Here is a 55,634-nt window from a genome sequence, read left to right as displayed (position 1 = left end):
CTACTTCTTATTAGACCTGGGCAAATTAACCTCTCTGAACTTTATTTTCTTATCCATAAAATGGGCATAATAATATCTGTCTCAATGGGCTGGTATTACATGAAACAATATAAATAAAGCACAAGTATATAAAGTGTTTAATAAATATCATTGTTGATGCCTTTAGTGGTGGTAATCGTTTAAGAGTAATTTCACTTGCCTCAGAGCAAGCCAAGCAGTAACTTGAAAATGGTCTTCTCCGTCTGTATAGGGTAAGATTTAGTTTGCAAGCAACAGACCACCTGACTACAAGTGGCTTGATCAATGTGAATTTGTTTTCCCCATGTAACTACAAGGTCAGCAGTGCTGATCTTGAATTGGTTCCATAGATTACCATGTCGTGGCTCTGGGTCAGCATTGCCATGGTTCGCGTGGGCTTTCCCTCAGGACCACAGGATAAGCCACTGCAGCTGCTCCAAACAGGAAGGAAACAGGAACACGCACTCCTCAAAGGCCTCTCACCCATGACCTGGCAGGAAACTCATTCTCAGACATCCTCCTTCTTCCCCTGCAGCCTTTCCCTAGGTCATCTTGTGGGACACATGGCCGTTCCTGGCCACAAAGCAGGATGGGAATTGAGTATCTGCCATTTTCAGCCACAATCGTGGGAAAGGGGTTCTGCAACAAGGAAAAGGGTAAACTAGTGTTTGCCACCTTACTTTACCTTTGGTTTTCCTTTTCATTATCAGTCAGATATTTTTTTCCTCAAAGGATCAATTCAGATGCCCAAGCCAAACTATAATGCCCTACCTCATTCTGTGCACAAATGTTCATTGTCAGAGGTAAAGACATAAATAAATATATTACCCCCACCTCTCTAATGCAGCAAAACTGTTACCCAATTTAGAAATTATAAATATCACCCCCAAATTCGGCAGCACTGAGCCAGATGGTCTCTCATGATTGTTCTGGCCTGATGACTCACTCTTTTGTCCCTTGTGTTTCACCCTTTCTTTCCCAGAAATCCTTCTGATCTCATCTCCTTGTTTTCTTCCTCTTCCATTAGCTGGATCAAATGTCTTTCAAAATATCACCTTCCTCGTTAGCAATGCAACAGGAGAAGGGTGGTTGAAACGGTATGACTTAAGGGATTGAGTGAGTGTGTGTGTCTGTGCATTTGTCTAGAGAATGTGGGCAAAGAAGCTAGATTTGCCTTTGAACTTCACCCTCTGAACTTCCAAACATAAAATAAAAACCCATCTATACCTTTCTGATTATTCCCAGGCTTGGCTCTGTCTCTATCCTCCCCCACACATCTCGTCCTGGCCCACATACACCCTGCTGCCCACCTCCCAATAAAGAAAAAGTCAGGATGTTAAAAAGATCACTATGTGCTGAAGCAGAAATGATCAGAACTTGAAGCCCCCTCTCTCTAGCTCACCATGCAGCAAGTTGGGGTGAAAACCTCTTCTGCTGCCTGTCTTTCACCGGAAGCACTTTGTTCCATCTCCCTCGTGTTGGACTCATCTAACCAGCTGCCCTGCGTCACTCTTGCTCCAGAAAGATAACCAAGATTCTCAAACACAGAGCACAGTCTCACCCACAGCCAGTGTGCACTGGTAAAATGGAATTGGGTTGGCCAGGTCAATACTTATGTGCCATTGAAGAAATAGAATCAAAACCACTCTATGCCAGGCAAAACCAGTATAAAATAAAATTCTACTGGGATAAATAGTGGCTCCCACAGCATCAGATAAGGATGTTGAGGGTTGGTAGGCACAGGGGAGAAAGTCCACAATGTGTAGGGCAGGAAGCTCTAAGACAGCAGCGGAGTGGCCAACCTCCAAAAAGATGGGGTGTCTCTAGGTAGATTTGGGACTTGCCAGAAACACGTAGGCTTTAGGCTGAGTGACGGGGTCCTCCGTCTGCAAAGGCACTTCGCAAACATGAAATATTCAACAGGGAACAAAGATGGGGATGGTCACTTGAAATACTATCCGGGGAAGGAGCACTGATAAACTGGTGAGGAATGTTACCCTGAAGAGGAAGATACTGAAGCTTACAGGAGCACGACCTCTAGCACGGCTAGCAACAGCGGAAGGGTCAAGTGCTCTGTTTCTGATATCCTACTTTCTGAGTTCAAATTCTGCCTGTGCTGATTGGGGGTCAAGCTGCTGCCAGCTGTGTGAAAACTAAGTGCAGTAAATAACCCACGCAAATGCATAGAACCTGCCCATATTAACTGACTGCCAGCTTCTGTTATTAAGTCCCTCCCATCTTGATTTAGACAATGCTGCGACTTTCCACAAGTAAAGAGTCTGTAAAGAAGCTTTTTAGGGGAGCTCCAAATACCATTTTCAGGAAAAACTACCTGGTCATCTGTGGATTGCGTAATAAATAGGTGGTCCTTAGACCTCAATTTGAGAAATATTGTTAAAGCATTCCATAGGAGATAATCCTATTAAATTTAGACGATTTGGTTTAACAGGGATTTGTAAAGAAATGTAATGGTCTATGGAACGTCTCAAAGGTCTCTGGAAACACTAAATAAATGTAATAACAATAACTCCCTGCCTTTATGAGCTGCTTTTTAGATACCAAGTGCTTACACATGTGCTGTTTTATTTAATGTCTGCTGAATTATCAGTAAATCGTACCTGCTGGAGAATGCCAGCCGCCTACCGTCACAGAACTTCCTGACTCTGGGTCTTGGTTACTTAAAGAGTTAGCTTGGATAGTTAACTTTGTTATTGTTACTTTTTGGGGGTTATTCCATAAGCCACTGCCATTCCACAGTAATCCCCTTCACCCCTTAAGAAACAGGCGATACCCACAAAATATAACTACTTATATAATTGCAAAATAACATAAAAGCCCTGAAACAGAGGGCTTTTAAACAATATTTAAAACATGAACATCTCAAGTGTGGTTTGTAAACCACCTGCATCAGAAACATTTTTATTTAAAAACACAAACATGCAGAGTCCCAAATTCTACCACGGCATAGTAAATCCAAATTTACTGGCAATCCACATCTTTATCAAGTACCCTAGACAATCACTATACACACTAACAATTAAAGACAAGTCTTCTAATATCTCAGGCACTCACTAAAAACAGTTCAATTCTGCCCAGCTGGCTGCTGGGCAAATGGAATATACATAAAACACAGGCATATTATGAGGACTCGGATGTGTGGACCAGTCACTGAGCCAGCAAACCACACACTAGATCAGCACCAGGAAACCCAGGGCCAGGGCTAGGGTGAGGCACGTGAGGCACTCATCGGGCACAAAATGTAACCGGGAGCCAAAAACCTCAGTAACCAAGATAAATAATATCCTAAAGAAATAGTTTAAAAAGTAAAATAAGAAAGAATGCAAAAAATAATCCAAGATGAAGAAAGTATGAAAATTGTAGAGACAGAACCAGTATTACTCATTTTTTCCTTTTGCCTCAGGCTCAAATGTGGCTCCGCACTGGCACTGAGGACGGCTCTTGCTCTCTGGGTCGGCAAGCTGACTGGATGCTCCAGTGCTGTGTTTGTTGTATCTAAAGATGGAGTCTGGGACAAGAGGAATGCCCACCTCTCATCCTCACATTGAGGTTCAGAGGGTTTGAGGCCAAAAACAATTTCATTAACTTGAACACATGGTTCTTTCCTTTGAAAATAAAAGTTAGATTGAGTACTGTGGTCCTTAACTAAAAGGAATTTTATTCCAGCGACAGGATTAACTTGCCGAAGATATATAGGCTCATAAGAAGCCTCACTGACGCTCAACTTAAGGGACTCTGCAGTAATTTTGATGGCCAAATAGGACCCTCTGTGGGATGTCACTCTCTCTCAGATGTTGCTTTCTGATAGACTCTTCTGGGTGTGTAAAATTTTAAATCCTTTATAAACACCAATGATTGGCATAATTGGTGTAATTATAGGTATCTAAAAAGCAGAAAATGCCTATGTAACAGCTGCCAATAGTTGGTTTCAGGAAACATGCAGTCACTTGTGGAGAGCCAGGCTCAGGGTATAAACGCTCGGGTAATATTACTTCCAGATGGACCGACTTGAGTCAGAGATGGCTCAGAGATAGAGAGAAAAGAGCTCCCTCCACAGGGACTGAGCCACGCGGGAACCCCTGGGGTGGGGGTGGAGGGGCATATGCTCTGGAGGAGGGCCTCCTGGGGCTGTAGGGTGAGTGTGCACAGGTTAGAGAACCACAGTGGGCTCTGGCCACTTACTTTAGGGGGAACTGAAAATAGTTTCAATTACCTTTTGTCAGGTTTATTTTTAACTGTCCCACAGTTGTTAAGGCCTGTGTTAAGGGTAGCAAAATGGGGGAAATAATTGGCAGTCCTCATTTGCAATGGTCTGTCTTCTTACAAATGGACATGGAGGAAATGGGAATACCTTGGATCTCTCTACTCCCTAAATATTTGGGCCTAGGTTTCATTTATAAAATGTTGTGGTTTATCAAGAAGTTCTTGAAGCCAGTTCTGTTAGTAACAGGCATTTGGACCTGCAACATTTGAACATAGCCTTTAACACCTTCCCACTCTTAGAGAACATGTGGGTTTGGAAGAAGAAAAGGAATTAATTAGGAGAAGTTGAAACAACTTAGACGAATCACCCCTCCTGTAGATTCCCAAGGCCAACTATCAGTGAGCCTTCCAAAATGGCGACCAAATACCAACCTACAGCTAAAGATATCTTCTTCCACATTTCCTGAAGAATCTCACTTCATTTTGTCAAACTACCCATCCTTCTACAAATGAATAGCTTTATTGAACTTAACTAGTATCTTCTTTTTAAAATGTAAACATGTCTAGTAGTTAAGCAACTGATGATTACTTAATTAAAACGTTTCAATCATATTAATGTTCTTCTAATGCCTGCTTAACAGTGGTCCTAATGGGAAGACACTGGGTTTTATTTTGTTTTGAAGGGACATGGATTTTACTAACAATTTTGGTAATAATAGTCAATGTGGGAGCATGGACTGCTTTCCAGGATGATGTGAGGTTTGGGGGATTGGTACGCTCCATCTAGAGAATGGGTCAAATGGCCTCTAAAGTTTCTTTGTAATCTAAAAAGTTTAAAGTTCTATAATCAGTGACTCTATGATCATACCCTAAAGCAGTGGTTTGATTTTTTCATTTTTTAAGTAAAAATTTTTATGTAAAACAGATGAAAGAGGAACTGTTCTGATTGTATATTTATGTGCACATCTGTTTAAAGGAGAAAGAGAGTAGTGAATCTTGGGCTTTATGATGACTAGATAGGATGGACTCCTTTTCTTACTTATATATCAAGTACTCTTATGCTCATCCCAAAATATCTTTTGCCAATTTGTTACATGGACGTTCCACCAGTAGAATATAGTGTGATACGACTGGCATCATGGTGCAGAAAATAAAAAACAAAATAGAGCATCTAATGACATTGTGGTATAAGTCCATAACTTTCTGGTCACTTCCAATTATTAAAAAGTCAATATAATTTTAAAATTTACCTTCAAACTTGACTTACATCTACTCTCCTTTTCTCTGGAGTCAACTAGAGTAGCTTGAAGTGGGAAAATATTTTCTCCCCATACCACTTCAAAACTTAGCTCTTCCAGTGTGTTGGAGGGAGAGAAAACAATACAAATATCCGGTTACTGAACTGGCCACGGCTATCGTCCTCTGTCTCTGTCTTGATTCTCCAGCGAACACCTACTGGTCATTGCTGGCCTTCTGAGGGGCAGGTATCCAAATGCTGGTTTTCCCAAGAGCACATATGTCGATTCTTCTGACAGCCCCATTCCCCCTCTCTTGAATTCTTCCTTACCACTCCAATTCCCGTTCCCCAAAGTACTACCCACAGACTTCTCAGATTCCTACTTCAGTGCACTTGAGCTGTGGCAACTCATATCCTTTCTGTGTCAAATGGTAGAAGACAATCAACAAACAAGCCAGTTCTGAATCCCTCAGAACTTTCCCATCACTTGACTGTGGAATGGGGTAAGGATTTGCTGTGTTCCCCTCAAGGATGTTTCATGACTCTTTGACACTCTTCCTTCTTTTTCTAGAGTTGTCTGCTTATTTGGACTTGGGTGGGGTGGCGTGAGAATATCGATTATGTTAGGGTCAGTTCTGCTCTGGATTGGGTAGGGCCCCCTGTACTGGGCACTCTCTTTAGGATGTGGTATACTTAATCCCTGCTGTTTACGTCTCTATACCTTAGTGTCAAAATTAGGGCCACAGGGGAAAAAAATCAGTTATATTAAAAACCAAACTGTTTCAAGTGAGGATATTATGGATAGTGGAGGAGGACAGGTAGATGTTCCATAGACTTTAGGCTTCCACCTCCAGAATACAGGGAGGCCAAAGGAAGAATGTAAGAGGAAGTGAAAGGGCTTTCAGACACCAAGAGCAAAGGCAAAAGAGGTATGGGAGAGTGAAGAATATACTCAGCTAATCAGTGGGTAGAAACTCAATGACTGGTACAGAAGTGGGCACATACCCACAAGCAACCAATTTTTTGTCTGGCAAGTGATTGATGAGGTAACCGGTGCTGTCTTAAAAGAGAATTTGAAGGATAAAATATGGAGAAAAGAATCAAGAATTGGGAGAAAGTAAAGACACAGGAAAACCAAGAGAATACCTGATTTAATTAATAGCAGCATGGTCTTGATGCTAAATTAGGCAACTGATCAACCTGCTTACTACAGCCAGGGATTTTGAATTATATTTATTCCAGAACTCTCATGAAAGTTCTAGTTCCCTTGTAGTCATGTATTTCTTTGCAATAAAGTCCCTTGATCTCAGGTTACTTGAGTCTCTGTTTCTTGCAATCACAGAGCCTAACACGAGTAAAGCCAATAACACAACGAGAATCAGCTTAATGAAAGAAGAAAAATACCAAAGAATTGATCTGTCCTCATGTTCATTTCAGTAGTGCTAAAATCCCTATATACTTTGTCACCACATATGGGTCAAGGCCATTTCTGTTCTGTTTTTTTAAATCATATATGTAATCAGAGACTTGGGATAGAAAAGTGACCTCAGAATGATTTGCAGATGTCTTTATTTACATGCTAAAATAATCTATTCACCCACTTTGGGGGGTAAAATGATTGTTTCAAAGTTTGGTTTAATTTTTAATTTTAGTTCTCTTAGACCTATCATTATTTTTTCTCCCCAACAATCACTTTACCTAAACAGCTCGAGGGTAGAAAATTGTTACAAGCCTATGTCCATAACACTAGGACCAAGCAATTCCACAACTAGGAGCTACTCAAGAAAAACTCTCACGTTTCCACAGACATTTATAAAAATGCATTGTTACAACCATAAACATTGGAAATCTTCTTAGCTAGCATTTCTGTAATTTACTTGACCACAAGATATTTGTTCCCAGAACACCCAGTAATATCTTGAGAGACACTATTTGGGAAATGCAAAATATTTTTCACCCTCAACAACCCCTCTCCGTCACCCCCCCCAGTTTTTTTCCCCTCTGATTTTTGGATTTATGAGGTGCTCACCCCAAAATCAAACCTGTTACCAAATTCCCAAATGTACTTACACCACCTCTTTCACAGACAGGCTTCGGACCTACTTCTGCCAGGTGAGGAACAAAGTGCCATGTGTTTTGAGACTATAGCCCCACAAGATCCCAGGAACTTCAAATAAATTATTCAAAGTCTGAGGGGATTGGCACACAGGAGAGATAAAAGGCCCACAACCAGTGTGTGGGAAAGGGGAGGGAGAAAGCAGAGGCCAAGACTGAAGGAGTTCCAGAAGAGACTGTTTTCACAGGTTTTAGGTGTTGGAGCTGGGGAAGTTAGGACAAGCACTGGGAAGAAAGTGGCAATTAACCACGCATACAAGGGGAGCTAATTGATCATTAAACCGGGCGGGGCTGCTCAGCTCTTATAAAAGCAGTTACATGCACCAGGTACTTTAGCCAATCATCCCACTACACTGCTGGGCATTCACTACCCAGAGAACCAACTAAGGATAATAGGGTTTTTCATTTGCCTCCTGTCTTTCAACTGCACTGTGTGTCAGGAAATAGCATATTCATTCTATGTTCAACAACTAGTCTGAAGGATTATATATTTGGGAAAATATCTAAAGAACCAACAGGCTAAGTAAAGGATGATATTTCATTTGTTTCTACTCTTAAATCCTACCCTTAAAAAGCTCCCCCTAAACCCTAAAACTTCAAATGGAATATCATTTGAAGGTCTTGTGTGTGATGCAAAGCAAGTCTGTGTACTGGTGTACAAATGAGTTACAACTGTTTTTAAACAAAAAGTCTTCAGGGTAAAGGGAAGGCCCTACATGAAGCTTCTTGCCCTGACTTGACTTAGGCCTAGCCTGTTTGGCAGCACTCCATAAACCAATTGCACTGAATTGAAACTGTCAGAAGAAAATAAAATGGGCTAAATTTATTATCACCTGTATCCACTGACATACACACATGGAGGTACATTGTTAACTAAGGCACAAGTCAAAATGCAGCAGCCTGGTCAAACGGCCCCCTGGGAAATACTGTTTGGTGATGTGAACCTGTTTTTTCTTTTTCTTTTTAACATTGAGAAGGAAAACAACACATGCAGGAAACCATAAAACCCTTCAAGTTAACTGTAGCCAACGGTCAATCTCATTAGGATATAATGGGTAGGTTGTAGCCCTCTCTGTAAAGGCTGAATGTGCTCCTCTAAATAATTTCCAATTTTCTCACTTTCTCTGCCTCTTACACAAGCGGAAGTTCCACTCTCTATATTTATACTGTTTCTACTCTCTTCTGACTCAGTTAACTTCTTCCAAAACTCAGTCCGAGTTCATATTTTATTTATCTTAGAACTGGAATATACATACATACATACATATATATATACATACAGATAGATATAAATATCTATATATTTTTTTCAATCCAGCTAATCACTTATTCTTACTCTTTCAGTGAGGATGGTAGGAGGGTGTCCTTGGGAAATGGAGAGGAATAGGAAGTCCGAGGGCTGAAGGAAGAAGTCTGAGGATTACCAGTCCTCACCTAGGGGCCTCAGGCCTTGGTTAGGCCTCTATCTCTATTACTGGAGTGTAGAAGACATTTATGGAAATCCAAACTAGGGATCAAGAGAAAGGGAGTGCCCTTTCTCTTACTTCTGACCCCGTGACCTCAGACCAGTCATTGAACCATTCTCAACTCCATTTCTCCATGTAACAAAAGAAGATAATAATCCCTTGCTGTGAATTTATTAGGAGAATACGCAAAAATACTATGGGGCAATGATTCCCACTTCAGTGAGCACCGTAAATATATGGGAGGGGGGCTTATTAGGCCCCCAACCCCAGAGTTTGTGCTAATCTTTATAATCTCTGCCCTTCACAAGAATCTCTAGGTAATTCTAATGTGAGGGTTCATGTCCCAGACTGGGAGACACAGATTCCAGGGACTTGTTCAGAACTGTCTTCTATGCTGCTTCCACTGTGCTAGGCTTGTACATGCATCACCTTTGTGCAACATTCCATGAGGTAAGAAGCTAGCATCTCATGAGCCCATACAGGAGGCCAGGTAGTGTACACGTGTAATTCCACTCTAGTCTCACAATAGCATTACGCGTTAGAAAGCATTCTTTCTATTTAACAGTTTAGAACACTGAGGCTTAATGAGGCTAAGAAATTCCACCACAGTCAAGGTTCTTCACAACTACTTGGTCTAAGAGCCACTCTTCACTAAATCCAGGGTTCCAACTTACTACGGCTGCAATAATACAGGCAGCATAATATGCAAAAGCCTTTTAGAAGCTCTTAAGGCACCACCAAAACAATGTAAATATAAAGTCAACAAATGAGAACTAAACATTTATTATATGCAACGCAACAGGAAGGCAAATGTGGGGAAACAAGTATTGAAGGCCTAGTTCCTGTTCTCTAAGAATTCCAGTCTAATGGGAGAGACCAATTTGACTATATTAAGAGTTTTGGAGAATTAGAAAGATGGGCTAAAATCACTGTGTGTGAGGACTTACATGGCAGCATGTGAATTGCCTGCAAACAGGAATCTGGTAGATTTTTAGCCAAATCTGCCACCACACAGATGTCTGGAGATGTTGCTCCCTCCCTCACTTTCTCTTTCAAATGATAGAATGAAGATATACAAATGTATATGTTGAACATTTTCCAGGATGAATCAGAGAGGAAGGGTTAAACATTAGTAAATATGGATTGGAAAAGTACAGTATAGGCCTCAAAGGAGAAAAAAAGGGCCTCAACCTAAAACCACCTGAGAAAAAGAAAGCATAAACCTTCTACCCTGAGAAATCCAAATGGAGAAGATGGATTTGTAGTCCTAGCAGGTTTTGGGGTTTTTGTTTTGTTGTTTTGTTTGACACATGGCTCTTTCCAAATGCCTCCTTAGGAACCTCAAATTATTTTAAATTTATGATTAAACATTCTGACCCTTAGCATTCCCCAAGCCATGTTTTCTAATTCATGAGCACTCTATAAACAAAGGAAATATGGTACTTGATAAATGTTGATGTCCACTTCCCTTTGCTTTCTCATTTTCTTCAGAATTCTTTTATGCCTCCAGCACCCGGGTCCCAGCACCCCAGAGTAGTGAGCACAGAACCAGGAAAGCCCTTTTAGGCACTCAGTGTACCCCATCAGCTTACATGCTCTTTATTTTTCTCTTGGCCCTTATAGGTAGGTATTCAACTAGGAATTGATAAGACTTGCTTAAGCAAGTATTACTGATTCACAATTCTGACGGAGCACAGGGCCAGAAGCAAGTGACTTTAAAGAAAAATGGCTTGATATTCTTAAAAGAAAATCTGAAATTTATTATTTTCTATTGATCCAAATCATCTGAAAGAAAAAGTCATACTAAATTGTTTGGTTTCTCAGGTTTATTATGCCTTGTGCCACCTAACACGTATTTCTTATGAAAGAAAATTGATTCAGAGGAAAGAAAGTACAAAAATGTTTCTTACATTTATTCTATCACCTCCTAAGGAAGGACACATACAGTTAAGCTTTTATTTTTAAAGCAACATTATCAAAATTCTAAAAGAAAATATTTAAAGCAGCCACCCTTACATGGAAAGTCAAGGGAGAATAAACATAGTTCTAACAGAACCCTAAAAATAAAATATACTTTTTAAAAAATGCATCATATAAATTTATGTCAAGGTTTTGATATTTTGGATCTGAAAAAGCAATCATATTATCATCACTACAATGAACAAAAATTAAATTTATGCACTTTATAGAAGCGTTCTTCCTTTTGCAGAGGTCTTTGAGACTTAAGACACCATGTTGTTTTAAGTTCCTTTTAAAAAATATTACAATTGTAGAACACAAATGCAATTAAAACTACATATATTAGTGACTACATTAAAGAAAAAATTGTAAACTAGTAGACATAATGATCTTCAAAAGATGAAATTATATTGAAACACAGTTGTATTATTTTGGAGGGGGCAAATTACTGCTTTTCATTGAAAAAAAAAATTGCTTGTTTTGGACTACGGTCTCCAAAACTCTCTTTCCAGCTGGACATTCTCCCTTACCTACAAGCAATCCAATGACTAAAGGGTTATTTCTAAACACTTCTGTTTATTAACCCTTCCTCTCCAGTGCTAAAAAACTAGAAGACATATAAAACACACATTTTTAATTAATAAACATTTGGAAAGTGACGGGTTTTGTGAATGGCAACTCTTAACCCTCAAAACAAACAGGAAATAATGCTACTTAACATGTTGTAGATTCCAAACCAAATACTAATGGACCTTAGGAAACCCAAAGGTACTTTTTCTCCTTGTATGTGGGTCTCAATACTACTTGTGGGCCTCTTGTTTATAAAAGTGTAACTCTCCTCCACTAGCTGAATGTGTGCTGTTCACAGATTAAAAGGAGAGCTTTCCTCCCTGCCTTCACCCAGTCAGCTTCTCCAGCTCATCCTTACTGGAGCACTTCGCTGACATTAATAACCATTGGGCATGGCAAAACTTAAGATTTTAGCACTACATAAACCTTTCTGCTTTTAAGGAAAAAGCTTATACAACTTTTACATTTTATAATTGGTAAAGGCTTTCTCCTCCACAATGTATTGATAACAGGCTTATTTGTTCTTAATCTGTGGAAAACAATTCTAGCCATTATTAGATGGTAACTATGGGCAAGTCAAGGAGAAAGCAATTGTAGGAAAATAAAAGTTTTAAAAAGATCAGCTAGCTAGTTTCATCTTTAAAGAATTCTGTCTACATTGCCCTTCCTTTTAAAATTTCAAGACAAAGGGCTTTTTTTTTTTAATGTGGTAAACTCAGAAAATTCCTAGAAAGCGGATAGAGTTGACACATATTCAGCTGACACCATCATTTCAGGGTCAAGGCCTGCCAAGTTTGGCTGAGAAGAACTCAGTATTCCTCAGTAAGATGGCATTTAACAGGCTCCTCTCTGAGAACTTGTTTCAATGCTAAGGCAGATGGTGTAGTTTCTACACATTGTAGGGCCCTCCCTATCTTAGGCTTTGGGCATAATAATGACAAAAGTCAAGATTTAGGGTTCAGTTCCAGCTGATTTTATTTCCTTCTCAAAAAAAGTTATTTACAGAAGGTATATATCAACAATCTGACAGGCAGTGAACTTGACATGATTAGCTGGCATGATTTTTTTATTTTTTTCCCCCAAACATTGTTTTTGTGGCCTTGAATTTTAAGACAAATATTCTACACGGCATATTGCACAGGATGGATGGCAAAAAAAAGTTTAAAAACAAAAACCCTTAACGGAACTGCCTTAAAAGGCAGACGTCCTAGTGCCTGTCATGTTATATTAAACATACATACACACAATCTTTTTGCTTATTATAATACAGACTTAAATGTACAAAGATGTTTTCCACTTTTTTCAATCTTTAAACACAACAGCTATAAACCTGAACACATATGCTATCATCATGCCATAAGACTAAAACAATTATATTTAGCGACAAGTAGAAAGGATTAAATAGTCAAATACAAGAATGAAAAATGCAGTACATAGTGTCGCGAACTCAAATCGGCATTTAGATAGATCCAGTGGTTTAAACGGCACGTTTTTGCTTATAAAAAAAGTGCAAAAAAGATGTGGTTTACAAGTTAAAGCTACAGGATCCCTTTTTGCTGTAAATGCACCAGTTGTAAAGCCTCTGGACAGAACAGTATTTTATTTTTTAAAAAGGTGTTGTTCTTAAAAGCATACAGTGTTTGGCTAATTCTCTTCCCCTTTTCATGAGACTGGGGTGGAAGAGTGGACACTGGTGGCAGGTTAAGGGATACTGTCACTTTAAGAAGCCTGCAGATTGAAGTGTAAACATGGAGAAATTAGGGGCTGATTTTTTAAACTGTGAGATATTAACCAGCCGCCCTATTATAAAATCAGGAAATCCAAACAGCGATTTACACCGATTAACACCCCCTTTATATATTTTTTACAAAAATACACTGAGAAAATAATCAAACGTTTTCATCTCTCTTGTCTTTTTTTGTTTTTTTAAAAGTGTCAAAAGTCTACATTTAAATATAAAAAATTAAAAGTTAAAACTCTAGCCCTTCAGTGAAGGAGACGTAAAATGGCGTGGGTAACAACAACTACCAAAAAAAAAAAAAAAAAAAAAGCGAAAAAAAAATAGAAAAAACAAAAAGGAAGGAAGAAATAAGTAAAAAGAAAAATAAGAAAAAAGGGACAAAGTAAGAAAAAATGTTTGGCCAGTATAAATACGTCCACATATAAAATGGCATCTGATTACATTTACAAGAAAAAGAAATACGAGGATGGAGCATCGGTGAGGGAAAAAAACACGTCTTCTCATTTACACCTAGAAGGAATAAACACATACACACTGAGAAAAAATTTGGTCCTGAATTGTTTTTTAAAGTCCAGCACAGATTTGAGTTGCGTTTGAATCCTTTAAAGAGTTAAGAATGAAAAAAAGCTGGTGATAATTTTGTTGTAGGAATCAAACAGAGCGCCATCTATCTGCTTTTTATATTATCCTACCCTATTTTAAAAACTGCTCAACAGTCTCATACAGAAATCTTTAAAAGATAGACAGGAGAACATGCTATAGTAACCCCACCAGTGAAATAATCCAACACCATCACGATTCCGATTAAGAGAAGAAAAAGCTTTTTTTTTTTCCCCCGAAACCACTCGCCCTCCACTGCCCGGGACCACATCCAACAGTCGCCTCTCCTCCTCCCGCGGGCCCGGGAGGTCCCCTCGCTTTTTTCATCCACGTGGAAGACGGGGGCCCGGAGCCGCCGCCACCTTCTCCCCAACGTGCAAATGCATCTCAGTTTATTCGCCCCCTTCCAGTCTGAGTCCTTGTCGCCCCCGCCCCCCGCTGGTGTGGCTTCTTCCAACCAGGTTCTCAGGCCATTTCCGAGCGCCGGTCACTCCAAATCTTCGGCGGCGGGGGGTGGGGTGGGGTAGGGTGGAGGATGAAGGATGGAGGGGGGGGCAAGAAAAAAATAAAGAAAAAGGGGGGGAAACGGGCACTGGCCAACGTGGAGTCTCTCGGTCCCGGCGCTCGAGACTACGCGGCCCCAAAACATCTGCCGTCGGTCAAACTAGCCTCCCGAGCCTTGCGTCTTCAGGAAAAAAAAAGGGGGGGGGCGGGGTGCTAGGGACAAAATCCCTAGAGGTGCGACGGATTTTGTTTTAACCCCCCTCCTTTCTTGACCAAGAAAAAAAAAAACAAAGTAAGAACACCAAGGGGGCGATGAGAAAAAGGACGAGATTCCTTCAGTCTCGAGAAAACTCCCAACTCGGCTTTTCGCTGGGGTGCAGACCAGTCCGGAAGCCCGGGAGCAAATGGGGGGGGGGTCTCTTCACGCATAGGGGAGGACACTCAAAAGAGCTTTTTCGCCATCACAACAACATCAACAACAACAATAAAAGATCGCCCGTCTCCCTCCTCTCCGCCGCGTCCCCGGAGGATGTGGGGGATGGGAGCGCGGGTCCCCAAACGCCGCGCGCTCCTCTCCGGCGACCGCCACACGCCCGAGCCGGCCCCGCTTATCACTTTTTTTTTTCCTTTTCCTTTTTTTTTTTTTCTTTATTTTCCCTTTTCTCTTTCAACTCTCTCTCTGTCCACTTTTTCTCCCTGTGTCGCCCCGGCCCTCCTCTCCAGCGCGCGCCATCAGTAGGTGAAGACCAGGTTGGAGATGCTGGACTCGAGCCAGTCCCCCGAGATCATCTCGCTGACCTCGGGTGTGCAGTAGTCCGGGAACTCGAAGTGCGAGCCCGAGCCCGGCTCCAGGGTGAAGTCCAGGTCTCGGTCCAGCGCCGACGACGAGCTGAAACTGCCCAGGGACATGCTCTCAAAGTTTGAACTGGGATTCAGGTCGAGCAGGTCGTCCTCGAATTCGTCGTCGGAGGCCGAGGAGCCCGCGGAGGAGGAGGCGGAGGAGGAGTGAGACGAGGCCGAGGAAGACGCGTGCGAGGGCGCGCTGGACGGCGCGGGCGAGGCGGCGCGCAGGCTGGCGTAGCCGCGGTGGTCCGCGGGCGAGCGGCTGGCGGCCGGCGACGAGGCGGCACTGCTGCGGCCGCTCAGGCTGGGCCCGTCGGGCGGGCAGCCCGCGCCCCCCTCTTCGTACAGGCCCAGGGGGTCGCTGGGGTCGGCGGCCGCACCCACGCCGCCCGCGGGCGACGCTGCTGCGCCCAGGCCGCCGAACAGGTAAACGCGTTTCACCTTCTTCTCCGCCGGGGGCTTGCCTGGGGCCGCGAGCGCGGTGGGCGCCGAGGTCGCCGCGGAGGCGGCGGCGCCCGGAGTCCGCGCCTTGTACAGCGCGTGGTGGTCGGAGGCCGCGGCGCCCAGGGGCAGCAGGGCGGCGGCCCCCGCCTGCTCAGCAGCGAAAGAGGAGGCGGCCGCCGCTTTCCCGCCGCCGCCGCCCGCCAGGATGAGCTTGGCGTGCGGCTTGCTGCCCCCGCCGCCTGCCACCTTGGAGCCGCAGCTCTTTTTCTGCGCTGGTTTAGAGTTGGCGCCGCCGCCGCTCGCGCCGCCGCCTCCGCCCCCCGCGTTGCTGCTCCCACCGCCGCCGCCGCCCCCGCCGCTGCCACCGACCTTGTCGCCCTTCTCTCCAGGCTTGGAGGCGGCCGCGGCCGAGGAGCTGGCGTTGGCGTTGCCGGACTTCACCTTCTTCCTGGGCCGGTACTTGTAGTCGGGGTAGTCAGCCATGTGCTTGAGGCGCAGCCGCTCCGCCTCCCGAATGAAAGGGATCTTGTCGCTGTCTTTGAGCAGCTTCCAGCGTTTGCCCAGCCGCTTGGAGATCTCGGCGTTGTGCATGTCGGGCGACTGCTCCATGATCTTGCGCCGCTCGATCTGCGACCACACCATGAAGGCGTTCATGGGCCGCTTGATGTGCCCGCTCGGCGTTTTGCACCAGCTCGGGTCGTCGGCCTTGCCTCCCGTGGAGGCGGTGGAGCCGGGCGTGGGGGACGAGGCGATGCCCAGCTCGAGGCCGGCGCCCGAGTCCGAGCTTTCGCCGGCCAGCAGCGCTTCCGTGTTCTCGGCGTTGTTGGTTTGCTGCACCATGGCCCCGGCTCGGCGGGCGCCCACGCGCGCTCACAGCCTTGCGGCGGCCGCGGCGCTATCGCCGGGCCCTGTCGGCTCCCTGAGCCAAGCGCACGCCAAGCGGGAGGAGGCGCGCGGCGGCCGAGCGGGCCCCTCCACTCCTGGCCGCGGCGGAGGTGGGAGAGAAAAGTCTCCAAAAGATGCAGGGAAGGAGTCCTGCGCCTCTTGCAGGGGAGTTATAGTTCCCAGGCTGGAGACTGTCCCTCTCTGTCTCGTTCTCTCTCTCTCTCACCGCGCCGCAGTTTGCTCTGTCTCTTGGCTGAGTCTGGAGACCGTGCTAAAGTGGAGAGGAGTTTCTTGAATGCTGGTTGCTGAAGCTTCAATGCAAGTTTCTCGCCGCCTCCCAGACAAGTCTTTTTTTTTTCTTCTTCTTCCCCTGAAGCAGTTGATTCCAGTTCACAAGCGCTCTGAGGAGCTCAGGAAAGCGACATCGTCTCTATCATTTAGTCCCTTTCCTACAATGCAAAGCAAAAAAGACTCTGGCTCCAGGACTCTCAGTGGGCGGAATCGGCACTAAGGAGTTTGTGCAATTTTGTTGCAAGGTAGGAAGCCAAAAAGCCTTCATGCAACAGACTGGCATGAATAAATGTATGTTTCCCCCTCCCTTCTGCAAGAAGGGAGCTGGTAATGGCAGAGTTCCTCCAATGCAGACTCTTAAAGAGCGTGCAAGAACTAGAGACCCGGGAGCGAAACAGGCCTCCTCCCCTCACACAGTTTCTCTTGCTGCAGCTTAGAGCAGACCCCAATTCCGCCTCGCGCCTCTTTATCCTTTCACAGTCTTGGCCGGGGCCAATCAGCCGCTGTAACCAACGCTTCCTCGTGCCAAGCCCCTCCCCTGTGCTTCCCATTGGCTTGGAACCCGATGCAATAATAATCTCCGCGTGCAATGAGAAGCTCCAAATCTGACCTCATTCCAATTTACAGAGCAAACTTTTTAAAAGGGCTAGAAGTACAGCTGAGATTTCTGCTGCCTCTTTTTTCCTTTTGCGGGGTGTGTGTGTGTGTGTGTGAGTGTGTGTGTGTGAGTGTGTGTGTGTGTGTGTGAAGAGGATGTTAATGCATGAAATTATTAAGGGGAGAGACGGAAATGTATTCTAACCATTATGTTAGATAACAAGGGGCTTGGAAGGGAGGGAGGGTAAGGGTGAAATACTGTAAATGGAAGCTTTCTGCTTAAAAGCCAAGTGATTATTTTTATTAGTTCTTTTCAGTATTGGCATAAAGAATCAGTCTCTAGTGCAAATCTGTTCCTCTGCTCCTTCATAAAGCCAATGATGTAAAAAGGGGAGGGAAACCTACAACAATAAATCAATGGATATTGAAAACCATTAAGAAAGTGGTACCTAGACACCTGTCATCACAATTATTTTAACAACTCTAGGTACAGCACAGATGTTGATGTGTTGTGTAAATCCCTTCAGAGCAATTTTTGTGCTGTTTGTGGTAGAAAAGAGGAATTTTTGCAATAATGACTTGCTCTCTTAACCAAAAGAGGGTTAACTATGGTTATTTAATGATTTAAACTCCCCCGTAAATCCTGAGTAGCCCAAACAGAGGAGCTTTTCATTGGAACACATTAGGCAGTGGTCCATAATTAACTGAATGGGAGAATTTCCATAGAGTTTTGTATAGGATAATAATGGTGAGTAAAGGATGGGAATCAATTTTACTTCAGAATTAAAAATGCTTCACTCTCTGTCCTCTGCCTCCTCCATATATATATATATATATATATATATATATATATATATATATATATATATATATATATGTTTTCTCCTGTATATTCTTCCTATATATTTGTTACGTGAATCAAATGGAACTGAAAGGCCAAGGCAAACTGTAGGAGGTGGCAGAAGAGAAGGGAGCCTCTAGATTTATATTAGACCTACCTGCTCATCCTTCATACTTGTTTTGTAACTCTGGCTATGTGACCAAGTCTCAGTTTTCCTCATCTGTGATACGGGAACACCAGGAGCTACTTTATATAGGGTTTTTGTGAGGGTTCAATGAGTTTGATGTACAGTAAGCCCTCAGTGAATGGTATTATCCTTCCCTTGATAATTCAAATGCCAAGGGCACTCCTGCTAGCAGAAACAGCCTATTGTTCAAGAGACCAACATTGAAGAGATGGCCACTAATGTGAAAAAAATAATCACAGATGGTGGATATGAACTCCATCCAAGGGCAAAAGTGACAACACTGAACTCATAATGATTTTAAAAGAAAGGAACTTCAGTGAAGAGTATTGTGGTGAAGATAAGGTGCCTAAGTAGTCAGAACACATGCTAATGTGGACACAAAATTACCTTTGTTCCAAGGTGTGAAAATTACAAATTCTTTCCTAACACCATAATAAGTCAACTGTTTTTCTACAGGCCAATGATAGGTGGTTTTGATTCAGATCAAACTAGTGCTAGGTAGCAGATTTCTATTTATCTTGTATGTAGGTTGGCGAGAGTCCCAGGTTGTCAGATTTAGAATTTTACTGGAAAGAACATCCTTTGGAGACATCTGAGTTGATTTCTAAAGATCAACCACAAGCAAGAATGATTTTGTGGGTAAAAGCAAAAAAATTTTGACCATTAGCTACCCAAGTTACATGCTTTTCCTTTTAGAAGGGGAAACACATATTAAAAGCAAACAAAAACCCACAGGGACCTTTTTTGCATATAATAAAGTTGGGTGTATTATCATGCATTTAATTTTCTTTGGTATGCAACCCAAACACACCCCTAAATGTTATCAATGTGACATAAAAATTAAGAGGTCTGTTTATAAAATCTATATCGTCACTAAAACAAAAAATATTTATTTTAGGATTTATACCAACAAAGATTTGAGAGTGTAGCTAATTCAGTCAAGGTGAGTATCAATATAACTGATTATATTTCTAAATCCATTTACGCTTCCAGCACTGAATATGGTAGGGGGAAAGTGGAAGTTAAAGCAGTCATAATAATTTTGTTTATGCTTAGAGCACACAAAGTTTAAAAACTTTATACCAAAAAAATAGTCACTGGTGTATTTCTAATCATTAGATGTATTTTCTATGTTGCAACAAATCCAATAGATTTTAAGAAACACCATTGTTACATGCCACTAAGAAGAAAAACTGCCAATGAAACTGTGACATCCCCCAGTTGTAGGATGAATATCTAATTCAGACATGTTGAAAATGAAAAGAAAAAGTTCATCTTAGAATTGAAGAAATGATATTAGTAATTTCCATTGACTTTATAGGATTATTGTAATATACATGAATGCTTAAACTTCTGAAGTAGATTTGTTTTTATGTGTTATTAGTTCCCTTAAAAGAAAACATGTGACAAATGGCCTTTTATTAAAGTCATCTTTCTCACCAACTGAGTAGGTATGTGCAGGCTGGAATGTGTTAGGCCTCTGAATACCAAATAATGAGAAAAGATTCCTGTCTTCTCATTACCTAACTTCATATGCTTTGTAGCCAGTTCTCCATTACTGATATTTTTTCCCCTAAATACCAGATATTTGGTGGCCCCTACTAAATCAGTACTCAGTGTTCCCTCTGCTGGCTTTGCAGTACATGAAGTAATTCTTAATGCTACTCTTTAAGCCATATTAACTGAAACCAAGATAATTTTGCAAAACAATTTCTTGTTTTAGAATAATAGACTAATTGTCTTTATTAGCAACGAGGCTAGACGTTTCAAATTTTAAATTAAGATAAATATTTTATTTTCCATTAAATATTGGAATTCTACATGATGTAATATATTATCTGCTAATTCATTTCTTCTGCTCTCACACACCTATACAACATACAATCTCACATCCATAAAATAGTATGGGGTGTAGATGTAAATACGATTCCATCCCACTGCTTAATATATTCCTATAGAATATAGGGGGGAAACCTGAAGGGAAATTAGTTTAACAAATCTGGATTTGCACTGATTTGCAAGATTCGCCTTCCTTGGTTATAGAAACAATGGCTATAGGAGCTGGGCTGACCTGACAAACACTCTCTTCAAATAAAAATAGAGGGGAAAAAAACAAAACCCTGTCTTGTTACTTTCACAGACAGGAAAGAAGCCCTGGGAAATGTGATGTCTTTGGCCCTTTTCAACTGAAAGGCCCCAGGCTTTTTGGTTCCACACCTTATGGAAAAGAATCCTCCATCCAAGGCTGTTTTCTCAATCAAGTAAGCAAACATAACCTGCCCTTCATCGTTTTGGGCTGATGAAGTTGTATTGGAACTGGACTTCCCTTATGGGGGTTGCATTGAAAAATAATAATCAAAATAATATGGATGTAATTCTTATTTGCAAAATATCAAAATAGAAATCTGGAGTAAAATGAAATCCAGGATATAGTTTTAGTCTTAGAATAAGAGATAAGAACCCCACATTTCTAATAATTTCTACCATTTTCTCTCCCCCTCCTAACCAGCGACTGGCACCTGATGGGCTTAAGTAAGCCCTTCATACCAATGCCAACTCATTTTCCTTTTCTCTCGATTTTCTGATGAGAACAAGCAGAAAACGAGTGTTTGCCTGAGCCACGAAGATTCGAAGAATGAATTGGAGCCTCTGCCCCATTTCGGAACGCCTAGGCCAGGCACACCCACGCGAAGCCAAGGTTTTGCCAGCTCCCATCCTGCGGAGGAGCCGCCGCCAGGTGGCAGCGCTGAGCCTCCCTGCGTCCGCAGAGACGTGGGAAAACGTGGGGATCCTCAGACTTCCTCCTCTCCCGAACCCACATCCTCCTCCACTACTCTACCTTCCTTAAGTAGCAGTTTAAACGATGAGCGGTTAAGAAGGTGTGTCGGTTAATTTTGATGTTTTTTTGTTTCCTAAATCAAAGTTTAGGGCAACCGATCGCCGCCTCCTGTTCACTTGACGGAAGCTCCCGGAGACTAGGGAAGCCAGCCTCGGCTTTGGAGCTGGTAACTGAATCCGGGAGATGATCAGTTCCCGCGTCCGGGTTTTGCAGAAGCGGGAGGAGTTAGAACGCGGTTCCTCCGCCAGCAGCTCTCCGTTGCTGAGAGCGGTGCCGAAAAGCGGCGCGCGTTACTTCAGGACCAGCAAAAACCCACCCCTCCTCCCGAAAACATGGTTCCCCGGGCTAGGACGCCTGGCCGAGCTCAGCGACGCTGGGGCTCGGGTCCCGCTCCTTCTGCCGGGAGCTCGGAGCGGACTGGGCGGGATTAACGGTGCTCCGCTGGGTCCCACCTCGGCGGCCGAGCCCCACCGTTCGATTCCAGTTGCAGGGAGGAAATAAATTGGAATCGACCAAGGCTGTGCTTTCTGGAGGAAAGCCTTTCCTACTGGAAACATGGTTCAGGCGATCCTGTCAGCAGCACTTTTAACACCCGTCTTCCGTTTGGGCTTTACAACCTGGGAAGGAGCTGAAGACACACGCGCGCGCGCACACACGCGCGCGCACACACACGCACACGCAGCCCAAGGGAAGACGCCCCCGCGCCCTGGCGAGCTCCTACCCCGCCCCTTAAAGTTGTACCCGGCCGCGGCTGACGGGGTCGGGTCGTTTCCTGGGTGCTCGGCTCCTCCATTTTCCCACCCCAGAGCCAACTTGGCCCTGGGCGATGGTGCCCAGTTCCGTCCCTGACCGGAACTACTCGCCACTTGCCCCCTTGCTCTCCGCGCCCATCGTTTGCGCTCTGAGCGCTGTGCGTGTGGGCCCCGCGCTGCGGCCAGCGCCCGACATTCGGAGCGGGTCTGGGCACGCGTCCAGGCCCCGGCAGACTGAGAGGCCCCACTGAGCTTGCAGCTGCCTGGGCTCTTTCAGCAGGGCAGAACAGGCGTGTGTGCGCGGCGGGTGGGAGCAGAACGAGCCACAGGGAGAAGGCAGGTTGACAGTTGGTTGCACCCGAATCCTCAAGCTTCCCCTGCCCGGGGACTGTGAGAAGGGGAAGCGTGCAGGGTGCGCGAAGGCGCGGTGGGGTGGGCAGTCGGGTCCGCGAGCGCCGCAGGAGCGCCCCAGGCTGCCAGGCGAACTTGCCAAAGGGGTGTGCCCGACGCCCGAGGGAGTCGATCCTGGTTTCAGGTCTGGTCTGAGCGGAGGGAGCTTACGGTAGGCAAATAACGAGCAGAGGCTGCGCCCCAGGCGTGGTTCCTTAGAAGCAACGCTTTGTGGAGGGGTCCGGCGCTGTGTCCCAGCGCGTTCATCCGCGTGTCTCTGCATTTCCACAAGTGTCTGGATGGGCTCCCTACCCCACCCCAGGCGTCCCGAAACCGTCCTAGTGACCCCAGCACGCGGTGGGGATGCGAGCACAACCCACGAGAGTCCCACCCCCAACCCAACAGCCGAGTAAAAGCGATGACAGTTGGAGCCCTGTGGCGAAAGAGGCTGATTTCACTTATGGAAAAGCCCTTCAGAGCAAACCTAAATCCACGTTAGCAAACCAGTTGACCTACAATTGGAGCGTGTGCGAGGGCGGGCTGGGTGCGCGCGTCTGCTGGGAGGAAAACTCGCTGGGGAGTGGGCAGAGTAAGCAAAACAAGATGTCAGATAAGAGAAAGACGGGATGGGAGGAAGAAAGGCGCTCGACTGCAGCGAGCGGGTGGAAGGCACAGAGACCGCACTGGCTGCCAGGTGACGCGAGGCAGAGAAGAGAGGCGAGCGCTTTGCGGGCGCAGGGTCTAGCCTCTCCCACTCCTCCGTTCCCCTCCCGGGATCCCGCGGTGATCCGACACCACGTGTGGCGGGGAGCTGGTAGGGAGGGGAGGGGTTGGGTGGGGCAGGGACCAAAGAACTCAGCGCCCCAGACGGCGCAGGGTGTGCGGCACATCTGGCATCCGGGACTCACCATCTGCTCCGAGCTCACCGCTGCTGCGGGCAGGGGCGTGGGCTTGGAGAGATAAGGATACTGCCCGGGGAGGGGATGGCTTGGCGTCAACCTGCGCAATGTACTCGGTTTACAGTGCCCCTACTGTGTGCGGAGTGCAGCCTCTGTCCCCTCCAGCTGCTGGGCTCAGGAACTGCACCATCTGTTCTGTTACAACCTCAAGCTAGAAAGGAATCCTGTGTAGATGGTTCTACAATAAGTTCACAAGTCGAACTATAATCTATAAGCAAATTTGCCATGCTAAGGAGGGTGGCTGAGGCAGTGTAGGGTTCTGGAGAAGAGGAAGGTACCAACGTTTGGTGATTTTTCACTGCTTCCTGAAGCGTGAATGACCCTTCTCCCCTTCCTGCCCCACATTCTCACAACACAAAGATCGAAATCAACAGTCACAATTAAAATAGTTTAGTGACACTTCACTGGTCTACGAAGGTTTACAAATAGCTGAAAACCATCCTTAAACACTCAAACTTATTAATTTCACAAATACCAGACCTAAAACACTGCCTCGTGGTAACAAGTGTTTTGTAATGTAACTTTACTATCCCGAAAGAAAATTCATGGATAATATAACCTACTATGCATCTAGTATTTTTTAAAAATCAGCATAATTCTCAAACTAAAATATACAGGAGAAATGCAAGATACAAAATTACAATAAAACAATATGCATTTTAAACGTGCATGCTCAGGCTATATCTCACTAGAACACCCAAAATAGTGTCTAAAATTCTCGCTAGGGAGTAAGTACTACTGTCCCCCGGCCCCCCCCGCCCCCCCCCGCCGTGAATTATGTAATATGGGTGTCAGGCAAGTACTAAGTAATGAGAAGGGTACTGATATTCTAAATTCTTAAATTCACAGTGGATGTGGTAGATTCTTAGGATAAATCTGCCCAGTGGTATTCCTGCTTTATGTGGACCCGACCCCATTGACTCTGGATGTGGTCAGTGAGTTGCTTTGGCCAATGTCACATTAGCAAGCATGACTCAAGCAGAAGCCTGATAAGCGCCACACCTTGGGCTTTGTCCACCTGAAAGCTTGAGAAAACCATGTTGGGAAGAAGCTAATCTAACTTAATGGAGGATAAAAGGCCCTATGGAAAGATCTGAGATGCCCTGCCAACGCTAGTGTCCTGTCCCAGGCATATGACTGAGGCTATCATGGAGTTCAATAGGAGTGTCAGATGGCTTCAGCCACATGCTTGATCCCAGACAAATCCAGCAGAAGAATCACTCAGATTGACAACCTACAGCATTAGGAGAACTATACGAGTACATCACTGTTTTAAATCACTGTTTGGGGTAGTTTGTTATGCAGTAAGAGAGGACAGAGTAATATTAATCACAATACCGTGTGATAGATGCCAAAATACAAACCCATCCAAGGTTATCTTTTCATAATAACTCTAGATCTTCATTATCAGTTCAATCAATATATTCATCAATGCCCATGTGGACATAGTGGTTAACCAGACTTCAACAACCCCAGATCTCATCTACTCTAGTTGCAAATTGTGCTTCTTTTCCACTTCCCATAATTTCCCTGAAATACTTTCACCCCTCAGGCGATCTGCTGCTCACAGCACTGTTGCATATCATTTTCTGTCATTTCTTCTGCTATCTGTGGTCTTTCCTGGCTAGCTCTTTTTTTTTTCTTTTTCTCCTGGTCTCATTTCTCTCCATTTTCTGCGATTGTTTCAAAATTTATTTACTTATGGTCACTAAACAAACAAACCATATTAAGCCTTCAATAATTTGCTTCTTTAGGATATCTTGGATTTTTTGCCATTGCTTCTGCTTATAAACTTTTTTCAGTCAATTGTTGGGGGTGAGATGACTATCAACTCTCTAGACCCTGAAAAAAGTGTGGTGTTCACACTCAGTGTAATTCTAAAGTCAAGGGATGGTGTATTAGACAGGCTTTTCCAAAGAAACAGAACCAACAGGAGATAGATAAATATTAGATCAGTGAAAAAGTAATTGCGGTTTTTGCAATTATTTTTAACCTTTTAAACCGCAATTACTTTTGCACCAACCTAATCAATAGACTGATCTCAATTACTGAGGCTGACAAGTCCCAAGATTTGCAATTAGTAAGGTGAAGAGCCAAGGCTGTAGTTCTAGTCCAAATCTCAGGAGGCTGGAGACCCAGAAAAAGCTGATGTTTCAGTTAAAGTCCTAAGGCAGGAAAACAAAACAAAACAAAATAAAACAATGTTCCAGCATGCAGGCAGTCAAGCAGGGAATTCTCTCTTATTTGGGGGAAAGTCAGCTTTTCTGTCCTATCCAGGCCCTCAACTGATTAGATAAGGACCAGTCCTATTAGGGAGGGCAATCTGCTTTACTCAGTCTATTGATTTCATGTTAATCTCATCCCAAAACACCTCACAGAAAGATCCAGAATACTGTTTGAATATCTGGGCAACTCATGGCTCAGTCAAGTTGACATGTAAAATTGACCATCACTGAGAGTTAATAACAGTCCAGCCTTAGATAAGTGACTTTACTCAAGGATGGCTTTATGTATAGGTTGGACAAGTAGCCACCCAAGCAGGTATTTTGATGGAAAATGGAGAAAATCTGCAATCTTCTGATATCTCACCACTCCATCCAATAAATAGCATCAAAGTTTCCCTAGTTAGGATTCATCCCATTAGATTATAAAACACATTTTTCTAATTAAAATGCAGACTTATCCAAGAAGGTATTGTATTGAGCTACTATTAGGCAATAATAGCTTACAGTACAGTTCTTTATAATAGCTTTTCTAGTAGGTTTAAGTAGGTTTTAACATGGGTAAGAGAGGTTGGGAGAGAGAAAGAGGGAAGGTCACTTTGAGAAGGGAAGGTTTGAATGTAATGCTCTCAGCTAAAGGGTATGATATGATAGATGAGAAAAGGAAGAACTAAAGGCTAAAATTTGCTGCCCTCTTTAAACATATAGTTTTAATTTCTCAAGACTGGAAAGTTCCTAATGTTAATATACAAGATGGTATCACTAAAATTACTTCAAGTTGAAAGTATGACATATCTTAGCTCAGAATAGATATAGCTTTCCTTTCGTGTATATGCTTTGAGGATAAAATGAAAAAGAAAAACATGATTCCTAGCAAAACTCCATGCTATGTTATTAAAGAATATGCTTCACTAACCTTCCTTTAAAAGTAATTTTATTATGATAACCATTGCATATAATACCTAGATTATTAGAATTTGGAAGACTTTTAAAAACACAATAGTCAGAGGAAATGTCTTTGTGTTAGTTTAGGTATTCCTTACTGTATTTGCCTTAAGAGGATGGACTATGCTGAGATGTAGACATGTCCTAAAAACTCATTCCTACCAGTGCAAAGTCCACCGTGAGCCCAGCAACTCCCGAAAGCGGCCCCTTTTCCCAGCAGTGGGTTATGGAACTAGGCTGGGTTATTCCATTTCAAAACATGTGACTTCTATGGTTGCCATGAAAGGGAGAGTGTAGAGAACGCTCACTCATTCTTAAATGCCTCTTCTTGAAAGAGACACATATCATTTGTGCTCATAGCTCATTGGATATAACTAGGCACAGGCCCTACCTGAAGTATGGCTGTACTCTGTGTCTCAGGAAAGAGGCAAAATGGGTTTGGGTGAATACTAGAAATGTGTTCCACATTACTTATGGATTTGATATACTTCATCTAAATTTCCTATAAACTGAATTTATTTTAAGTGAATTCCATTTTTCTTTCAGCTGCATGTAAAATTCCAAGTTACACTCTAATACTTAGACTAATTTTTTTACCTGGACTAATACTTTAGAATACTTTTCTTTTTTTAAAATGACATTAAAAGTAAAAGAAATCGTTAGAGATGTGAACACTTCGGCTTCCGAATATGATGTGGAAGTAGCAAAACACTATCACAACTAGATAAAAAGAAAGATGACAAAAGTCATATTTTTTAAAGATATAGGAGAGCTATAAAAGCATATAAGACTAGAAGAAATAAATTTTAGAGAGAGAAGAGGCTAAAACTGCCAGCCATCTTCTTGGCTGGGAGTATTTGCTGAGTTTGGGCATAGGCTCTAATAGGTAAATAAAGGGGAAAAACAGAATTTTTTTATATCCATATTGGTCAGTATGGATAAATGGATTCTACACGATCATTGAATCTTCTCTCATAGGATATTTACTGAGTGCTAGGGCAATGTAGCAGACTGAACCACAAAGACAGAGAGAAATTAGTTGCAGACCAAGCCATGACAGAGAAAGGGTCATGCAAAAAAAAAAACAAACAAACCACCACCAACACAAAATATATATGAGCATATAGTCATGTGTCTCTTAGCAATGGGGATATCTATGAGAAATACATCATTAGGCAATTTCATCATTGTGCAGACTTCATAGAGTGCGCTTACATAAGCCTACTACACAACTAGGATATATGGTATAGCCTATTGCTCCTAGGTTACAAACCTGTACAGCTTGTTACTCTACTGAATACTGCAGGCAACTGTAACACAATGGTAAATATGTGTATGTCTAAATATATCTAAATGTAGAAAAGGTATAGTAAAAATATGTTATACAGTACTTTTATACAATTGGCAGCATAGTAGATTTGTTTACACCAGCATCACATGAGTAACCAGTTGTGGTAAAACTTTACAGTGGCACTAGGTAATAAGAATTCTTCAGCTCCATTATAATCTTATGGGACCACTATAGTAGATGAGACCTGTTGTTGACTAAAACATTATGGAGTACATGAGTGGGAAATATGTATATCTTCATTTTAAAACATTTGTCAGATATTGAATGTGAATGAGGCAGGAAGCTAAAAAGCCAAGCCCCAAATCTCTGAAGGTCAGAACTTTAAGGGTAGAGGAGACAGAGAAAGAGATCCACCAGTCTCTCAATCAAAACTATAGGAATGCCATGTTCAAGAAAGAACTGGGCTTGCAACACAAAATAAAATTTCCAGAAGTCTCCTGGTACTTAAGAGACAAAGTTCCACTGAAGGATGGAGTCTTCAACAAACAAAAGAAGGTCTGGCCCTCAAGACATTTAAAACCACAGAAGGATTGGGGCTAACTGAAGGTGTGAGCCAACCCCAAGCTAGCACCATTCTTGGTTGGGTTGAGATGATCAGCCCCTAATCTTATCTACTTAATAGACAAAACCATAAGCCCTCTCTGAAGGAGAAAGAGCAACAATCTCAAACTCTATAGTTGTCTTATCTATAGTGTTTATCATACAATACCAAATAATGAGATTTGCAAAGAAGCATGAAAATGTAATTAAGAGAAAAACTAGACAGTAGAAGTAGACCCATAGATCATCAAGATGTTAGAGTTGGCAGGCATAGAAGAAAATAGAAAAAGTAGATGAAAAGATAAAGTATTTAAACAGAGACTTGGAATCTTTAAAAAGAAACAAATGGGTGTTTGAGAAATATTAAGTACACTATCTTAAATTAAGAACTCACTGAATATTTTTTACATAAAACAAGAAAAAAGAAAAGACAGGATTAGTGAATCGCAAGACAGATAGAAAATATACAAATGTAAGTACAGGAAAAAAAGAAATAGAATAAAACAGACTGCAAGAGTTATAAGAGGTACAGACAAATGATTTAGCATTTTGTTATTAAAGTCCTATAGAGAGAGAAGAGAGAATGGGTCAAAAGTGATATTTGAAGAGATGATGACTGAGAATTTTATAAAAATAATGATAGGTATAAATCCATGGGTCCAAGAATCATAGTGATCTTCAAGAAGCTTAAAAACAAAGAAAACTATTCCTAAGAATATCTTTGAAAACCAAGAGATAATCTTAAAAGCAGCCTGAGGGGGGAAAGACATTATATTAAAAGAAGACAAAGTAAAACTTATGACTAATTTTTCAACTGGAACTATGGAAGTTAAAAGACAATATAATTATATCTATGAAGCTCTGAGAGATAAATAAAAAGAAACTATCTAGAATTCTAATAAATGAAAATATCCTTCAAAAGTGAAGGTTAAAAAGAAATAGAAATGATGCAAACAAAAGCTAAGAAATTTTGTTTTAGGCAGACACACTCTGTAAGAAAAATTAAAAGTTCTTTAGGCTGAAGAAAAATAATCCCAGGTAAAAGCACAGATGTACAGGAAGAAATGAAAAACATAAGAAAAGGTAAATATATGGGTAAATTTAAAAGAATATTGACATTTAAATCAGTTATGGTAATTGTGTCTTAGGGGTTTTTATATAGAAGTAAAATACATGGCAACAATAACACAAAGAGTGGGAGAGATGTGAATGGGGTTAAACTGCTGTAAGTTTCTTACATTTTTTTGAGATGACAACTTTAATAAGTCAAGATGCATATGCAAATTTTTAGCATAGCCACCAACCCACTAAAAAACAATACAAGTAGATATGACTAAAAAGCTAATAGAGGATATAAAATGGAATATTAAAAATATTTCATTGTTTCAGAAGAAACAGGCTCTCATCTATGAAATTACTTGATTTATAACAAAGACACCACTATAATTTTGTGGGAAAAAGAAACTTTATTTTTTCCCTAATATATGGTGTCAGGGAAATTATATATCCACACAGAAAAAAATGAACCTTGACCTCTAATTCCCATCATATACAGAAAAAATAATTTATCAGATATCGGTTACAAATGTGCAGAAAAAACAGGATATATTTATGACCTTGGAGTAGGCAAAGGTTTCTTACACAGGGCACAAAAACACGAAGCATAAAAGAAACGAAATACTGGTATAACATATTCATAATGCATATATCTAATGAAGGATACATATTTTTTCTCATTAAAAAGAGGGCAAAAGGCTTGAACAGGCACCTCACAAAAGAGGCTGTGCAAATTGCCATATGAAAAGATGTGTATTAGGGAAATAACAAAATACAGCCATAAAGAGGTACATCTAAAGACCCACAAGAATGGCTAAAATTGAAATAGTAACAATATCATGTATTGGAGAGATGTAGAACATCTGAAATTCTCACACATTTGGTGGGTATGTAGCTTGGTATAATCACTATGGAAAACTGTCACCATTTACTAAGCTAGTATGTCCTACAAACCCACTCCTCAACATATGCTCAAAAGAAATGAGTGTATACCTGCCCCCCAAAAAACACATATAAGAATGTCCATGTCCCAAGTTTGGAAACAAACTAAGTGGCCATTAACAGAAGAATGGATAAATATCTTACGAAATTTCCCTCTGATGGACTACTACACAGAAACAAAAGAGCAGACATTATATTGAGCAAAAGAAGTTAGCAAAAAAGAGTATGTGTTGTATGATTTTCATTTCTATGAAGTTAGCTCAAGAATAGGCAAATCTAATTAGTAGTGATAGAAGTTAAAGAAGTGGTTATCTGGCCATGAGGGGTTGACTGGAAATAGATATGAGAGAACCTTCTAAAATACTTGAAATCTTCAATATGTCCATGGGAGTAATGCTTCACATGGGTGTACACCTATGTAAAAATTTATCAAGCAGTACACTAAAGATCAGTGCTTTTTATGCCTCTAATGTATATATACGTCAATAGAAAGATAAAAGCAAATCAGAAAAAGACGAAGATATTGAAAGGAAACCTACTTTTCAATACTTTAAAGCATGAGTTAGCAAACATCAGTAAAGGGCCAGACAGCAAATATTTTAGGCTTGTAGGCCACATTCCCAGTCACAATTACTTAACTCTACTGTTGTAGTACAAAAGCAGATATAGCCAATATATAAATGAATGACCACGGCTGTGTTTCAGTAAACTTTATTTACAAAAATAGGTGTCTGACCAGATTTGGTGTGCCAGCCAAATTTACTGAGTCCTGCTTTAAAACATTAGCAAAGAAATCACCCTGTAGTTAAAAAAAAGTACCAAAATACAATTCCTTCTTCTGTAATATGAGGTTATTACAGTAAGGTCTCTTCTAACCCAAATACAGTATGATTGTTTTTGAAGCACTGAAATTAGGGTAGGTTTTTTGTTTTAGTAAAGATAAAAAGGGGTGCCAGTAATCATACCAAAATAGTTAGAAAATACCTCTCCTACCTTTCACCTTTTCTGTACCTTCTCCCTTCTCCCCTATGGAATTAGGAATGAATTTTCACTCAGTATGAATTTAAATACTTGTGGGATACTCCTTCCACAGTATACATGGTGTCAGGAGCTAGTATATAGTGAAAATCAAATTAGATATAGTTCCTGCCCTCAAGGAACTGTTTGATGAAAGAGTCAGAAAGTAAGTAAATACAAACATAAGTATGTAAGTGTAGTAAAGAAAAATAAATTGGCACGTGAGAAGGAACAGAAAGAGCATAATTTAAAGGAGTTGGTGAGGGTAGACTTCTCTAAGATTGGGTCATTAAATGTGAGACCTAAAGAATGAATAGTAGTTGTCTAGGTGAAGAATGGTGAGGAACATGGGGTAGGCAGAGAGCACATCAAGTAGAGGGAACAGAATATGCCAAGTCAGGAGAAAGGAAAGCTTGGCACATGAAACTCATGTGGCTAGAATGTACTGAACATGAAAAAACAGTGGTACAGAAGAAAAAGGGGTGGTGGGTAGAGCCCAGCTCATACAGGGCTCTGGGTTATATTAAGCCGTTTAGATTTTGTTTTAAATGCAATGGAAAGTCATGGACAGATTTTAAATAAATGAATGGCATGACTTGATTACCATCTTTAAAACATCACTCTAATCACTGTGTGGAGAATTCATGGAGAAGGCACTAAGATGTCAGGGAGAATCTTTTGAAGATGTCTGTGGTGACCCACCCTAGAAATGATAATGTCTTGGGTAGCAATGAAGGAGAGAAATAAATGGTTTGAGGATACATTTTGGAGGTAAAATTGATAGAACTTAGCAATGGATGCTTTTAGGAAGCTGAGGGAGAAACAGATGTAAGAAAGTAGGGAAGTACAAAATAATCATTTAGAAAAGTGATCAACTGAGTTCACTGGAGATGCATAGTTAGGTTGCCAAGCAGTGTTTAGGTTGGATGTTGGCTTGTCATTGATACCAGTGAGTTCAGTTCTGTCTTTTTTCCAGTTTGGGTGTGAGAACAGAAAGATGGTTGGGTTCATCTGGGGTTAGGGCTTGGTGTGTTTGATGGGAGAAGGAAGCATGGGAATTACTATAGTTTTTGCAAAGGAGTTATTATACTGAGGGACTGTAAGTACCTAAATAAACAGAAAAGTCAAGTCAAGTGGGGCTGACGGGCAAAGAGAAAGACATGGGGTTGTGGATTGGAAGTGTTAATAAGTTGGAAGACGTGGGATGATGGAGTCAACAAGTGGAAAATACAATAGTTTTATTTGAGAATGGGATATCTGATTTTGTGATTTTATAGGTTGCTAAGGGAAAGAGTTCAATGAATCAACAGCTCGCATTTTGGGTGGGTCATCGAGTATATGTTGAAGTTGTCTAAAATGATGACAGGAGGAGGTGAGGTGGACTGGAAGATTGGAAGCCAGATGTTCAAATCTCAAGTGAATCAAGTGACAGCAGATGACAACAATAAGGAGGAGGAATGTGAGATTTAGCTGAATGGTGAGTCTCAAAGGAGAGGGGACTCTTACAAGAGAGCAAGTTGAATGTCTGAAAGTAAGCAAACATTGACCCAACTACCTAACCTGAGGTGAGAATAAGCAGTTTCCACTTCAGAGGCCTACAGGAGAAATGATGTTCTCAGAACGGCCTTACGTTTCATTGAGACAAAGAGGTATAAAGAGTGGGGGAAACAGAGGTGGAGAGTTCCGGAAAGTTCATTGAGCACAGAGCAGCCATTTTCAAGGGCATAATGAGGTCCAGAGTTGAGTCAAATGGACTGATAATGCAGAAAGCAGGTTGGAGCTGAGAGTTGACGAGATTTTTTTTAACAAATATAATAACAAATATAATAACTGTTTGGGACATTTTCATTTTAAAGCTCTCTTCATTTTAAAGTTGATAGTAAAAATACACAACAAATTAATGAGTATAGGATTTCTGCTTGGGATGATGACAATATTCCGGAAATGGATGGTGATAATGGTTGCACGACACTGTGAACACACCACACTAAATTATACACTGAAAACTCATTAAAACGGAAAATTTTATATTATATATATTTACTACAATAAAAAAATGCAATAATTAGCAATGGTTTTAAATTAACAGCCTGTTGGCTAAATCTGATCTCAGCCATGTTTTGTATGGCCTCAAACTGTTTTTGGCCATCATTGTATATTTAAAAAAACAAAATTGGTTTCTAACATTTAGAAATCTAGAGATTTTTGTACAAAATCCCTTTAAAAACTAGGTTGGATGCACATCCCTATTTGGGACTGACCAGTTGGAGCCAAAGAAGGCCTGCTCCTTTTCTGTGAAGCCATGTCTTGTCAACATGAAGGGTGAAGTTCTCCCGCCATTCAGACTGGTGCTGCTCTGTTGTTTCCCTTTTCAGAATTTATAGAATGGTGAAATAATTTTATAGCGATTCCTCTACAAAGATGAGAAGATGAAAGATAGACTGAGCAGGAAGTTTCAAGAAAAGTGGGAGAAAACACATTTCTTGGTAGAAATGAGGCTGGGTATTTAATGAGTAAACAAAGTTGGTCCCAAGAATACAGTCTGGCCAACTTCAGTTATTTTTATTACCTGCCTAGCTCCTGAACGCGGTTGTATTTGCCTTCCTGATTTATATAAACCGTTTATTACTTTAAGTTTTAAATAATCTCTGTAAACCTGAAAGCCTAAAAGAATTTAAAGGCCGTAGAAAATCTCTAATTTTCGTCACATTTTTCTTTGACTAATAAAGATATCCTAACTTTGAGCCTTTGGGGAACAATCTTTAGGGTATTAATTAATTGTTCTCAATAATATTCTCAATATTTGTTCATATAACAAACTGATACATTTTTTGTTTTCTCTCCGTGTGTGTGTGTGTGTGTGTGTGTGTGTTTGCATATGTGTGTGAGAAAGAGGTCATGTATATCCATCTTAGTTGTTGGCACATAAATGCATTGTTTATGCCAAGTCAATCAATAGAGATGGGAACATTAAATCATCATGTGTCAACATTACTGTGAAAAAAAGTTCTAGTACACGAAATATGCATGTACTGTCACCCGAAAAAGTACACTGACTCCTTTTTGAAAGTAAAAATGTAGTAAACACCAGATATTCTGGCACTGTGATTGACTCTAGTTTAAAATATCTAATACTTCTAAATTTACATACAAGGCATTTTGCCTTGTTTTAGTTCTCTTCCAATTGGATGAACTTAACCTTTGGACATCTTTGCTTGATAGTGACAGTGCATTGAATTACCATATCACTGGATGAGAGTTGAAAATACACTTACAGAGAATGAAAATGTTCAATTTCTACTTAGAAATGGAGGGTTGCCCCAGTAATATTGGCCACATGTCAGTAATGTCAGTAATACTGACATCTATAGGTGTCCTGTGACATTAGGAAATAAACCTATGACCCAGGCCCAGTCATATATAAATAAGCGTAGTGGATGTATTCATTTCCTAAGGCTTCCATAACAAAATACCAGAGTGGTTTTAAACAACAGAAATCTATTCTCTCCAGTTCTAGATGCAGACACCTGAAAGCAAGGTGTTGCTGGGGCCATGCTCGCTTTGAAGGCTCTAGGGGAGAATCTGTTCCATGCCTTTCTCTAAGCTGCTGGTGTTGCTAGGAATCCTTGGCATCTCTTGGTTTGCCGACATATCACTCCAATCTCTGTCTCTGTTGTCACATGGTATATCCTTGTGTGACTTTATCTGTGTCTCTTTCCGTCTTCTTACAAGGACACTCCGATTGGCTTAGAGCCCACCCAAATGGCCTCATGTTAACTTGATTACATCTGTAAAGACCCTATTTCCAAATAAGGTCCTATTACAGAAGCCAGGTGTCAGGATATCAACATATCTTTTTCATGGACACAAATCAATCCCTAATAGAGGGACAGAAAACTAGACAGAGCATGATCATTGAATTACCTCTTAGGTTAGATTCTGGCCTAGGCATATCCAGTCTCAGCCATGGCTGAACTGTTTTCTTCCCTCATGCTGGTTTCTGAGCCATCTCCTGCTTTATCCATCTACTCTGCATTGGTGAAAGTCTGTCAACTTTCACCAGTTCATACATGTTCCTGTCTGTGACTAGTCTTCCTTGTAGCATGCTGTCTCCTTAACCCAAACCCTGGAAATAGAATCCCTTGAGTGGAACCTACAATGCCATTCCTGTAAATCATTTTCCTCTTGTCTTTGATTCTTCCCTGTGCTGCTTAGATTTTTCTATTGTCATTATTTCCGTCATCTCACAACTCTCTTGCCTCATTATCCTTCTCTTTCATGTACTTGTTGAAACCCAATCTTGAATAAGTCCAACGATTTTGGCTCACAGCTGGGCAGCTGACCACTATCAGAGGAAATCACACAACAGTCACTTTTCTCTCAATTCTCTGCAGAGGCATTTCATTCTCTCCATAAACTCGTTAATCCTGTGACATCACCAATTTCCCCTCTTCAACTCTTAATTCACAGACGAAATACACAGGTACCATCTTAATTTCATGCCACCAAATCTGCAAATTAGCCTTCATCTATACTCATCACTTTTCTCCTTTCCACTTGCGACAAAGGAAACAAAGTCCATCCAGGGTGTTAAACTGCTCCCTGCCATCTCCGGATTCAATCACTTTCTATCTTCTAGAGATCTCTATGACTTTTCTCATTTCTCCTATACCTTCATGCTCCATCGCCTTCATTAGCTTTTCCCTTTCAAAATTTTAAGTCTCTTCTATTTTCTATTAACAAACAATTCTCACCAAAAACTCCCCCTTTAACTTGTTAGTTACCTTCAGTTTTTAAAAATCATTATAATACATTTTATTTACGCAGTATTTTACAGGCACTGTGTCTTCAATTTTTATTCTCTCTTGCTCTCCCCTTTCTCAGTTAAACTTCTATTGATATCTATATAAATAAAAATATGTCTTTATTTGCTGTCCACAATTGCTCTCACACATGCTTTCTTAGATGCAACAGAATCTCTTAACATGCCACTCCAAAATTATTAAAGACTTTTCTTGTTGCTGAATCCAATAACATTTTCTTGTCTTTTATTTTCTTGCCTTCTCAGCAGCATGTGGAACTACGAGCAACTATATGCCAACAAATTGGACAATCTGGAAGAAATGGATAAATTGCTAAAAGCATACAATCTTCCAAGGCTGAATCAAGAAGAAACAGAAAATGTGAACAGACCAATTACTACCAACGAAACTAAATCAGTAATCAACAAGCTCCCAACAAACAAAAGTCCTGGACCAGATGGCTTCACAGGTGAATTTTGTTAAACATTAAAAAAAGAAGTAACACATATTCTCCTCAAACGATTCCAAAAAATCCAAGAGGAGGGAAGGCTCCCAAGCTCATTATACGAGGCCATTACCCTGATTCAAATATTTTGAATATTAGCCTCTTATCAGATACATGATATGGAAATAATTTCTCCACTTTGTAGGTTGCCTCTTTGTTTTTTTGATAGTTTCTATGCTATGCAGAAGCTTATTAGTTTCATGTAGTCCCACCTGTTTATGGTTGCCTATGCTGTTTGTGTCATGTTAAAAAAAATACCCAAGACCAATATCAAGAAGTTTTTCCCATATGTTTTCTTTTAGGAGTTTTATGGTTTCAGGTCTTGAATTTTTAGTCTTTAATCCATTTCAATTTTTGTAAGTGATATAAGATAGGGGTCCAGCTTCATTCTTTTGCATGTGAATACCCAGTTTTTCCAGCACCATTTATTGAAGAGACTATATTTTCCCCGTTTTGTATTCTTGGTGCCTTTGTCAACGATTAGTTGACCATATAGTATGTATGGGTTTATATCTGGGGTCTCTACATGGTCCAGTGGTCTATGTGTCTGTTTTATTGCCAGTACCACACTGTTTTGCTTACTATAACTTTGTAATATAGTTTGAAATCAATCAGTGTGATGCCTCCTGCTTTGTTCTTCTTTCTCAAGATTGGTTTGGCTATTCAGGGTCTTTTGTGGGTCCATACAAATTTTAGGACTTTTTTTTCTGTGAAAAAATGCCAGTAGAATTTTGATAGTAATTTCATTGAATCTGTAGATTGCTTTGGGTATATGGACATTTTAAACTATTAATTCTTCTAATCCATGAACATGGGATATCTTTCCATTATTTCTGTCATCCTGTTTTTTCTTCATCCATGTCTTATAGTTTTCAGTATATGGATATTTCATCACCGTGGTTAAATTTATTTCTAAGTACTTGATTGTTTTGAGGCTATTGTAAAAGTGATTGTTTTCTTAATTTCTCTTTCTAATAGTTCATTGTTAGTGTATAGAAATATCATGGATTTCTGTATATTGATTTTGTATCCTGAAACTTTACTGTTTTGTTCATTACTTCTATTAATATTTTTCGATGGACTCTTTAATGTTTCCTATATATAATATCATGTCATCTGCAAACAGACAAATTTACTTCTTCCTTTCCAATTTGGGCTCCATTTAATTATTATTATTATTACTATTACTGTTATTATTATTATTATTATTGTTCTTATTATTATTTTGACTAATTGCATTGGCTAGGATTTCCAGTACTATGCTGAATCAAAGTGGTGATAGAGGGCAGGCACCCTTGTGTTGTTTCTGATCTTGGAAGAAAAGCATTTAGCTTTTCACTATTGAATATGATGTTAGTTATGGGTTTGTCATACATGGCCTCTATGAGGTTGAGGTCCATTCCTTATATACTTAATTTGCTAAGAGTTTTTATTGCGACAGGATGTTGAATTTTGTTAAATGCTTTTTCTGCATCTATTGAAATGATTGTATGATTTTAATCCTTCATTCTGTTAATATGATGTATCACATTTATTAATTTGCATATGTTGAAGTATTCTTGTATCCCAGGGAAAAATCCAACTTGGTCATGGTGTATAATCCTTTCAAAATGATTTTGAAATATTTTGCTAATATTTTGTTGAGGATTTTTGTATCTATATTCATCAAAGACATTGTCCTATAATTTTCTTTTAATGTCCTTGTCTGGCTTTGATATCAGGTTAAACCTAGCCTTATAAAATGAGTTTGGAAGAGTTTGGAAATGTTCCCTTCTCTTCAATTTTTTTTTCAGAGTTTGAGAAGGATTGGTATTAATTCTTTTTTAAATGTTTGGTAGAATTCACCAGTAAAGCCATCAGGTCCTGGATTTTTCTTTGTTGTGAGGTTTTTTATTACTGATTTAATCTCCTTACTCATTAATGGTCTGTTCAGTTTTCTATGTCTTCATGATTGAGACTTGCTAAGTTGTATATTTCTAAGAATTTATCCATTTCCTCTAGTTTGTGCAACTTATTGGTATATTATTGATCAGAGTTGTTTTTTATGATCCTTTGTGTTTCTGTGGTATCAGATATAATGTGTCCTCTTTCATTTCTGACTTTATTTATTTGAGTCTTCTCTCTTTTTTCATAGTCTTGCTAAACATTTGTCAACTTTGTTTATTTTTTCATAAACCCAACTCTTACTTTTGTTAATCTTTCCTATTATTTTTCTGACCTCTATTTCATTTATTTCTGCTCTGATCTTTGTATTCCCTTCCTTTTGTTAACTTTGGGCTTCCTCTGTGCTTCTTTTTCTTGTTCCTTGAGGTGTAAAGTTAGGTTGTTTATTGGAGATTTATTTTTTCTTACTGGAGGCATTTATTGCTATAAATTTCACTCTTAGAACTGTTTTGCTGCATCTCATAAGTTTTAGTATGTTGTGTTTCCATTTTCATTTCTTTTAAAGTGTTTTTTTCCTTTTGATTTCTTCTTTGACTCATTCATTATTCAAAAGTATGTTATTTAATTTCCACATATTTGTGAATTTTCAAGTTTTCCTCCTGTTATTGACTTCAAGTTTCATACCATTGTGGTTAGATGAGATATTTGGTATGATTTCAGTCTTCTTAAGTTTGCCAAGACTTGTTTTGTGACTCTAACACATGATCTATCCTGAAGAATGTTCCTATGGGCTTGAGAAGAATCTGTATTCTGCTGCTGTTGGATAGAATGTTCTATGAATGTCTGTTAGGTCCTTTGTTCTAAAGTATAGTTCAAATCCAATATTTCTTTATTGATTTTCTGCCTGGATGATTCATCTAGTATTGAAAGTGGGGTCTTGAATCCCTCTACTTATTATTGTTGTATTGTCTATTTCTCTCTTCAAATCTGTTAGTATTTGCTTAATATATTTAGGTGCTCTAATGTTGGGTACACGTGTGTTTATAATTGTTACGTCCTTTTAATGGATTGACCCCTTTATAATTAAAATATGACCTTCTTTGTCTCTTACTATAGTTTTTGACTTAAAGTCTATTTTGTCTAATTCATTTAGAGCCTATGTGTGTCTCTTTGTCTTCATTTAGAGCCTATGTGTGTCCTTAAAGGTGAAGTGAGTCTCTCGTAGGCAGCAGATAGTTGGATTTTCTTTTTTATCCATTCAGCCACTCTATGTCTTTAGATTGGAGAATTTAATCTATTTACATTTAAAGTAATTATCAGTAGGTAAGGACTTTCTAATGTTTTCTGGCTGTTTTGTAGTTTCTTTCTTCCTTTCTTTCACTCTTGCTGTTTGCTTTCTGGTTACTATGAGGCTTACATAAAACATCTGATAGTTATAACAGTCTATGTGAAGCTGATAACTTTGCATAAAAAACTACCCTTTTGCTCTTTTATTCCTCTCTCATTGTACACTTTTGATATCACAGCTTAGAACTTTTTATATTATATATTCATTAGCAATAGTTATTTGTAGCTATAGTTATTTTTAATACTTTTGTCCTTTAACCTTTATGCTGGAGTTAACATGTTAACTTAATATGTTGTTATCTCAATACATTAATTAATATTAACACACCACCATATTACAGTATTAGAGTATTCTGAATTTGATTATACAGTTATCTTTATAAATGTGTCTTATGTTTACATGTTATTAATTAGTGTTCTTTCATTTCTGCATAATGAACTCATTTCACCATTTCTTATAAGGCAGGTTAAGTGGCGATGAACTCTCTCAACTTTTGTTTGTCTGGGAAAATCTTTATTTTGCCTTACTTTCTGGACAGCTTTCCTGGGTAAAGTATTCTTGGTTGGCAATTTTCTTTTGGTGTGTTGAGTATATCATCTTATTCTCTCCTGACTTGCAAGACTTCTGATGAGAAATCCAATGATAGACTTATGGGGGGGGGGTCCCTTTGTATATGAGGTTTGCTTTATTTCTCTTCGCTGGTTTTAAATTTCTCTCTTTGTCTTTCATTGCAGACACTTTTATTATAATCTATGTTGGAGAATATCTTTCTTGGTTGAATCTCTTTGGTGACCTGTGAGATTCATGAACTTGGATATCCAAGTCTATTCCAAGATTTGGGAAATTTACAGCCATTATTTCTTTAAACATTTTTTTTTCTACTCCTTTCTCTCTCTCTTCTCTTTCTGGTGCTCCACTAATGCATAGATTGTTTTTCTTGATGATATTCCATAAGTCATATAGGCTTTCTTCACTCCTTTTCATTCCTTTTTTCTTTGTTCTCCTGACTTGATAATTTTAAATGACTTGTCTTTGACTTCACAGCTTCTTTCTTCTGCTCAATTAGTCTGCTTTTGATTTCATTCTTCATTTCATTCATTTTATTCTTCAGCTCAAGACTTTCTGTTTGTTCTTTTTAATGATTTCTATAAATCTGTTAAACTTCTCATTTTGTTTGTGTATTGTTTTTCTAGTTCATTGAATTGTCTTTCTGTGTTTTCTTGTAGCTCACTGAGCTTCATTAAGACAACTATTTTGAATTCTTTTTTTTTTTTCCAGGCTCAAAATTGAGTTTATTTTGATAGTGGGTTTCAATGGTCATCATAACTGAAAATTATAAAACCAAATGGTACAAAGTCCAACTGAAAAATTGTGTCATTGGCTGGACTAATTAAATCACAATAATTTCATAATTATGCAAAGGGTTTAGTTCAAATTCGGTTAGTATATTTTTATATTCCCTGAGATCCATTACTTCTTTTAAAGACTTTTATTAAAGTATTGCTAACATACAATATTATATTAGTTTAAGGTGTACACCAATTATTCAACATTTACATACATAAAGAAGTGATTACCATGATAAGTCCAGCAACCATCTGACACCATACCACACTATCACAGTATTATTGACTATATTCCCTATGCTGTACATTACATCTCCATGACATATTTGTTTTATACCTGGAAGTTTGAACCTCTTATTTCCCTTCACCTTTTCCCCTCCTTTTTAAAAAATTTCAATTACAGTTGACATTCAGTATTATTTTATACTAATTTTAGGTGTACAGCATAGTGGTTAGACATTTATATAAGAAGTTATCTCCCTGATTAGTCTAGTACACACCTGTCACTATACATATTATTAACTATATCTATGGTTTACTTTACATCCCTAGACTATTTTGTAACTACCAATTTGTACTTCTTAATCCTGTCCCTTTTTTTCACCCACCCCCAAATCCCCTCCCATCTGGCAACCATCAAAATGTTCTCTGTATCTATGAGTTTGTTTTTCTTTTGTTTGTTTGTTTATTTTGTTCTTTAGTTACCACATATAAGCAAAATCACACTGCATCTGTCTTTCTCTGTCTGACATATTCCACTCAGCACAATACCCTCCAGGTTGCCACAGATGCCAAGAACCCATTCCCTTCCATGGCCAAGCAATATTCCATTGTATATATGTACCACCTCCTCTTTATTCATTCATCCATCGATGGACACCCAGGCTTCCTCCACATCTTGCCTATTGTAAACAGTGCTGCAATGAACATATGGATGCACGTGTCCCCTTGAAGGAACGTTTTTGGTTTTTTCGGAAAAATACCCTGAAGTGGGATTACTGGGTCCTTCTTTGTCTCTTGTTATAGCCTTTGTTTTAAAGTCTATTTTGTCTGGTATAAGTACTGCTACGCCAGCTTTTTGTTTGTATGTTTGTTTCCATTTTAATGCAATATCTTTTTCCATTCCTTTGGAAAATTTCAGTTTGCACGTATCTTTTGACCTTAAGTGAGTCTGTAGGCAGCATATGTAAGGGTCTTGTTTCCTTATACATTCCACCCTCCTATGTCTTTTGAGTGGAGCATTTAATACATTTACATTTAAAGTAATTGTTGATAGGTATGTAGTTATTATCATTTTGTTATTCATATATTTTTATCTTTTTTCTTTGTCTTCTTAAAGAAGTCCCTGTAATATACTTTGTAATACTGCTTTGTTGGTGATGAACTTCTTTTGCTGTTTTTGTGTGGGAAGTTCTTTACCCGTCCTTTAATTCTAAATGATAGCTTTGCTGGGTAGAGTAACCTTGTTTGTAGGTGCTTTCTTTTCATCACTTTGAATATTTCCTGCCAATTTCTTCTGGCTTGCAAAGTTTTTGTTGAGATATCAGCTGACAGTCTGATGGGATCTCTCTTTTAGGTAACTAACTGCTTTTCCCTTGCTGCTTTTAACATTATGTCTTTGTCTTTAAATTTCAGCATTTTAATTATGATGTATCTTTGTTGGGCCTCTTTGGGTTCATCTCGTTTGGGACTCTCTGTGTTTCCTGGGCTTCTATGTCTATTTCCTTTGCCAGGTTAAGGAAGTTTTCTGTCATTATTTCTTGAAATAGGTATTCAATTCTTTGTGCCCTCTCTTCTCCTTCTGGTTCCCCTATGATGCAAATGTTGGTACACTTGACGTTGTCCCAGAGGGCCCTTAAATTATTCTAAGTTTTTTGGATTCTTTTTGCTGTTCTGATTGGGTGTTTTATGGTACCTTTTCTTCTAAATCCCTTATTTGGTCTTCTGCTTTATCTAATCTATTGTTGATTTTCTCTAATGTATTCTTCATTTCAGTTGTTGTATTCTTTATTTTGGACTGGTTCTTTTTTTAGGTTTTTTATCTCCATTTTTGTGTTTATTATCTCTTTGTTGAAGTTTCCCCTGGGATAATTGAGCATCTTTATAAGCAGTGTTTTGAACTCTGCATCTGTTAGATTGCTTGTTTCCATTTTGTTTAGTTCTTTTTTGGAGTGTGGTTCTGTTCTTTTATTTGGGACATATTTATTTGTCCCACCATTTTGGCTGCCTCCCTGTGTTTGTATCTATGTATTAGGTAGAGCGGCTATGTCTCCCCATCTTAGTAGATGTAATGTGGGGCCTAATGGTGCAGTCTCCCTGGTCACCTGAGTCAGGTGCTGCAGGTGTGTCCCTTGTGTGGGTTGTTGTACTCTCCTGTTGTAGTTGACTGCTGTTTGTACGTCAATAGGAGGGACTGAACCTTGGGCTGATTGGTTTTGAGAATGCTCCATGACTACAGTGGAGGAGTTGTTGTCTAGAGGCTGACCCTACAGAGCAGTATTCACTTTAGCAGAGCTATGGTGCCTGCCCCGTCTGTCCTTTGGGTGTGCAGTCCTTACAGAAGGCTGGGTGATGCTTCCACTGGACTCAGTTCGAACCTGGCCACCAGGTGTGCCAGCCCCAGGGACTCCTGAGAGGGGCCCAACCACAGGCCAAATTAAGCCACAGTCTGTGCTCTTCTTTGGGCCACCTGGCATAAGCCACAAAGCAATCCACAGATGGCTACATGTGCTTTGCTTGGACATACCTAGGAAAGGCTAAGCCATGAACCAAGGTTGGCTGACACGAGGGTCAGATTAGGGTTGTTCAGACAGAGTTATGGTACACAGCAAAGGCAGATGCTCCTTTTTTGGATTTTATGAACCTTTGAGAGATTTTTAGGAAAGTCTGCAGCATGAGCCAAGACAGGCTGTTTGTATGGAAAAGCCACTGGTGGTCTGCAAGTTGGATGGAGCAGGGTCTCAGGGAACCATCAGAGTGGGGCAAAGAGTGTTAGCCAGGTTGATGGAGACTCAGATATGGTGGTCACCTGCCTCTGCATGCCAGAAGCTGGAAGGGTTCAACAAAGAAATAATGGATTCTGCCAGGACTTTTGTCTTGGATAAAACTGCCCCTCCAGCCCTGGCCCTGAGCCAGACAATTCAGTTCCTCCTCATATGTCCCTGGCACGTTGTGAGTTGTAGCCCCAGTGCTGGGGCAAGTATATGTGTGCACAGGCCCTTTAAGAGGAACATCTGGAACGCTAGCAGCCCTTGTCTCAGTCAGCCACAATCATTTTGGTTTCACAGCCAGAAGTTATGGGTGACTTCTCTCCCTGGCACTGGAACCCTGGGCTAGGGAGCCTGGAGTGGGTCCAGGACCCCTCGCTCGTCTGAGGGAGACCTCTGCAGCCAAGATATCCCTCCTGATTTTAATGGTCACATGCAGGTGTGGGACCAGCCCACTCAATGTCTTTGTTCCTCCTACCAGTCTTGAGGTGGCTTCTTCTGTGTATCCTTAGGTGTAGGGCTTCGGTTCAGCTAGACCTCAGGCAATTCTCAATGGTGGTTGTTCTGTCGTTTATTTGTAATTCTGATGTGGTTGTAAGAGGAGGCAAGCACGTCATTTACCTACTCCACCATCTTGATCAGAAATCCTTTATTTTGAATTCTTATTGGTCAAATTGCAGATCTCCATTTCTTTAGGGTTGGTTGGCTACCGGAAAATTATTGTGTTCTTTTGGTGGTATCATATTTCCTTGATTTTTCATGTTACTTGAAGTCTTTTGTTATTGTCTTCACATTTGAAGAAGTAGTTACCTCCTGCGGTCTTTATTGACTGGCTTTGGGAAAGAAATACCTTCTGTCAGCCCTACTGAGTATTCTGAGGCTTTCTCAGACATTTTCTATGGCCACACATGCTCCACATTTCTTGAGGGTAATTTCTTAAGGTGGTATTCTTTCCCGTGATCCTGCAAAGCCTGGCTGAGTGCTAACAGCCTCCCATTTGCCCTCCCTAGGTCACTGCTGAGTGCTCAAGTTTTTGTGCTTTCTCCCAAACCTGCAGAGCTAGGCCACCTTCCTACACATGCTCACTACCTGTCTGCAAAGGCCAACACTCGCTGTCTTTGGGGGAATGAACAAGGAGCCAGTCACATGATGGTGGAGGTGTGTGTGGATGGGCCATACAGAGTGTTGGGGGTGCTTGTGGTCCAGTTGGGGAGATCCGCAGATGAGGCATCCCCAATGGCTTGTGGCTGGCCTTCCCAATGGAGTCCACATAGCAGTTAGTAGGATCTGCATGCCTTTCTACGCTCCAATAATAGCCTGGCTGCTGTTTTCCCAGTCCCTCCCCATCCTTCAGTCATATAGCACATATTAATATTCTGGATGGGACAAGAAGGAAGTGGCCTTCTTTGGCAGCATCCTGCACAGCTGGGGAAGGGGGGCACTCACTCACACGTTTTCACTTCCTTGGAAAAATCACTTGTATAGGAGGTCTCTTGGCACTGAGCTGTGCCACCTTGGGGGAGAGGTGACCTGGGTAAAGTGAAAGTGTTTCTGTTACCCTGTTCAATTCTTCTCCAATAGTGTGTTGGAATTTCTCTGTTGTACTCCTGTACTTGCACAAAGGCACTTTCATTTGTGGGTGATTGTCAAAATTGGTGTTCTTGGCGGGGGGGGGGGGGAGGGAGGTGTATGTGTGTGTAGACAATAGAAAACTCTAATTCCTCCATTTTGCTGTCACCAGTATCTGCATTTCATGTTTTGTGATGCAAATTGCCATAACTATATAAGCTTTTTGGAAGAAAACAATTTTTATTTCAATGTAATGGAAAACTGGATTTTGTGTGGTTTTGTTTAATACGGACTGAGGCTCAGAGCCTTTGCTCTTTGGAAATACACTTGGAATTCTGCTGGAAAATGTTACCCTTCTCTTTTCTCTATAATATTGATATACCTGTCACATTCAAGCAGGGCCCATGATTAGTCTTAATGTGCAGGTGTTCCTAACTGAGGCTAGATGTTTGAATTTACTTCATTCTATGCAGCCTGTTTTAATTTTGATTAATTGCCATCAGGAATAATAACTCCTTGGGGCAGACCATTAGGAAGCTACAGAATCGATTATGTTTAGCTACAGAATATGTAGAACTAGTCGCCACCACTGAAATGATCATAGCTACCCTGTATTAGGAAAATAGATTTTTCTAATTCTGATGTGAATATCAGTGGCTACAGTTGGTGGGCATGAAAGATAGGAACAATATGCTTTAGGTATATGCAAGGGAATCTATCTCAGTACACATCTGAAATAATTAATTGGCGGAATAAAGAGTCCCTGACACACAAGATAGCTTACCTGCTATCTCGAACCCTAGACCACTTGGTTGAAGCACTGATTGCTTCACTTTGTGGCTAATTCACCAGCCTCCTAACTTTCTTCAGCTTCCTTACTTCTGGTATAGTTTCTTCTTGGCCCATTCATACTCAACAATTTGCTCACAAACTTTGCGCATGACTCTCCCTATGCCTGGAACACTGTTCTTCCCCTTCTCCATTTGGCTATGTCACATTCATACTTCAGGACTTCTCTTAAATGCCACCCGCTCTAGGAAGCTTTGTTGCATCACTTCCCTCAGGTAGTGGCTCTTCCCCGTGTCCCATTGCATCTTGAACTCATTTCTACATAACTGCTATCATATTTTATTACCACTCAATGTCCATTTCCTCTGTTAGACTGTGAGGTCTTTGAGGGCAAAATTTCTGTCTTGTATTTCTATAGCCCTAGTTTAATGGATCCTAACCTTTTTGTACATACTGCCTTTGAAAATCTGATGAAAACTACAAACTTCTTCTTTAGACAAAGTGCTCTAAATTTTGCCAATAATTTCAAGGCGTTTGGGACACTCTAAATCCATTTGTGGACCCTAGAAGTCCATGGACCTCTGGCTATAATCCCTGCAACTAGCTCCTGGAGACGTCAAAATAATTATCACTTCATAAACACTTACTGTGTGTCTGACACTTTTCTGAGCACTTTATATGATCCTCCCCATTCATTACCCTATAAGGTAGACACTATAATTACGCCTACAGGAAACTAAGGAACAGCATGTGAGTAGCTTCTTCAAGGTTATTCCTGAGCTTGCTCTGTTAGCCACATTACATTGCCCCTCAGCCTCACTATGGTACTGTTCATAGTACTCTACCTAAAAGGCACTGCATAAATGTCTATTAATGAACCATAAAATAAATACAAGCAATAGTCTTACACGTCAGGAACTACAAGGTCAGACAACTCGCAAACTCATCCTAGAAAAAGTGCTACATACCTCACTGCTGAATATCACTACAGTCACCTTTGAAGTACTCCCCTTGGGAAGCTATGCACAGACACCAGCACCAAGGCCACCCTTCAAAGCAATTTTGGAACTCTTTTTCTGGAATGGCCATTAGAGCTGTCATCGTATTACCCTTGATGTCCTGAATGTCATCAAAATGTCTTCCTTTCAATATTTCATTTATCTTCGGGTAAAGAAAGAAGTCATTGGGGGCCAGATCAGGTGAGTAGGGATGGTGTTCCAATGCAGTTATTTGTTTACTGGCTAAAACTCCCTCACAGACAGTGCCGTGTGAGCTGGTGCATTGTCGCGATGCAAGAGCCATGAATTGTTGGTGAAAAGTTCAGGTCGTCTAACTTTTTCATGCAGCCTTTTGAGCACTTCCAAATAGTAAACTTGGTTAACTGTCCGGTTGGTACAAATTCATAATGAATAATCCTTCTGATATCAAAACAGGTTAGCAACATTGTTGCAACAAGTTCCCGAAGTTAATTGTCAGACCTTGTATGCACAAATTTGGAATCATGCAGAAAATAAAGAGCCTTATTATTTAAATGGTTTGTAAATGCTATGAGCTTTCTCAGTGGAGTAAAGAGCATATTGTATAAGCTACACCAACCTTCATTGAGCTTTAAGGATAAGGGGTAGGAAGGTAAAGAACTCTTACTGAATACTTGATACATGCTGGCATTCAGTTTGGTACTTCCTGAACAAACCACATCATACCTTAGTACTAACAGACTTTAGAATATAATTGAATTTTGAGTCCAGTGTTGACCCCAGGGGAGAACTGAATGGAAACATAAAGTGCTGTGTCCTTTAAAGCAAGCGTTTAAAAAATCAGAGTTTGTTAAATTAGAGTTTGTAAAAGCCAAGTTGTTGGCTCTCTGTAACATCAAGGAGTAGAAGTTTTACTGGAGAATGGAGAAAGGTTAAGGAGGTAGGGGTGGGGTAACTTTTTTCTTTCTTCTAATAAAGATAAGCCTTTCAAGTCTTGTGTGATAAGAGAGAGTTTTACAATCACAGTTAGGTGTGAACACTGCATACCCTCAAATAATGCACACACACAGACTTCTGCTCTCGTTTCAGAAATGCAGGAAGGGAAGGTGGGAAAGAGAGAGAAAGAGAGGGATATGTGATTATCATGTGCCAATACTCACGTGAAATGATTCCAAATAGAGTCTCTCAGCTAATCTGGCTTGTATTTCCTACTCTGGTCGATGGCTCAAAGGTCAAACGTCTGGCAATGTGTTGGAATGGGGGCCTGGCAGGAGAAGCAGCAGCAGGGAGACTTTTCTTGCTCAAAAAAACTTGCAGTCTTCTTCAGATTAGTATGAGAATATAAACAACATTGGCAAAGCTAATCACTTTCCATGAACAATTTTACCCACACTTGGGGAGGCCTGAAAGCCAGGAAATGCACTTGGCATCATTCATTGCCGATGGTTGCTAAGACTGATCTTCCTGCGTTCAACAGATCTGATTTAGGAGCTCCATCTCCAGGGAAGCCTTGAACCACACATAACTTGTATGTAGAAGTGGCTCAAGTCTGTGCAGGGCCAATGTACAACCCTAAAGCTCTTGAGGGAATGAACCTACACGTCTGGTGGGGAAGGGAGCTCCCGACCACCCACAGGAATCAGGTTGTGTGATGCTGGTCATTGTCCAAGTTTGTGTCCTCACGATGGATCTCCTCAACGTACAACTTCATCTTACAAATTGCAGGTGATACTTTTCCTATCAGTAATTTTAATTGCCCTCATGCTTATCTACAACACTGACTCTAGATTTCTTGGTTTTTCAGTGTCAGTATATTTGGAGTAAGGAGGAGGATATAAAACTGGCACAGGACTTTCTAGAACTAAATTTGGGGAAAATATCTGGCTTCATTTTTTTTCTTTTTTTATAATATAAAAATATTGTCTTAAAATGTATTAGCAAGTCATTTAAACACATTTGTTTGGAGATGTGTTTAAATTAAAATTTTCTGATATTAGCTTGACTATTCTCTGTAACTTAGCTGTCTTAATCTACAAGCAATATGACTCTTACTTTAAAATACACTCATTTTTTCTAACAAATCATCTAAAGGGGCTAAATCAAGTCAGCTGAAACTGAGTTACAGTAATGGAGACTCTAATTACCCAGTCTGCATCTCAAGTAGGGTTGTAATTCATTAAAATTCTTCTTGCCCCTTTTCAGTTGGATGCATTTCAGCATTCTAAATTCTAGTCTCTTCCTGTTTCAAAAATGTAGACAGTTAATAGAGTATATTTGTATCTCATTTGTTTGTTAATTTGATTTTGTAATGATCTCATTGTCCCTGCATTTCTATAACCCGTGGCTGTGCCTATATTACCAGTCAAAATGCAAATTTTCTTAGAGGCTGGCCCTACAGTCCATAGCAGAAGAATTTTGATCTTGCAAAATATTTGCATTTGGATGAAGGATTCCCACCACATGTATGCATTTGCACCTGGATGCAAATCCAGGGAGAATGGGCTGGATGGTGGGCTGGGGGAGAGGCTTTGGGGTTTTTAGGGTGAAAGAAGGTGTTACACGACATGAAGAACCCCGAGCTACAAAACAGGACTTGGGAGTGCAGCCTTTGCTTTTGACCTTTTGGAAGGTCTGCATAGGTTTGTAGCCATAAGATGTTGTCAGGTCAACTGCATATTGTCAGGGTGGGTAAATTTATTTTAATAGTCTGCTCTTTGGCTTTCAAAGACCTTTCTGGGCAGCCCTACGAGGAGAAGATATCAGGTCCCCCGCCTGCTTGGTGGGGGTTACTCAGTAACTGACTGGTATAAACTCTTCATGGGAATGTGTGTGTTTTCTCACCATGGACCATATCAATTTTGTAACTAGGCACCCAGGGAAGTGTCAAGGTATTCATCCTAGGGATGCATGGCCTTGGGGCTGCCCATGTGAAGTTTATCTTTGTTTGTTCTAATGTTTGCTATCTGCAGAGGATTACTCAAGGACTAGTTTGGCTTAGGTGTGAGGTTGATCCTTTCATTTCTTCTCACCCAGTGAAAACATCGGGTCTTTAGATTACAAACCAAATGTAATTCCATCAGGATGACTAGACTCCAGAAAGAAAATAGAAACAGTTGAGAATTACTGAGAAATGAGATACAGTGTGGTTTTTTTTGCACGCTATTTAGAGAAGCAAAGACTATAATTTATACTAGAATTCTGCACTGTGTTTTAAGATATGAGTTGGAGAATCTTTTACAAACCATTGCTTGCTCCAAATCAAAAAGGAAAATGAAGCTGGAAATAACTTTTAATACATATGCAATTACCTGAATATTATTTTACTGGCCTGAATAGAGAACATGGTTTTAGATTATATATGACAGCTTAATATTTGTTAATAATCTCATATAAAAATTAAATCAAATTGTATATCGTATACTCTGTATTTTACTTAATGTAATTTTACTAAATAGGGATTTTCAAGCATAGTTCACTATTGCTAATTCACAGTGATTATATTGGTTAAGAATTATGCACTGTAAGAACATAAAATTTTTTTTAGCTGATTAGGAATTTTATGTAATTACATCGGTCCATTAAAATATCCATAGCGTGGCTAAAATAGCAGAAGCACAACACCTAAAGTGATTGCTGGAAATTTAAAAGCTATCTTCCTAGCTTTTGCTTTTTTTTTTTTTTTTTTTTTGTCCTGTGGAACATGGTGTACCAAAGATCTTATTTGTTAAGTTTTTTCAAGGTGCTTTTAACAGCCCTCCCTTTAAATAACTTCTGCAAGAGTCATTCCTTCTTTAGAAGAGTAACAGTATTTATAATTTGGGCCTTAAACCCTTGGGAACCCTTAGAGTTACTTTAAGGAGTCCTAGAATCTATATTTATACCAAGTATGACCAAGGACAGAATAAGTAATGCATTGGAATATATGCACCACTATTTTTGAGCTGTTGTAATGATTAATAAATATAAAATACATGCTGCTTTCATGGTAGATTTCGGTATCCTCAATCAACAGAGACTGAAACAGAACTATTATTAGGTAGAAAATAGGCTCTCATACTTGAAAAGTTTGGAAACTGCAGAAAACAAAAGTGGAAAGTGTTACCAATACGGCAAGTTTCCATTTCAACTCAAGGTCCTTGTGTGAACACATGCTCAAAGGAGTTACTCAGTTCTAAGAATGAAATATGCTTATATAACATACTGGTAACAAAAGTATAGAGCATTAGGATTTTTGAGAGAAAACAAAGTACAGGAACGCATTAAACAAATCTGCGAATATGGGGTCTGTTGTTTCCTTTTAAATGCTCTCAACTTACTACATTGTGGCTCAATAGATGATAGCTCGCTGTAGAGGTCTATACACTCATTTGAATCACGCTTTCAGCCATCCAGGATCCACTGAATCATCGCTAAGGAGAGGACTCCAAAAAATACATCTAGCTCCACCCCCTTTCCCAAGCTGATCTATACCTCTCCCACCTCAAGTCAATGCTGGCTCAGGAAAACTGGAGTGCTGAGAGTAGAGGCCAGCTGGAGGCGATGTACCGGCAAGTACCAAGGCAAAGTTATGAAGAGAAAAAGTCCTTTGTCAAGAGTAGAATCACTAACCAGCCGCCGGAGCACACAATCAATGAGTCCACTCCTATCCCTCTGATAGAAACAAAACCGATAGCCTAACATTTGAATATAAAGGACAAGGGGAAGAGGAGGCATGTTCAACCACAACCCAGAGTTGTCCACAACTGGGAAAAGGTGCTTCCACTCTGCACAGGCAAATAAATCCATTCATTTATTATAACGCCACAGAAGTTATATTGTTTATAAGTAATTACAGTTCTCTTTCATGTTTCCACATTCTGGGTCTAAGGAGAAAAGGGAGTTGGGCCTGCTAACCTTCCTATGCAACTAAGAGGCAGTTTATGGCCGGCCAGGTGCAAATGCCATATCTAATCTCTCTCTGTGTCTGCCATGTAGCAGCTGCAGCAGGTGGAGGGAGTTAGGGAGTTATTAAATATCAAGGAAATGTTTGTGCCAATATTGTCCCACTTCAGGGTGGTAAGAGAAATTTACAGTTGTTTCTCATCTAGAAAGCATGACGATCATTACTGGGGAAAAGCCATTTTTACTGAGATCCCAACATTGGGGGTGAAGGCAAAGTGGCTCACCCCAAATCCCAGGGGAAATTTGAGACCCTTTTTCAGTCTGTTTCCTTTTTGGTGCTGTGGCCCCTGTAGCTGCAGAAGCCTGTAAGTGTACTTTCCTACTGCCATTGGTTCGCTGTGATTGTGGACGGGACACTCAGGTACTCAGAGCCAAAGTATATTCAAGACTTTCTTTAATTCCTCATGAATGCCTGAGGATATTTAAAAGGTTAATAATACAATTTTAGGTAAACTGAAATGAGATCCTGAAGAGAGGGTATAAGACAAAAGGAAGGTTTGTGTGAGTTATTCAAATGCATTGGTGCAGTGCAATAAACACTGTCTGTGAGAATATGAGGGTGAGTGCCGGCTCAAGGACTCACTGGAAACTTAGTTAGGACAAGACATCTGAGCCCCAGTGTCCTTGTCTGTATTAAGAAAAGTTGATCGCTGCAAGACCCCTTTTAGTTTTACAAATCTATAGTAAATGCATACCACCCATTCAGGAGAGGGTAGGCACTGTGTCAAATAGAAAACAAACTAGACACAATCTATACCTATGATTTAATAATGGAGACAAGACTAACACTGGTGAAACCCATTCACATGACATTTTATACTAAGATATTAATGTAAGAATAATCTATGTATGTATATCAAATCACACATTGTGTATCTTAAACTTATACAATGTTATGTATCAGTTATATCTCAATAAATCTGTAAAACACCAATGAAGCTGGAGGATGGTTGGTAATGATATGCCATTGTGTTCTATCTTTTACTCTGTTCTCTTTAGGTTTCTTTTTTCCCAAAAAATATTTAGATGAGACTACAGATGGCAGCTGTAGCACGTAGAAATTACATTTGCCAAATGTAACAGAAATCTGATATCCTAGGCTTAACCAAACAGGGGTTGTTTTTGCCACAAGACAAGGCCTACGGTGATACACAGTGAGGGGCCTGTGCAGCAGCTGCACAGTGGCTTCAAGCCCCAGGCTATTTTTCTTTCCTCTCCATTACTCTTACAGTCTGGTTTCCATATTCGTGGGTCTCGCCTCTTTAGTAAGCTCACCTGGAAGCCCACCCAGTGACTTTACTTTCACGTCATTGGTCAGAACTGTTTCACATGACCACCCTAGCTGCAAGTGATGCTGGGAGATAGAGTACTCTAATTGAGCTCATTGCTACAATGGAACCAACCAAGCATTTGTCAGGAAGAAGGTAAAAATGGATATGAGATGTATAATATAATAGTAGTGGCTGTCACAGGACTCTCACGAGATTCACATATCACACAGTTTGGGGAGGACAATAAATACATTGAATGATGGAGTCAGAACTCAGAAGGATCTGAGGAGAATGGAATAATAAAATGAATCTAACATGCCAAATTCAATACAGTTAAAGTCTTTCTTGAGTCTAAAACATCAACTGTATACAGAATGGGAGAAATGTTTCTTAATAGCACCCTATGATCATATCTATTAATTTCAATTTACCACCAGAGTAGTAACAGCAATCAAAATATCTCACATTACTGGAATGTTTGCTATTAGTCATCTCATTTAATTCTCACAGTAATTCCAAGGTAGATTTATTATTATTATTATTATTAGTTATTATTCCTATTTTATTTTTGGGAAAGCTAAGAATTATAAGTGACTTACTAAAGCTAGTAAGTGGGGAGGTCATAAATTAAACATAATGCTAGAGCCCTTGTTATTTACCTCTGTATTATACTGTTTCCCAAAAGGAAAAGTGATCTATTGTCTAAAAATGCTAATTCAATCTTGGCATTAATTAGTATCAAAATGTATGTCTGAGGAGATAATAGCCTCTGTCTTTTCTGATTAGAAAAATATTTGCAACATTGCCCTTAATTCTAGAACCCACATTCAGACAGATAGGAACCAGTAGCTCCTTCCTACACTCTCACCACCTTTACTTCAGTTTCAGAGGATAAGATGGATGCTCGCGGCCAACTCTGCCACCTTGCTTTTGACCCCATCTCGTGTCTCCTCTGGAACTCCATTAATTAATTCTCCTGTTTCCCATATCTCCAACTTACCACTTTATACGATCTTTTTTCCTCAGCCAATAAAATTCTTTTAAAAGTTTTCCATCCTAAATAAATAACCACTCCAAAACCCCATTTATAGATATGTACCTTTTTAACTACTACTTCTAATTAGTCCTTGTTAACCATACTTCTTAAAAGAATATTGAACATATGCTGCCACCATCTCCTTATCTCCTTCCTCAATTTACAACAGTGTTGAACATCCCCAGTAACTGCAGAATACAAAGCTCTCCTCAGTAGCAGCCATCTTTATATGTCAAAGAAGTTAACAAACTGGATGCCGGTTGGATGTTTGTATCTTAAGGGCTGATCATTTATCTAATGTGCATCCAGAAAGCATTACAATTCTGTTAAGTAGTCTAATTTTCCCAAATGTGTTCTGCTAAATCACTTTAATGTACTATGAAACTCTGAACCTAAACTCTGAGATTTTATTGGCTCTGTACTGGTTTTCTCATTATATTATCCTTAACATAATAATGCTGACTTCTTCAGCTCTCTTTCATACCTAGCAAATACCTTTGGTGGCTGTAACAGCATTTAACTTATCATGGAAACAGTGGTATGTTGAGTGATAAAGTAAATGAAAAAATGGCTGGTTCCATTTTGAATCAGTGGAATAAGCAACAGGGACATGAAGGATATGAAAAAAGAAAACCTACTGTCAGCTT

The 55,634-nt window shown here is 40.3% G+C and overlaps 1 protein-coding gene across 1 annotated transcript; it reads right to left on the bottom strand.

Moving 5' to 3' along the window:
• Positions 1 to 15,022: 15,022 nt before the first annotated feature.
• On the bottom strand, positions 15,023 to 17,912 carry SOX4 (SRY-box transcription factor 4). Its single transcript, XM_081057517.1, has one exon. The coding sequence runs from the start codon at positions 16,556 to 16,558 to the stop codon at positions 15,164 to 15,166; it is 1,395 nt and encodes a 464-aa protein (XP_080913643.1). The 5' UTR covers positions 16,559 to 17,912; the 3' UTR covers positions 15,023 to 15,163.
• Between the last annotated feature and the right edge of the window lie 37,722 nt (positions 17,913 to 55,634).

Source organism: Rhinolophus hipposideros (assembly GCF_964194185.1).
Source record: "Rhinolophus hipposideros genome assembly, chromosome: 8".
Lineage (NCBI taxonomy): Eukaryota > Metazoa > Chordata > Mammalia > Chiroptera > Rhinolophidae > Rhinolophus > Rhinolophus hipposideros.
Note: the sequence above shows the minus strand (reverse complement) of the source record. Positions and strands in the feature narration are given on the sequence as shown.

Coding starts and splice junctions, on each gene's coding strand:
- SOX4 (XM_081057517.1), bottom strand. CDS start 16,558: ATGGTGCAGCAAACCAACAACGCCGAGAACACGGAAGCGCTGCTGGCC.